This window comes from Nelumbo lutea, chromosome 4, assembly GCF_056320005.1.
Source record: "Nelumbo lutea isolate HS-2025 chromosome 4, American lotus-T2T, whole genome shotgun sequence".
Classification (NCBI taxonomy): domain Eukaryota; kingdom Viridiplantae; phylum Streptophyta; class Magnoliopsida; order Proteales; family Nelumbonaceae; genus Nelumbo; species Nelumbo lutea.
The window spans coordinates 10,640,112-10,701,059 of record NC_142687.1 but is presented as its reverse complement, the minus strand read 5'-3'; the positions used below and the strand labels follow the sequence as shown (position 1 = coordinate 10,701,059).

The following is a 60,948-nucleotide window of genomic DNA, read 5'->3' as shown; positions in this document are numbered from 1 at the left end:
TCAGGATGCATGGCACTTAATGAACAAATTTGATAGTAACTATAGGACTCAAGGATAAATATTAAACGAACAAATTGATAATTATTGGATGGGAATAGGATTATGATGGATGATTTGTAAGGTTGGAACCATGGTTAAAAGTTCTGATATTGTTCCCGAGGGTCACCGAATTGCCTATTTTTAAGAGTTTGAAAGCTTTTAATTTTTTTGATCGTTAAGGATGGATACCACAAAACTATGTAGAGATAGGAATCAATGCCGATACACATGCATGTTCGGACATATTGGGTGTATTGATATTTTGAACCATGATTGCGATAGCATCTCCCACCTAATGTAGCCTGTCCCCTTTTTCACTCCCAAAAGAAGAAGAAGAAAATAAAACCTTCATCACCAAATGCACACATAAAAGAACTCACTGTTGGGAGAATGGAAGCTTTGTCTATTAAGCAAACTCTCTTAGCCTTGCTAATCCTCAGTAGTGGGACTCACTGGCTGGCCACAATTTTACCATTAGTTTTTTCTGATAGATATTACTTAAGGTAATATCTGTGTGCATATTTATGTTACTCCAGAAAATCATGGGATGACATAAACCTAATCATCTTATAAGAGTATGGGTCTGCCTCTGCACTAGCCAGCTCTACAGTCTAAAAACATATGCATCATTTCAAAGACTAAAGCATCATAGTTAAGAAAATGAAGGTACATCGGAGACATAATTCCATCATGGACTCACCAGTACAACAGCATTCACTAGCCCCGTTTTCTCTACTTCAGAAGCACTATAAAAATCATGCCAGAAACCACATCTGACATGTATTTTTAGGTCCAATCTGGTTAACCAGAAACAAGGTTTCAAAAGTTCAGAACAACTGGAAAAGTTAACTGAAAAAAAAAAGACCAAAGAAACCTTTCACATCTATTCTTGATAAAATAATTAGCAAAAATCTAAAGTCGTCCAAATTAATAAAGCTAGGATTAGCCCATATTATATTACATCCCAAGGTGAGTTAACATAAAATAAAATATTTGCAAATGCACATGTATAAAGATGCCATGGCCCAAGAAAGAAGCCATGCCCATGTTCCACACCAGATTTGCTTCATGAGATGATAACAATTCTACACAAATTGCCAAAAAGCATCTTGCTTCATTAGCTTTCCAAGCAAGACATTATGGAACATCCATAGCCTGCATCAAAGCTTCCAACCTAAAGCTATCACATCCCAATACATTCAAGTGCCTAACACATTTATCAGTGCCATAGTTTTCAAAGGACCAAGGCGAGGCTAGGCGACAGGGGGGTGCCTTGTTGCCTAGTCGCCTAGGTGATGGATTTTTTTATGTAGAAAATATAGATCCTAGGGTAGTTCCCTAGGTATCATAACCATATTTACTTAATAATTATTCATAATTTTCATAAGAAAAGTATAGAGTTCATGTTAAAGTATAGAAAATCAACATATTCATGAGAAGAAAAAGAAGGAAAAGAAATTTCAAAAAATATAGGGGCTGAACCCTTATTTTTGCTATAGGAAAAGAAGAAAAGAAAATGTGTTGATTAGTAGTAGTAGTAGAAAATGTGTTGATTAGACAAAATTTTAAGTTCATCCTTACTTATTGGTTCAGGTTTTAAAGTCTTTGAGGGTTCAATACATCATTTAGCAATGTTTGTATTGATTACACCCTAACATATAAGAAAATAATAAAAAGAAACTAGTATATAAACACACAAAATGAATATTTTAGTTTAATAGTTCATATTTTATAATTATAATGTCAAAAAATAAAGAATAAAAAGTATTTTATAATACATAGTACAAAACTGTTTGGCGATTAAGCGAGGCGAGCCTCAAAGGGCACCTTGTTGCCTAGGTGTCACCTTGACAACTATGATCAGTGCTATTGCTTCAAGGTGATATCTTTTATGGCATGCATTATTTTTGTAGATGTTCCAGCAAGCATGAAAAACAGCATAAATGATAAGGAGTAAAAAGGTCAGCAGAGAGAGCATGAGGACTTCCAGAATCTTCAGATAAGGAGATACAATTCCAATAGTCCAATTGATTGGCAAGACTACAACAATTTTTGAAATATAACTGTTTTTGAGGTTTCAAACAATAGGATGGCTCTACAGTAATATACTAAATATCAAGGGGAAAAGAAAAAAGAAATGTCCAAGTGATAATCTGACCGTAGTTGCCCATACAGGGATAATAAAGCAAAATAATGCAAAACTGATATGCTTTAGTTGGCTATAAATGCAAAAAGTTCTTAAGGTTTCCATTTCCATTTATTAAAGCAACTCAGACACAGCCTTGGATCTTCTCAATCACAAATATGCAACCACCATGTCAAACATGAAGAAATATAATTGTCAAATGTTTCTTTTTGGCCATTGGGTAGCCAATAATAAGAATTGATCACCAAACTTTAAATGGAGTTTCATGCCAGCATTATGCTGCATTTTAAGACATAAGCTTTCTCAAAAAGCAATCTGGTTAGAAGCCAGCAAAATGTCAAATTAAGTACACACTCATTTTCATATCTATGACAAAGGTGTCTCATTAAAAAAATGCAGATTTCAGTGCTTCCTGTGCATCTTAATGATCATCAACAACATTTCAACTGTACATAGGTTGTGGAGTTAAGGACACACCCATCTCCATAACTATGACAATGGTTACACATTAACACAGAAGGAACTGCATCTTATGATCACCAATAACCTCTGAATTGTACAACTGTAAGGCTATATGTATCAAAGGTAACATTGGTTAAACCATAGTTTTCCTTTCTCAAAATGAGATCTGAACCCAAACAAGCAACCATCTGTTACATGCAATGTTTGATTGTTTTCATATCATTTACCAGTTGACTATGAGTTTTGTAACTGAACATGATTAGCCATAAAGGATGAGAACCTTTGGACCTATCTGATAAAAAATAGCATTATCATCTGCAATTGTTAGATCGGAAACCATATGCAATATATGTTTACCTCCAACAGCATAAATTGCAACTAAATATAGCAAAAAGAAAAATTATCCACAGGTCAAACAAAAGGATCATACAGGGGAAAAAATATATGAAGAGTATATCATTGCTATTACTGGTTTGGGAAGACATCAAATTTGTAACTTCATAAAGGGAAAAGAAAATTATAGAGAGAAAAAAAAGAATAACAACATACCAGCATAAGAACCAATGCTATGTACCTGTTATTTTCAAGAAAGCCAATATTGTTTTGAAGTTGATGCATAGGATTTACAAGTGGGACTTCCAATCCAAAGAAAAAATTTTCAATCATGAAAAATAATTACCTGTAGATCCAAAGCATTAAAATGACCAAAACTTTCAAAGTCAGCATATCCATCCTGCCTTTCAATGCTTGATCTCCACCACTTAAAAATGCCTTGGTGCCCTGTGTTTTTCAACATTATTTTCAGTGAAAGAGGGTCCTTAAAAGATGCATCAAGCCTACTCTGAAATAGGAAAATCTAATGTCAATAGCTTAATGAACACGTCAACTCAACTAATGAAAGCTACAACTTCAAGCAAGAAATGCATGGTATTTTACAAAACACAAAAAATCAAAGGTCAAAAATAGAAGAGGATGAGAAGAAAACAAAGATTAAAAACTACTTCATTCACATTGGAAGGTCTAATAAATAAACCATGCAGAAAATAATAATAATTTGCAAAAGAAGGTATCTTGCCTGTAAGGATGATGACTCCCACAGAGCTATCATCTCAGGCATCATTAAATGCATAAATAAGCTCTTTAATAGTATGTGGCCTGAAAGCATTCCTCCTCTCTGACTGGTTGATTGTAATCTACGAGCAAAGTAAAGGTAGAGTGGATTTAAGTCTCTGGATGCAATTGGAGACAACAATGACATGTTGTAGTAGCATAATAGAAAACAGAAGTGCCACTGCCCTCTTGAAGCAGATACTCAATGGGTCTCAGTTGTCAGCAGCAAATATGGAAAGCATGCCAATGGGTGGGATAGCAAGGTCCACTTGAATCGAGTGAAAGCCAACAATCCTTGGTGTAGAGAACATTGATGTGGGCCCCACAGTTGTGGTACCACTCTGTCCGTAGGGTAGAATGTATCTACTCACAACTGTGGTTATTTTGTTGTTTTGTTATTTCTAGTTTCAGTTTTATATTGGTTGTTATCTAGTCACAGTTATGATGTAAACACCAAGGGCAGATATGTCCTTTCATGTAACTAGCATAACCTATATATATTAACTTAAAGTGGCGGCGGCAGAATGATTGACATTATGTTCTTCTCCTCAAAATTTGTGTTCTATTGCTCTTCCATCACTCTTTCTTCTACATCTTCTTCACTTTCTCTTCTCATTGAACCTAAAATCTCTTAGTGATCAAGACTGAATAGCAGTCTTGAAAACCTACATGGTATCAGAGCCAGGTTAGGGTTTTTCATGTGAGTCTAATACCAGCCGACCACATGAGAATCTCCTAGGACTGAAAGCTGAAAAGGAGGAGTTCGCAGACTGATTCTTGGAGATCGCCAGAGGTACTAACAGCTGTTGGAAACTTGCTAGGGTTGCAGAGTGTTGGTGGTCAGGAAGGATCAGAGAAGACTAGGGTTCAAGTAACCCTAGAAGGCAGCGAACTATTTTTTCCTTGTAAGTTGTTACTTTTTAATAGAAGTTCTTTCAGAGAAGATAGGTTGGACCTATCTAGAGGGGAAGGCCGAACCATTCTAGCTCTTTCTCTCTTCGATTTCCTAGGGTTTTACATCAAACCCTGGACCGAACTGTGTTCCTCTCTACTCTAGGGTTTGAAAGTGATCTGCGACAAGCTCTAGTGGTTGACTGAACTCTGTGATCTACCTAGAGCTACTCTTAAGTTGATTGGTAGATCCGATCAGATTCTAGGGTTTCTTATTAACCCTACTGCAAGCTCATCTATACAGTTTGGACTGTGTGACTGAATTGCTTCCTCTCAGGACTGATTAAAACCCTACTGAAAGCTCATCTATATAGTTTGGACTGTGCGACTAAATTGCTTCCTTTCAGGACTGATTAAAACCCTAACTTTCCCTAGCATATCAGTTTTGTTTTAAAGCTGTTCTCAGAGTTCTAAGGGGGTTAGAGATCTACGGACAACTACTGTTGTGTTGGCTAGTTGGTTTCAGATCAGAATTACTTCGATTTTGTGCACATACACTGAGAATACAGATCAGGCCTATACTGTTTTGATTGTGATTGGTGATTCAAGTACTATTTTGAGACTTGACAGAAATGGAGTCTAAAATTCAGGCAGAAGGCAGTCTTGGGAACATCAGTTATGGTGGTATTTCTGAGATGGGTGGTCAGATTACGACCGTAAAGTTTGATGGATCAAACTATTTGGAATGGGCCCAATCAGCCATGATGGCTATTGGTGGAAGAGGTAAATTAGGGTACCTCCTGGGAGATATGAAAAACCTTCCAAGGGAGACCCGACGTATACCAAGTGGATGCAAGAAAACTACTTGGTTATGACATGGCTGTGTAATTCTATGCAGCCTCATATTAGCCGGAATTATTTGTGGGCAAAAACAGCTAAGGAGATATGGGATGTTATGAAAGAAACTTACTCCCAACCCCTTAATGTTGCCAGAGCATATGAATTGAAATGCGAAGTGAACACCCTTAAACAAGGAGAGAAACTGGTATCGGTCTACTTCTCTACCTTGAAGTCCCTGTGGCATGAGATTGATCACTTAGAGACTCTTGAGTGGGAGAGTCCCAAAGATGCTCAGACCCATAGAAAGTACATCGAGACAAACAGAGTGTTTGAGTTCCTGGCGGGACTGAACTCAGAATATGATATTGTGAGGCAGCAGATTTTGACTAGAGACAATGTGACTCTCTCTCAGGTTTACTCATTTGTACATAGTGAAGAAACCAGAACGAAGGTTATGATGCAACCCATATCAGCCTTTGTAGCGGCTACACCCAAATCAGGGGGTGATTCAGAGAAGGACAGGAGGAAGGAAGACAAGAAGGATGTAGTATGTGAACATTATAAGAAACACAAACATACAAAAGAGACATGTTGGAAACTGCATCCCCACTTGGTTCCTGCGAAGTTAAGAAACAAGAAGGGCACTGCTCATGTAGCCATGAACATTGATTCAGCATCCTCATCTGGCACAAAAGGAACATCTTTGGAGACCTTAGCTGCAGTTCGGGTTGCCCTAATACAGCTAGAAAAGGAGGTTGGAAATTCAGCTCAGCCACTGCAGCCTCCATCAGCCCCTGTCACATCTGCCTTCGCCCATTCAGGTACTCGAGCTTCAGCCTATCATGCCTCAGCTCCAGGTACTACTGAACCTTGTTGGGTAATAGACTCAGGTGCATCTGATCACATGACTAGCTTGCCTTCACTGTTTACTACTTACCATTTGTCTTCTGGTAGGGATAAGGTATCTATTGCTGATGGCTCCTTGGTTCCTATTTATAGGAAGGGTGACATCAAGCTTTCAGATACTATCTCCCTATCATCTGTTTTGCATGTTCCTAAGCTTGATACTAACCTTCTTTCAGTCAGTAGTATTACCAAGCATATGAACTGCTCAGTAACCTTCTTCCCTGACCGATGTGTTTTTTAGGACTTGGAGACGCAGAGGTGATTGGGACTGGTCGTGAGACGAATGGGATCTATCTTCTCGGGGAGCGGTTTTGTCAGGGAGAATCAGTAGAGAAGTTGTCTTTTGTTTCTAAGAGTGTGAGTCCGGTTATGCTTTGGCATAACCGATTAGGTCATTTGTCTTTTCGATCTTTATAGAGTTTGTTTCCTACTTTATTTGAGTCTATTGAGTTGTCTCAGCTACAGTGTGAAAGTTGTGAGTTTGCTAAGCATTGTAGAAAGCCTTATTTATTGAGTAATAAAAGGAGTGATAATTCTTTTGATATTGTGCATACTGACGTTTGGGGGCCTTTTCATATCCCTTCCATGGGTGGGTACAGATATTTTTTGTTATTTGTTGATGACCATACCCGCTTTTCTTGGGTTTATCTCATGCATTCACGAAATGAGGTACCTTCCCTGACCCAAAATTTTCACCAAATGATCCTAACCCAGTTTGATGCCAAGATCAAAGTTCTCCGATTTGATAACGCAAAGGAATACTTTGCTAAATCATTGACATCTTATCTTCTTCATCATGGGGTTATCCACCAGAGCTCTTGCCCTCATACACCTCAGCAGAATGGAGTTGCCGAGAGGAAGAATAGGCACATTTTGGAAGTGGCTAGAAGCCTCATGTTTACTTCTAATGTCCCTATTCGCTTCTGGGGGGACGCTATCCTCACGGCGGTATACCTTATTAATCGGGTCCCTTCCAGGGTCCTTGATATGCGATCTCCTTTTTCGCTTCTACACCCACGTGAGGACTTGTTTTCTATTCCCCTTAAGACATTCGGTTGCACTTGCTTTGTTCAGCTTCTCGGACCCCATCCCTCCAAGTTCGAACCCAAAGTCTCCAAATGCATCTTCCTTGGTTATGCACAAACTCAAAAGGGTTATTGCTGTTATGATCCTGTCTCCGAGAGGAAGTTTGTCTCCATGGATGTCACTTTCTTTGAGGGGACACCCTATTATCCTCGGGTTTCCCCTCAGGGGGAGAGTAGTGAGAGTGGGGGTTTGAGTTCTTGTCTTCAGGGGGAGAGCAGTGAGAGTGGGGCAGTTCCTTTACCTATTCCATTGGGTGATGAGAACTGCAATGGTGAGGGTGGTCAAAGGGATCAGGAGTTGAGGGTTTATCACAAGCGGTGCAGGCAGGTTGATCCTGATCATCAGCAGTCCAGACCAGCTCCAATCTCATCTGCAACCCCAGGTCCAGATACTTCAGTCCCAGAGCCCACAGAGACTTCCCCTACAGATGATCTTGACCTTCCAATTGCAGTCCGTAAAGGGAAACGACATTGTACAACATCCACAGCCCACTGTATTTCCCATTTTTTATCCTATGATCGCCTATCTCCTACCTACAGGTCCTACCTTAGCTCCATTTCCAATGTCCCTATTCCAAGAACAGTGCAAGAAGCCCTATCCGTCCCTGAATGGAAAGATGCAATGCAAGTTGAGATGGATGCTCTGTTGAAGAACAACACCTAGGAGGTAGTTGATTTGCCAAAAGGAAAGAAACCAGTTGGGTACAGATGGGTATTTACGGTGAAGCATAATGCAGATGGATCTATTGAGAGGTATAAAGCTCGGTTAGTTGCAAGAGGGTTTACACAGACTTATGGCATAGATTACTTGGTGACATTTGCACCGGTAGCCAAGATGACTACTATTCGAGTTCTCTTGTCCCTTGCAGCAAGTCACACTTGGCCTTTATACCAAATGGACGTGAAAAATGCCTTTCTGAATGGAGATCTGTAGGAAGAAGTTTACATGCGTTTGCCTCCTGGCTTCTATGATGCAGAAGTAGGTAAGAAGGTTTGCCGGCTCAACAAGGCTTTGTATGGTTTGAAACAGTCACCTAGGGCTTGGTTCGATAGATTCAGACTAGCACTTGTGAAGTTTGGATATGTACAGGCCCAGTCAGATCATACCCTATTCATCAAGAGGGTGGAGTCCTCTTTGACACTATTGGCAGTATATGTTGATGATATTATGGTCACAGGGAATGATAGCCATGAGATTGAGTCTCTTAAACAGCTTCTTCACCAAGAATTTGAGGTGAAGGACCTTGGTGTACTCCAATATTTTTTGGGTATTGAGGTTGCTAGATCCAAACAGGGGATCTTTATATCTCAGAGGAAATATGTCCTAGACCTGTTGGCAGAAACTGGAAAGTTAGGTGTCAAGCCTGCAGATACACCAATTGAACAGAATCACAGGATTAGTGCCGAGAGTGGGGACCTTCTTGAAGACAAAGTTATGTTCCAGCAACTGGTAGGAAAGCTCCTATATGTCTGCCTCACTCGGCCAGATATTACTTATGCTGTTAGTGTTGTCAGCCAGTACATGCATTCTCTTAGAACCACACATCTTCTTGCGGCAGAAAGAATCTTAGCCTACTTGAAGAGATGCCCGGGTAGGGGTATACTTTTCAAGAACAACAATCACATGAAGGTGGAGGTTTATACTGATGCATATTGGGCTGGGAGTATTGATGACAGAAGGTCTACCTCGGGATATTGTGCCCTTGTGGGAGGAAACCTTGTCTCCTGGAGAAGTAAGAAACAAAGTGTGGTCTCCCGGTCAAGTGCTGAAGCAGAATACAGGTCCATGGCCAATGGAGTGGCTGAAATCCTATGACTAAGATCTCTACTTGAGGAGTTGGGTATTGAGTATGAGAAACCCCTGATGCTGTACTGTGATAATCAAACCGCCATTAATATAGCACATAATCCAGTACAGCATGACAGAACCAAACACATTGAAGTTGACCGCCATTTTGTGCGAGAGAGGGTCTCATCTCAAGAAGTATGCCTCCCTTACATCACATCCAGTATGCAACTAGCCGACATTCTTACTAAAGCCGTATCAAGAAAGAAGTTAGAGGCGGATCTATCCAAGTTGGGAATGATGAACATATACTCCCAACTTGAGGGGGAGTGTAGAGAACATTGATGTGGACCCCATAGCTGTGGTACCACTCTGTCCGTAGGGTAGAATGTATCTAATCACAGCTGTGGTTATTTTGTTGTTTTGTTATTTCTAGTTTCAATTTTATATTGGTTGTTATCTAGTCACAGTTATGATGTAAACACCAAGGGCAGATATGTCCTTTCATGTAACTAGCATAACCTATATATATTAACTTAAAGTGGCGGCGGCAGAATGATTGACATTCTGTTCTTCTCCTCAAAATCTGTGTTCTATTGCTCTTCCATCACTCTCTCTTCTACATCTTCTTCACTTTTTCTTCTCATTGAACCTAAAATCTCTTAGTGATCAAGACTGAATAGCAGTCTTGAAAACCTACACTTGGAAAGGTATCAGTTCTACCTAATCTTCTTTTATCCCTTTTATTAGATATAGAGTAGGGAATAGATCTAAAACTAAATTCTGGACTGATCTGTGGTGGGGAGAAAATACATTAGTTTTTTCTTACCCTCTTTTATTTAGCCTTTCCCAAAACCAAGCGGGCACCATAGCTTCTTGCCTTTCAGACTTGTTTTCTTCTCTAATCTGGAACCTAAGTTTAAGAAGACCCTTAAGGGATGTAGAGATTGCTGAGTTAGTAGATCTGTTACATGCCTTAAGGGAGGTCTACATTTCCCCCTAAAAACAAGACACAAGAATCTGGAAACTCCTTCATTCTGGGAAGTTCTCAACCAATTCCTTTATCAGGGCCTTGGTGTCGGAAGAATCAAATTCTGGGATCCCGTTTAGGAAAGTTAGGATTGGTTACATCCCTCTTAAAGTATCCTTCTTTGTTTGGGAAGCCTGTTTGGAAAGGATAAATACTTGTGATCTTTTACAGAAAAAGCACTCCGGTAGATTGTGCATTTCCCGCCATGTATGTGTTCTTTGTCTCAACAATGAAGAGTCAGCCGAGCACCTCCTTCTTTCACTGCTCATAAACTAGGTAAATATGGAACCATGTCTTAAATCCGATTGGCTACAGCTGGGTATTTCCTAAAAGCATCAAAGATTTTCTGTGGCAATGGCAAGGGAGAGGGCTAAGTCAAAGGGGCAAATTCTACTTGAACACGGCAGCCCAAGTAGTTATGTGGAGTGTTTGGGAAGAATGAAACAACTTCATTTTTAACAACAAAGCTAGAACATTGGAAGCCCTAAGTTCTCATATCTCTCACTTATGCAATTTTGTGGGTGTTGAACTCAGAGATGTACAAAGACTTCTCTCTAAACATGCTTCAGCAGAACCTAGTGGAGCTGCTGTACTTTTCACCTAGTGCTGTAAGTGTTAGACAATGTATGCCCTTAGCTCCAATCAGATTGATGTACTGATACATTTATTATAAATGAGTAAAAGTACATAATTGTTTCATGTTATAATTGGTGTCTTTTTGTGTAATTACCCCTTAAACTGGACACTTATGAGACTCGTGCTAGTTTAGAATGTTCTCAGCCGTTGGATAGGCTTGGGGAGTCTATTCTGCCAATGCTGACACTAATGTGCTGCCAAGAAGGTTGGGGCAGCTAGTCTCAGCTGCCAAGGTTGGACCCGAAGCACATGTAGTGTGTGTTTGTTTGAAACACTGAGCCTGGACCAATTTCCAATTATGTCTTGGACCTTGGAGACTGGTGGGCAAAACTAGAAAGTTACACATAACCCCTAGACACGATTATGGTATTGCACTAGGTGTCGGATTGGACTGTCTTTGATATGCCAATCAGTGAGATCCTTTGGGGGTCAAAACCTGGGTATGTTGGGGAAGTCTGAGAATTTACTCGAGTGGTGATCATAGTGACAGGATCATCCCCTTTGTTGGACAAAGTGATCGGGACTGTACTCTCTCTGATGGAAACCAAACTGCCGATAGTCGATTTCAACCATGTTTGAGATTTGTTTTGCAAAATATATTTATATGATAATATATATATATATATATATATATATATTATGTTTTAAGAAAAATGTTTGCAAAATTTTTAATTCTCGGACTCATTCGAGTAGAGAGTGCAATACTACACCTTGCAGCCAGGGGAGAGGTCCTTCCTTGTTAGGTAGTGTTTGATCATTAAGGGTTGAGAGGTTAAGTGTAAGAGACCATTAAGGGTTATTTACCTGATGGGCTATATCTTACTTAAGTCCATTGTCATTGGGTCTTCATAGGAAGGCTGGACTCAATGATCATTTAATGTAAATGTTGGGTCCATTAAGAGCCCATACTGATGGACTCAGGGGTTCACTGTACTTGACAGTGAATTCGGCCAGGCCTTTTCACAGAGGCTGGGCCGAACCCATATGGGCATATGTAAGGTCATTGTTGGAGTCTCATGCCATACAAAGTGAACCTAAACGGGCCAACAATTACCTAGGGACGCGAGCCACTTGCTTATTGGGCCTAAAGCCCATGATTAATTGGATTAATCAGGGTGTCACATAACATCTTAAGCAGTCATGTGATTTGGGCGAATATGGGTTTGGATCAACCATTAGGATAAGAGGATAAGTCTTATCCACTTAGAGAGCCCAAATCCAAATAAATATTTGGTTTAGGAACCTCCTAATTCGATTAGGAGTGGTGATCCTTAAGGCTAAGAAAAGAGGAGATCAAATCTGCAACAGATCTCTCTGCTCTTAGATCTCTCTCTCTGCTCTTGCCGCCCCATAAACCTTAATTCCACCTCCAGTTCTTGGACTAATTTTGATCAACTCATTTTTGCAAGAAAATATCATAACCAAATCGTGCTCACCTCCCTTGTTCGATCCAAAGTGTTGGATCACAATTTTGCTGAAAACTGTGTTGCCGAATCAGCTTCAATTCAAGCAACGCCATCTTCAGTGGAAGCTGGTTTTGGAATTCTCTTTGAGCGTGAACTACCACTTTTTGAACTACATTTGTGGAATCCATATCAGGTATACTTCTCCCTTCCTTTTGGTTTCAGATCTGGTCCGGTTTCGGTGCAAGGATGATCATAGAAAAATGCAGTTTTTCTAAAATTGAGAATACGATTCCCGAAAGGGTGAAAGAAAATGTTTGAAATTTCTCCCAACCATCTAGCATGGTTCGGCCATCCATATGATGGATTTCCCCTTCCTTCGATAAGAGCTACTAACATTCCCTAGTCAAGGAAAGAGGAGGAGGTGACCTTGTACTTTGATGGAAGTGCTCAAGGCTACCCAAGTCTAGCCAGTTGTGGTGGTGTGTTTATGAGGAGGGATGGTAGTCCTTTGTGGTTCTTTAGTGGACCATTATGGACTATAGACTCTACAACGACTGAAATCGTAGCAATGTTAAATGGCCTCCGTATCACAATAAGACTAGGCCTGACCAACCTGGTGGTCAAAGGTGATTCTAGCAACACAATAAAGTGGCTTGGGGAGATGGAAGGAGGACCTTGGAGACTGGCTCACTTCCTAGAGGAGGCTAGAGATCTGTTATACTCATTGAATGCATCGTTAATCTGGATTCCCAGAATTTAAACTCTGTAGCAGATAAATTAGCCAAGTCTGGTGATCACAGGGAAAACTTTATATAGTAATAGTATAATGCCTTTGTAACCTGTGTGTGACTAGCCTTTGTACTCTCTTTTCTCTCTTTACAAAGTTACTCTTTTTCTCAAAAAGTCCAGGTGTCCAGATGAGGATAAGGGTATACAAAAGCTTCACCACTGTTCCTGATACTAAGCAAAAAATGGAAGCATCTAATATCTATAAACAGGCAAGAGTCCCGTGGCACTAGCCAAAGTTTTGCCATTTAGGAGCATGAACATTGAAACCAGTTATTAAGCAAATTACTACATTTGCCCACATTTCCTATAATCTTGTCCAAATTATGCGCGACTGTTTCACTCAGAATTTCAATTGAAATTATTAGGGGGCATCCTTTTTTTTTTTCAACTAACCATAATTAGGTTATAACAAACTAAAAAGTAAGAATGCTCATTAAAGGAAAAAAAACTGAAAAGTAAGAAAATTGTCGACAATCAGAGTTTCACTTTCCGAAAAATAAAAAAGTGAGTAATTAGAAACTCTATCCATGATTTCTTGCTTTCACATAAAATCCAATTAGAATGAATTCTTTTGACATTTTTCTTCAATATGCTTGGGCGAAGCATTACCTTCGCGAATGCTTCCCCGCCGGCTTTCTTGTGAATAATATCCATAAACTCCTTCCCTGATTCGTTGCAACAAACTATCGTGAATCGGGAGTTCACTGTGTATTCAATGGTAACTGTCAATCTGTCATTCAGAGAAGCATTAGATAGATGAATACGGGGTGTTCTGAAATCGAGTGAACTGGGACTATCTGTCTGATACATATCAGCTCTTTAAATTCCGCTTCGTGAGTGGGGACTTCACTGATGCCACTCTTCTTGCCACGGCATTGATGTCCTTCTCTTCAAATTCCGCCATTAGAAGTTTTTGAGGTTTCTACCAGTGATTCGGGGCTTTGAATTCAGGACTCGGAAGATATCTGTCTGATACATCTCAGGTCTCAGCTGAAAACGGAAGGATCACTTTTAAAACGCGGTAAGGGCAAACCATCGAAGAAGGTTCTTGACGAGGGCAGATTTGGCCCTCTAGTGAAATTGTGACACGTGGCATCTCGTGACAACTAGAAAAACACCCAGCCAACAAACTTACGAAGTTGGTGACCCACCCGGGCACCAGTCTTGCCGGCCTGGCGCGACCTGCGCGGTGCGTGCGGCCTGTGCGAATTGCGCACGGCCTGCGCGAGCTGCGTGCGGGGTGCGGCCTGCGTGACCTGGCCGACCTGGACCAGCCTAGCGCATGATCCGGCCAAGTCGCCCATAAGGCGTCCACCGACAAACCTGGCCTAGACATTGACCCGCCAACTGACATAGGCGCCAGCTTGACGACCTGGTCTAGACACTGACCCGTCGACTGACACAGGCGCCGACCTGATGACCTGGTCTAGACACTGACCCGCCGACTGACGCAGGCGCCCCCTTGACAACCCGGCCCAGGCGCCAACCTGACCGCATGACACAAGCGCTAGTCTGACAACCTCGAGGAGTTCACCACCGTACCCCGGTTCTGACAGGATGCGACGAGTCTTACCGTTTGGAGGCTTTTCACCCACCTAAACCGCAAGGACTCCGGTATATAAAGACCTCACCCCCAAAAGGGGAGGGGGATGAAAAAAGGGAAGTAACCCTACTCTCTAGCTCTCTCATATTATCTTCAAAGCTCTTTACAATAAGAGTGCTAACTTAAGCGTCAGAGAGCCCCCACCGGGAAAATACCCCCGAGACCTCTGATTCAGTTCTCGCAGGTCTTTCAGCTCCCGCCGCCTACGAAGAGGAGGAAAAGATGGAGTTCTCGGAGGTCCCTCAACTCCCGCCACCTACCAAGAGGAGGAAAAGTTGAAGTTCTCGCAGGTCCCTCAGCTCCCGCCACCTACAAAGAGGAGGAAAAGATGAAGTTCTCGCAGGTCCCTCAGCTCCCGCTGCCTACAAAGGAAAGAAGACCACCTCATGCTGAGGGCAGTCGGATTGCGCCGCACCAGGGAGCTCCAGCATTCTCTAAGTCATCGGCCGCCTAGTAGGTAGTTCGCTACTAGGCAGTTCGCCACCAAGCAATTCGCCACCAAGCAGTTCGCCACCAGGCAATTCGCCACCAGGCAGTTTGCCACTGAGCAGCTCGCCACCAGGCAGTTCGCCACCAAGCAACTCGCCACTGGGCAGTTCGCCACCAGGCAGTTCGCCACCAGGCAGTTCACCACCAAGCAGTTCGTCACCAGGCAGTTCGCCATCGAGCAGCTTGCCACCAGGCAGTTCACCACCAAGCAGTTCGTCACCAGGCAGTTCGCCACCAGGCAATTCACCACCGAGCAGCTCACCACCGGGCAGTTCACCACCAAGCAGTTCACCACCAAGCAGTTCGCCACCAAGCAGTTCGCCACCAGGCAATTCGCCACCAGGGAGCTTGCCACCAGGCAGTTCGCCACCAGCCAGTTCACCACCGGGCAATTTGCCGCCAGGCATTTCGCCCTTAGGCAGTTCTCCACTGAGCAGTTCGCCAGTAGGCAGTTCACCACCAAGTAGCTCATCACTAAGGCACGCCACCACCGGGTCAAATAACGAGGTACTTAGCCAAAAAATTTTACATCACAAAATATTGGTACGTGGCCGAAAACGGTTACATCAGTTCTCTTTAACCAGCCAACGGTTTTATTTCCAACCGGTTTAACCCGGTTTCTGATCGCTTCTATTTCTAATGCTATATCTGCAACATTGACCGCAATTAAACCGCCTTTTTGGAGCATTTCCTGTGATTCCTCCCTCCACAACGAATTCTGCGGGGCGAGTCGACTCGACTCCCTCTGCTATTCCTTTGTGGTGATGGCCTGTGCTACTTGGCTCCAGTCCTCGTCCTTATCTTATGCATTAGCTCCTGTTCTTTGCCGACATGCGAGGTTGTCTGCTAGTCTGCGCTGCTTTTATCATCTTTCTTCCACCGGCCGACTTGGCTACTCCAACGTCCTGCACAGGCCTCCATTAATGGATGTTTCCGTGCAGGCCAGACGAGGCTTTTCAGTTAGAGAGGACGAGGTAGCTTCTCGTAAGTAAAAGTAACATTCTACAAGCGCTTGTCTGCAGCTTCCAATCGATATCATGTGCTTATACTCTCTCGGTTATGTTATATGCGATTTTATTTATATTCTTGCTCTCTCGTCTTGGTCTTCAGATGTTCGTTGTAAACGTTTTTTTTTGCTTTCAAATTTTCTTGTTAATTAAACCCCGGAGCAGTGTAAACTCTTTAATTTTTCGTTCGTTTAGTTTTATTTGTTTTTAATATGCTTACCTCGACACTCTAGAATGAAATTTGTAAGTTCTGAATCCTTGATAATCTTGTATGGTCGTAGCCGCTGATCTCTCATTCGAGACACCTCTTAAAATAGTGGAGTATCCTGATCCGATACTGCGAGCGAGAAACAAGCGTATCAATACATTTGATGAGAATTTGAAGAAGCTAGTTGATGAGATGTTTGATGTAATGTACAAGTAAGTTCCTCCCCCTCCCTTTCCTACTACCTATTACACCAAGGCATTGTTTACTCTTTGTTTAACATGAATACATGGGCCTTGAACAAGCATAAAAGACACGGCACAATTATTTGGAACAAGGGTTGGAGATGGTCCAGCAATGAAACGATAAAAAAAAAGGTCTTCCAGTGATTTTGAGCAAATTGCTAGGGGTGGTTGTGGTGGGTATCTGAACTCTTGCGCCCTCCCCTGGTTATTTCCTGTTCTTTTTATTTATTTATTTTGGGGATGGGGGTGGGCGTTTTTCCATTCGGTTTGCTTAACTCCATCAAACAGGACAAGGACCTAATGAAATTCTCAAACCATAGGATATGCAATGTATTTCAGAATATGCTTATAAAAATGTGTGATATCTACAGTGTGAACACCCATTGTTAATTGTTGTACAGAACTGATGGCATTGGGCTCTCAGCACCACAAGTAGGACTCAGTATTCGACTCATGGTTTTTAATCCTGTTGGTGAACGTGGTGAAGGGGAGGAAATTGTTCTTATAAACCCAAAAGTTTACAAATATTCCAAAAAAACAGTGCTTTTCAATGAAGGTTGCTTATCCTTTCCAGGCATTTATGCAGACGTAGAGGTATTACTTAACTGCTGAATTCATTTTTATTTTTTTTCTTTTCATTTCTCCTTTAGCAGTTCTTTTCCTAGTTTGAAATCCACTTTTAGTAGCCTGGAAGACATCCCTCTTCAGAGAGGGACAAGCACAAACACAGACTTGGATCCTCAGTTGTGGACTATGCAGGGCATTTGGAAATACAATGGGTACAAAGATCAGCCAATAGTTTGGCTGATGGGTTATCAAAATAAGGGGTTACTAGAAAACAAATGTTTTGGGCTCAGTTGTAACAGAGTATGGTGAGATAGCAGAGGCTATGCTCAAGTTTTCTAACTGATTTGTTAACTCTCAACCTCTTGTTGTACCTGCATCTATCTTAACTAATCAATGGTACAGTATCATTTTTTAGTTATCCCAACCGTTTCTTTTGTCTGGCTATTGATCTTCTGGGCAATACTTACAGCTAGATCACCTGTATATTGGATGTCAAAATTTCATCACATATTGGGGCATACGGCCGATATGTATCATATTGGGGCCCCTCTGATACGCCCCTACACAAGGTGTTTCGGGGTCCCACGTATTTCATGGGGTAGATGGGCCTTAAACTGACCCCCTGAACAAGTTTCGAAGAAAAAACTAAAAAAAAGGGGCGTATCGGGCTGTATCGATATTTTAAACCTTGATGTATACATATCCTTACTGATTGCGTGTAAATTTTTTTTTTTGAGGGATTCACACCCTCTTTATAGCAATATAAATTCTTTTACCATCTATGATAGAAAAACCCAATTCTATGAGAATGATTCACATTGTTCACTATTCTCTTTTTTGCAGAGACCAGAATCCGTGAAGGTTGATGCTCAGGATATTACTGGTGCAAGGTTTACAGTTAACTTATCAGGCCTTCCTTCACGGGTTTTCCAACATGAATTTGATCATTTGCAGGTCATTTTCTTCATCTCTTTATTCTTTTTATCGTTGTTTTTTAAATGATGAAAGATAATAAAAAGATAAAGAAATTCATAAAAAAAAATAAAAAAATAAAGAAAATACATTATGCATACATACAAAAACAAAAAGAGGAACTAGTGTGGGGCAGTAAACAACAAACTTAACACGATCAATGCCATTACCAAAAAAAAAAAGACATAAGGCAGACCGGATCACTTTCAAAGATGTATGCTACTCCTTCACATACAGAGAGGTTGTTTCCAAGATTTGGACCCTGGTCACCAAGGTCACAATGGAGCAACCCAACCGTTGTGCCAAGGCCCACCCTCAAAAAAAAAAAAAACAAATTATGTGTTATAATTCAGGTCTGCCTTAGAGTTTTGCATGTCTGAGATCAGTTATGTAGAAGAAGAAAGGTGAAAGAGAGAGAGAAAGAGAGAAGAGAGAATTCTTGTTCGAACTGAAAGAGTCAACCTGACTTCTCCCAGTCGGCCAGGAAGTATTTATATTATTATTAAAACATAACTGAAAAGACCTATGTGCCCTTACTTAAGTTACGAGCACTTGTTCTAACACAACATTACAAATTAGCAACATTAATCTAGGTATAAAAACAGAATTACCCCTACGCTAACACTCCCCCTCAAGCTGGTGAGTATATATCATATACTCCCAGCTTGTTACATATGTAGTCCACTCTTCCTCGACTAAAGCCTTTTGTAAATAAGTCACCCCACTGATTTCTTGTATTAACTTGTGTAGTGTCTAGCTCTCCATTCAGCACCTTCTCCCTCACAAAGTGACAGTCAACCTCAATGTGCTTGGTTCTTTCATGAAACACTGGATTAGAGGAGATATAAACTGCAACCTAATTATCACAATAGAGCTTCATTGGAGTGTTAATGTTGTACCCTACTTCCTGTAGAATGTTCCTTAGCCACACTAATTCACAAGCGGTGTGCGCCATAGCCTTATATTCTGCTTCTGCACTGTTTCTTGCCACAACCGTCTGCTTCTTACTTTTCCATATCACCAGGTTACCTCCCAGAAACGTGCAATAGCCTATAGTAGACCGCCTATCAGACATAGAACCGGCCCAGTCAGCATCAGAATACCCTTCTATTTCAACTTTTCCCCCACTCTTGTATATCAGACCGCGACCCGGAACCCCTTTTAGATACTTCACAATTCTCAGAACTGCATTCCAATGAGAAATCAGAGGTTTTTGCATGAACTGGCTTACCACACTAACCGCAAATGATATGTCTGGTCTGGTAATGGTTAGGTAGTTCAGTTTGCCCACAAGTCGTCGGTATCTGCCAGGGTTTTCAAACACTTCACCCATATTACTGCTTAGCTTGGTATTTGTGTCCATGGGTGTTTCAACTAGTTTGGCACCCAACAAGCCTGTTTCTTCTAGCAAATCAAACACATACTTCCTCTAGCACAGGTTAATAACATACTTGGATCTCGCTACCTCTATCGCCAAGAAGTATTTCAGCTTACCCAGATCCTTTGTTTGAAAGTGATCCTGCAGATAAGTCTTCAGCCTGTCAATACCAATGTTATCATTCCTAGTAATAACAATATCATCTACATACACCACCAACAGTATTTTTCCTCCCGGAGAGTCATGACTAAATACAGAATGGTCAATTTTGCACTGTTTCATACTAAACTTCTTTACCACCTCATCGAACCTACCAAACCATGCTCGAGGAGACTGTTTAAACTCATATATAGCCTTCCTTAGTCTGCACACCTTACCATCCTCCCCTTGAGCAACAAACCCTGGAGGTTGCTCCATGTAGACTTCATCGAGTAAGTCACCATGCAAAAATGCATTCTTGATATCAAGCTGATATAGTGGCCACTCATACATGGCTGCAAGAGAGATCACAACACCATAGGTTTGGGAGTACCCTTTTGCAACTAATCGCGCTTTCAGGCGTTCAACACTACCATCAGGTAGATACTTAACCATATAAACCTATTTACAACCAACGGCTTGCTTCCCAGGAGGAAGAGCAGTGAGGTCCCAAGTATGATTATGATGAAGGGCAGAGGGTTCTTCTTCCATGGCACGTCACCACCCTGGAGAGGCAAGGGCTTCCTGGACATCTTTAGGAACAATAACTGATGATAACAGGGTAACAAACTGGCGATGGGAAGCGGAAAGGTGAGTAAGAGAAACATAATTAGAAATGGGATGAAGGGTGCAAATACATTTACCTTTCCGCAAAGCAATGGGTAGATCAAGCTCAGATGCTAAGTGCGGGTCTGGTGCCGGATCCGTCGACGGAGATGTAGCCGGAGTAGTAGCTGGTGCGCGTGGGCGATGTGTATACACATGACGGATAGGTGGGCGTTCAACAGGTGGTGGCACCGGAGGCAAGGATTTGGTCACGACTGGAACAAAGGAAGGAGGATCGACAATGGAAAGTGGAAGAGGAGGTGATGAGGAGGAAGAAGCATCACCGGACCCCAAAAAGAACGGAGTAGACTCAAAGAAACTGACATCAGCACACACAAAGGACCGTTGAGAACCAGGATGGTAACACCTATACCCTTTTTGGGTCTGAGAATAGCCAAGGAAGATGCACTTGAGAGAACGAGCATCGAACTTGTCATTCCCGGGACCCAGATTATGGACGAAGCAGACACACCAAAAAACTCTCGGGGTAAGAGGGAACGGAGACAAAGTGGGAAACAAGACCTGAAACGGAGAATGACCATCAAGGATGAACATGGGCATCCGATTAATCAGAAAGCAAGAGGTAAGCACTGCATCACTCCAAAAAGGTTTGGGAACATGCATGTGATGCATGAGGGATCTTGCTGTTTCAAGGAGATGGCGATTCTTTTTCTCAGCCACCCCGTTTTGTTGTGGGGTGTAGGTACACGAGGTCTGATGTATAATGCCATGTTGGTCCAGGTATTCCTGAAATGATGAGGATAAATATTCGCGGCCATTATCAGAACGAAAAACTTTAATGTGGGTACCAAATTGGTTACGAATCTCAGCATAGAATTTATGAAAAATGGTAAACAATTCACTTCTTTCTTTCATTAAATAGAGCCACGTCATCCTTGAAAAATCATCCACAAAAATGACAAAATATCTGTATCCATTATATAACATCACTTTATAAGGACCCCAAACATCTGAATGAACTAAAGAAAAAGGACTCGACACACGGTTATCAACCCTAGAACTAAAGAGAACACAATGGTGTTTCCCAAACTGACACGACTCACAATCTAAAACAGAAAGCTGACTCAAGGACGGAACCAAGGACTTCAAGACTTTTAGTGACGGATGACCAAATCGACAGTGCCATTGGAGAGGAAAAAGAGATGACTGGAGAGCTGTTGAAGTTCTACCATCACCACCGTCAAGATAATACAGTCTACCTGCTTCATGCCCTCCACCAATTTTCATCATCGTCTTGAGATCCTGAAAAAGACACATAGAAGGATAAAAGGTAATGGAGCAGTTAAGTGATTTGGTCAACTTACTAACAGACATAAGGTTAAAAGGCAATTTAGGAACATACAGAACTGATGAGAGGGATATAGGATCTAGGTCAACATTACCAACACCACAAATTGAGGATGTAGAACCATTAGCAAGGGTGACAGATTGTGATGTTGAGCAATGAGATAAGGAGGAAAACACACCTGGAGTTCCAGTCATGTGATCGGAGGCTCCAGAGTCAACGATCCAGGGATTGGGTGTAGATGCCAGACAAGCCATACCTGAGTGAGCAAAAGTCGCCGTGTTCTGCTGTGATTGGATAGACCTCTCATATTCATCACGGAGAACACTCACCATCTCCTTCATGGGACCATCTGTGGATGTAGGAGGCATTTGATAAGATGAATGATTCTCCTGTCTAAAATTGGAACTTGAGTCATCGGTCGCGGCATGATTGGCCCAGGTTGAGGGAGGACCATGTAGATCATAACAATAGTTGATGGTATGTCCATCCATACCACAATGAGTGCATTTCCTCGGGTTGAGCTATGTCCTCTACCACGGGCTCCCCCTGAATCTCTGCCCCCAGTACGACCACCACCACGATTATGAGTAGACCCACCATTGCCACTTCGGCCATACGCAGAACCACTACCACCACCACGGCCAGACTGAGCTCCCCTAGCTCCACCTCTAACACCACGGCCTCTCGATGCAGCAAAGGCAGATCTATTTGAGATATTAGAGTTCTCAGTAAATCCGATAGAAATCCTCCGGAGTCGAGCAAATACCTCTTCTAGGGATGGAAGAGCTGATCCTCCTAATATCTGAGCCCGTACTGGTTCATATTCAGACTTTAGTCCCACAAAAAATCTAGTCACATCAAGCTGCTCTCTCTGTTGTTGCTGAATCTTGACATCAGAAGTGTGAGGATGATAGACATTCAACTCATTACGTATGTTCCTCATGTTGGCATAGTACTCCTCAAGACTCTGATTGCCCTGTTGCAGGTTAAAGTACTCTTGATAAAGCTGATAAACTCTGGTTGTATTGTCCTGCCCCGAATACAATTTCTTCACATGGTCCCACACATCTTTGGCAGTATCAAGAAACATGAAGTTCACACTAATCCTGGGTTCCATATTGTTCCACAACCATGTGATGATCTGAGCATCCTCTTGCTCCCAGTCTTCATACTCGTGAGAGTCAGAGGAGGGTTTCTCCTCTTTGATGTGTTTTACCTTCTTCTTTGCCTTCAGAAAGACTTCAACGGATTTAGCCCAAGGCACATAATTTTCTCCATTTAATTTAATGGAGGTCATCTGAACATTTAGGTAGTCTGTAGGCACCATCACACTAGGTTTATAATCATTATTATCTCCCATTATGTTATCACCGGTTCTGCACACTTGCTGAATTCTATTATCACTGAGATCTGCACACTACACACCACTAGGTCACACCTGTCACACTGATTGCAACACTTATTGTTGCTGGAATGTGTGCTTTTTACAACACAAACCCTAGATCACACCTGTCACACTGATTTCAGCACTTGTTGTTGCTGAAAAGTGTGCTCACACCACAAACCCTACTCCTACAACTACCTGAAATCTCACCACTATATGATCATATCTCTTCCTTCAAAATGCACAAAGAAACCAGCATAAACCCTAGCACATTACTGTCTGAAACCCTAGCATATGGTTTAAAACACACTTCCTATTTAATCCATAACAGATATCATGCACTGAAATCACTTACCTTATCACTGAAGTAACACCAATACGAGCAAGAAATCAGTCCACACACGACAACCACACACGAAAGCCATTGCACACACAGTTCAACCCTCTATTCTTCCTCTACTAGGAGAGGGCGATCTCAGAAATCACAGCAATCGACCACATACAATTTGATTGGAGGCATAGAAACCTCCAAGGGAAGAGGGCGATCACTCCTTTTCAGCCCTTTCCCTTATCTCCAATCGAACACAGAAAAAAAGGAAAAACCCTAGATAGGGTGCGTAGAGAATAGAAACCTGGGCAAGCTGAAATCTAGGCAGATTCAAATTGCTTTGAAACCATGTTATAATTCAGGTCCGCCTTAGAGTTCTGCTTGTTTGAGATCAGTTATGTAGAAGAAGAAAGGTGAAAGAGAGAGAGAAAGAGAGAAGAGAGAATTCTGGTTCGAATTGAAAGAGTCAACCTGACTTCTCCCAGTCGGCCAGGAAGTATTTATATTATTATTAAAACATAACTGAAAAGACCTATGTGCCCTTACTTAAGTTAAGGGCACTTGTTCCAACACAACATTACAGATCAACAACATTAATCTAGGTATAAAGACAAAAATACCCCTACGCTAACATTGTGCAAAAACTCTGGTGATCACCAAACCCCATGCACAGAACCTGGCACTAGCCATCCCTGGAACAAAGAACAAGCAACACCCACAAATGAAATATACAAACCAATCGGCAGCTTTTCCCTCCTAACCCCCTTGCCCCCCAAAAAAGTTCAGACCAAACCCACCAACCAGGTTCCAATGTCAACCACGTACTCATGAAGGTGTTCTGTATGTGGATGATATTTTGTATGCATATGTGGATATAATTAACATCACCCGAAAGAAGAAGTGATTTGTTACAAGTTGAAGGGGCTAGGAGGGCAAGAGGGTAGACCAAAAAGGATATGAGTAGTAGTAAGAAATGATTTAAGCACCAATAAATTAAGAAAGGATATGGCATTAAACTGAATGAACTGGTGAAACAGGATTCATGTAGCCAACCCCATATAGTTGGGAACTTGAGATAAGGCTTGGATGATGGTGATGATAATGTGAATTTACTTCATTCTGTAAAACTAAAACTATGTTAATTGTTTTTAAACAATATCTATCAGTATTTATGGGTTTGATTTTAAACAAGTGAAACTATTGTCTTCTTCTACGCTTGCAAAGAATTCACAAAAGTTAAAAAGAGGTGATCTTTTTGGTATTATCAGGGATTTCTGTTCAATGGGCGATTCAATCAAGAATTTTTCTCATTTTGGTCAAAATTCATCAAGTTTAACTTTTGATTGATAATGGAAACTTCTTTAGCTGAAAGAAAGAGATACAAGCAACAAGCTTTCCCAAAAACTACAGAGCAATGTTGCATGGACATAGTCATGAGAATCAGAACCCAATACATGTTCAGGAATCTGACTTGGCAAGATGAAAAACCAAAGATTCTGTTATGGGCCCACGAATAGGATCTCGCCACGGGTCGGTCCACGGGGAAAACCTCTTGTTTTCCCTTGTTCCTCCCTGCTCTTGATGAACCTATCTTGGCGCCCTAATGGTGATTTGTCCAAGAGATCACCTAACTCTCCTTGCTCTCTTTCTTGACTGAAATTTTCGATATGTTTATTGAATAATATCAGCTCCTTAAATAGGAAATTACAAAAGGTAGAATCCTACTTTTAGGAAGACTCCTTGCTAATCTACTACTCTATCCTATTAAACTGATAAGATAAGATAAGACTTCCATAATCTATCCTACTGAACTGATAAGTTAAGATAAGAACTGTAATTAGATAAAATAAGACTCCCTTAATCTATCCTACTGAACTGATAAGATAAGATAACTGAATAGATAAGACTCCTACTAATCCCTGCTGTTGAAAGCAGATAAGGTAAGAATACTGAATAGATAAGATAGGATGCGAACACTAAATTGTTGCTGCTGAGAACACTAAATTACTGCTGCTGCTGCACTAAATTATTGTTGCTGTTGTCGGCGCCCACATCATTACTCCCCTCCTAGACTACGAGCTTGTCCTCAAGCTCGAATTCGGGATGGGTGTCTTGAAACACAGTCAAAGGAATCCCGGATAGGTGGAATGATTTTGCCCTCCTGGATCGGGCTCCAATGAAGAGGGTTCATCCTCAGATAGCTGCAGTGAGATACCAAGATTTGACCATGCATAACTGCATTCTTTGCCGTGGGCAACTGCAGCCTTAAGGTACTTCTGAGATGTCTTGAACTGTAGAGTACAAAGATTGTGAAGGCCAAGCTGGTGCCACTGAACAACGTCATCTGGATCCTCTTCTATTGCATGCTTTAGTGCGTACAGAGTTCGCTGAGCCTTGTGAACCATGGCAAGTCCTGCCCATGCTATTCGAAGCTCAATTGTTGCAGAGTCCCCTTCTCTGAGTATTGAAGCCATTTCATTCGCAGCCCATGAAAGTTGTTCAGTGGGATCCTGAGACCTTTTTGCATCCTTGATACGATGAAGTGCAACAGCATATCGAGTTGACATGCAATTAGGCTCCAGTTTTGTTGCATTCTCCAGGCACTTTCCAACACTTCTATGATCACCAGCCAAATAGTATGCATTAGCAAGATTCACCTAGATATGTGCAGCCCTAGGATCTGATCTGATTGCAGCTAACAAACTCTCTTTTGCAACATTTGCAGCCACAACATGAGGCATACAAGCTCCTTCACTAGCGATGACGACCTTGGAGTAGTTGATCTTATTCTTTGAACTCTCGTCGATGGAATCCTCGATGACACCAGATTCCTACTTAATCGGAGCATTCTGGGTGTTGCTAACCTGCACTAGGGCAATGACCTGCTGCTCGCTGGACGATTCTGCCATGTCTGGTCGGCGGTCGATTGTGGTTGCAGCCCCTTCCGGGTTCCTTTCCTTGTTGGAAAAGTACAACTCCATCAAGTGCCTTAATTCTTGGACGTCGTCCTCGATCTCGCACACCTCCTTGCTCTGATACCAAATTGTTATGGGCCCACGAATAGGATCTCGTCATGAGTCGGTTCATGGGGAAAACCTCCTGTTTTCCCTTGTTCCTCCCTGCTCTTGATGAATATATCTTGGCGCCCTAATGGTGATTTGTCCAAGAGATCACCTAACTTTCCTTGCTCTCTTTCTTGACTGAAATTTTCGATATGTTTATTGAATAATATCATCTCCTTAAAATAGGAAATTACAAGAGGTAGAATCCTACTTGTAGGAAGACTCCTTGCTAATCTACTACTCTATCCTATTAAACTGATAAGATAAGACTGAACTGATAAGCTAAGCTAAGACTTCCATAATCTATCCTATTGAACTGATAAGATAAGATAAGAACTGTAATTAGATAAGATAAGACTCCCTTAATCTATCCTACTGAACTGATAAGATAAGATAACTGAATAGATAAGACTCCTACTAATCCCTGCTATTGAAAGCAGATAAGGTAAGAATACTGAATAGATAAGATAGGATGAGAACACTAAATTACTACTGCTGCTGTCGGCGCCCACATCAGATTCATGGACACATCTATGAATTATTAAATACTAATTATTTTATTGAACTTTAACATTATAAACCTATACAAAAAGTTTTTAATAGATTATATTTCTCACTTAAGTACATTTTGTAGGGAAAAGAGCATTCTCTGTGCACATTAACTGTTCATTCTTGAAGCGTCCTTCAAGAATAGCCTCAGAGGAAAGACCCCCCCAGTAAACTCAATCCCTGCCCTCCAACTCCTCCCTTACTATAGAATTGGTTAAATAACTTGAAGATGTGACGCCCATTGGAACAGGATGTTTAGTCTGGATGCTAATAATCTAGCATTGCTATTATGATGATGTTAAAAGTTGGTGTTCTTTAAGTATAGTACCGCAGGGGTACTATTGTACTTTTCTTTTATTTTTTATGTCGTCGCCTAGTATAAATACTAAAATCTGGCGCCGCCAATATCAGCTTTTGACTCTCAAATCTCTCCTCTCTTCTTTCCTCTCTCTTCTCTCTTCTCTCTTCCTCTCTTCTTCTCTCCTGTATAACATGGTATCAGAGCGGGACTATCAGATCTGAAAGGAGAGATCAAGTGAATTTCTTTCGCATCAGACTATCAGATCTGCCTTCACCAGCTACTGTTTGGGTTATTGAAGATCCAATTTTTTTCTACAAGCACTGAAGTAACTTCTCTCCCTTTCTCCTCCTTTTTTTTTTTTTTCTGGTCGTGCGCCAGGACAGAACCTGTACTAGGACTGCTGGTTGGATGTGAGGTGATCAACACCTCTTTCTTTCCTTATTTGTGGGATCGGCTGATCCCTGTGTAGGCTGTAGGTCGGTGATGACCTTTGTATGCTGCGGCAGCAGCCATTATGATGAATTTGTAGGTCAGGGAATGACCTGTACATGCTACGACAGCAACTATATTTGATGCATAGGTCAAGAGATGACCTATATGTACTGCAACAACAGCCATGTTTGATTCTGTAGGTCAAGAGATGACCTGTTAGTGCTGTACAACAGCTATTTTTTGTTTCTGTAGGTCAAGGGATGACCTGTTAGTGCTGTAACAACACTTTTTTTTTACTACAAAAGTTGAGTTTCAAAAGGAAAAAGGAGATGTTTTCTTCCTTGGTGTTAGACTGCTTTTTTTTAAGGTTTTGTGCCCACTTTAAGAGTGATCTGTAATCATGAGTGGTGAAAATTCTGCCACATCCGATGTTTCCTCAATGCAGAATGGAATGAGTGGGGGTGTGGATCTATCATTTCCTATGGCTGTTATTCCCCTGAATGGCTTAAATTATTTAGAATGGTCGAGAGGGATCAAGTTATACATTACTGCAAGGGGAAAGATAGGGTATATAAATGGGAGAATTAAATGACCTAATTCTGGGAGTGCTGAGTATGACAAATGGAACCAGGAAAACAGCATGATCATGTCTTGGCTTTTAGTGTGTATGCAACCTCAAGTGAGAAGGAACTTTATGTGGGATGAAACAACTTATGAGATTTGGGAACAGGCAAAATAAACCTATTCTGAGCTGCGTAACTATGCAAAAATCTGCCTATTATAGGTAGAATCATCCACTTGTAAATAGGGGAGAGGAGTCTTTCTGTGTACTATTCAGACTTAACCTCTATCTGGAAGGAGTTAGATCATTATCAGAGTGTGGACTGGAAGTGTGATGAAAATGCAAAATCGTACAAGAAACTTGTTTCCCAGCAAAGGATGTTTGCTTTTCTCCATGGCTTGAATCCTGCTTATGAATCTATCAGAGTCTATATCCTAGGCAGCAAGGATCTTCCATCTATCCAGGAAGTTTATGCATTAGTATAGTTAGAGGAAAGTAAAAGGAATATCTTTAAGAAGAGGGACTTTCAAAAAATGGTGGATGACAAAGACAAACTGTGGTGTACTCATTGCCAGAAACCCTGACACACCTGAGATACATGCTGGGATCTTCATGGGAAGCCAAAATGGGCTCAGGATTTGAGTAAGAAGCAAGGTTCAGATCTGAATAAGAAGTCGGGATAGCAAGGTACAAGAAAGCACACTATGCCAAACATGGTTACTCAAGAGAATCAGCCCCCTATTACTACTGTGACTCAGACACACACCTCTGGTTCTGACCCAAGGGAAGATATTATTAATTCCTTCTGTGACCATTTAGAGCTCTATGGTAGGGTAATTCGTTAGATGGATGCTCCTCCCTCAACTTCATTTGCATTTACATTAGGTAACTCTGTCATAGCTTTCCATGTATCGTCCCGTTCCCCCGACTCTCCTTGGATAATTGATTATAGAGCGTCTAAACATATGACTGGTAAGTCCTCTTATTTCCAGACCTATCACCTCCTCTCTGGAAGAGGCAAGGTGAGACTAGCTGATGGATCATACTCTACCATAGCTGGTCAATGATCAATTTCTCTTCCCTTTGGCCTCACCCTATCTAATGTTTTACATGTTCCGAAATTTCCTATTAATTTGTTCTTTGTTAGTAGTATCACTAATTCCTTAAAATACTCAATGACCTTTTTCCTTTCTTACTGTATGATCTAGGATCTAGCCTTAGGGAAGACGATCGGTAGAGGACGTATGGTGGATGGGCTCTACATATTAGAGAATAAGGCTGGTCTTACAGTCACAGAGTCTAAGAGTCAGTCTAGTAAGAGTCAGGTCTATTTATGGCACAACCGTCTTGGTCATTTATCTTTTGAGTATTTAAAAATGGTGTTTCTAGAGTTGTTTAAGTCAGTGTTAGTGTCAGAATTTACTTGTCAAACTTGTCAATTGAGTAAGCATTGTAGAACTCATTTTTCTTCAAAGAATAATAAAATTTGAATTTCCTTTCCATATTGTTCATTCTGATGTTTGGGGCTCTGTTGTTTTACCATTTGAGAGTGGCTACAAGTATTTCATTACCATTATTGATGATTACTCCAGATATACATGGGTGTATCCCATGCGAACCAGGGATGAAATACCAAAAATTATCAAAGATTTTCAGCGAATGATCTTCACCCAATTTCAAACCGAAATCCAAGTTTTTCAATCCGATTATGCCAAAGAATATTTTCATAATGATCTCACGGAGTTCTTTGCTTTGCGTGGATCACTTCACCGTAGCTCTTGTGCCCGAACACCACAACAAAATAGTATTGCTTAAAGAAAGAACCAACACCTTCTTGAAATGGCCCAGGGGTTACTAATTCATATGAATGTCCCCAAACGTTTTTGGCTTGAGGTTGTCCTTTGTGCTACCTATCTCATTAATCGTTTGTCCTCTTGCTGGTTATGGTGCAAAGCCCCACATCATCTTCTTTTCCCTAAGTCTCCTCTTCTTTCTATTTCTCCTTGTGTGTTTGGTTGTCGTTGTTTTGTTTAAAATCGGTCACCCACTTGTGGAAAATTGGATCCTCGTGCTATTCCTTGCATCTTCTTGGGATACTCTCTCATTCAGAAGGGATACTGGTGCTTTGATCCTGTCTCTCGGAGGTATTATGTTTCTATGGATGTCTCTTTCTTTGAGAGTGAGCCTTTCTTCCCTGTTTCTCCTCAGGGGGAGAGTAGGAATGAGGAGAAACTGGTTCAACTCCCTCCTCTTCCTGATCCTCCTCCTTTTCGTGTCTTCTTTCGTCGTCACAAAGGCCAACCATGTTCAAGAGCTGTGGAGCACCTAGAAGCTATACCACCAATGCCATCAAACTCTCTGGGGGCAGATCCTACCTTGGTTCCTCATGAAGGAAGATTTGGCCCGACCTCATTATTATGTGACACGTGGCAGAAACGACAGCTCGGCAAAAGGGGCCAAGCCTAGGCGGGAACAAGGGGACACACTTCGCCGAAATGACCCACCTTGTAACAGCTCGGGATAGACTTCGCCGAACTACCTTGTAAAAACTCGGGATAGACTTCGCCGAACTGACCCACCGTGTAACAGCTCGGGATACACTTCGCCAAACTGACCCATCTTGTAACAGCTCGGGATAGACTTCGCCGAACTGACCCACCGTGTAACAGCTCGGGATACACTTCGCCGAACTAACCCATCTTGTAACAGCTCGGGATAGACTTCGCCGAACTGACCCACCTTGTAACAGCTCGGGATACACTTCGCCGAACTGACCCACCTTATAACAGTTCGGGATACCTCCGAGCTCAAGACCGCCTCGCTCAGCACTTCGCATCATCTTCTGGGCACCAAAGCCAAACAAGTCGTACCATGCCTGACACTAGGGAAGGCCGTGCTCGAGGGCGCCACGCTTGACTGACTTGGGATATGATGTTTGGCAGTAGCACTCTAAACGGCCACCTGCCACCGCCACTGATGCCGCCATCTCCAGTTAGACGGTTAGGTAGTGACGGTTCTGTCTCAGCAGAAAGGACGACGGCCGAGTTGACAAGCGCAAGGGTAATCATACCCGATCTGACAAGGGCCTCGGGACGAGTACACGAAGTGACTATAAGAGCCCCCTGCCCCCCGACAACGGAGGTATGCAAACTTTGCGCTATCTGGTATTACCTTGCTTTTGAAGGATTCTAACTTGAGCTTCGAAGCCTCTACACCGGGTTCCCCCCGGAGCTTTCCCATCTCCTCCGTTTCAGGTTCCCTGCTACCCCGTTTGGAAGCAAGGCAGCGGACAACTAAGACCAGCCAGATCGCGCTCCATCAATTGGCGCCGTCTGTGGGAAACGCTTTGAAAAGCCTCCCTCCAAACTTCGATACCCCCTTTTTTCTTCAAAAAACCCAACACTCATGGCCTCCTCCAGCAACACCGGACGTGGCACGGAGACAAACGCCACCGGGGAGCAACTTTAGGTCCCCGTAGTGTGCGTTGGACAGTTCACCATCCCCCTTTCGGCGGATGGGATCCCCATCTTGAACACGCCACAAGCAGTGGCACCCGTAAACCCTCCTACCACAAACGTCCCCTTTCCTCTCCCCATTGAGACAACCTTCACTGAACCAACTGTCGTCCCCCTGGCAGCTAGCCAAAACCGATTGGAGGACCTGATGCAGTGCATGCGGGCAATGCAAGCCCAAATGCAACAGTTCCAGCAACACCAGCTTCACCAGCACCAAGTGCTGCACAACATCTCCCAGTATCACTATCAACAGCAGTTCCCCCAACTGCCACTGAACCAACCACTACTTCCACCCCGCCACCCCGCTCCGAGGCCGGTCAAGGCCTCCCTGCAGGATGGGCGCCCCCGCCAGGCGAAGGCCTCCCGGCCCCTGAACCACCTCAACAGCCAGGCCTCGTCCCCAGGCCGAAGAGAGAAAAATGTCATCCCCGCCTCGCAACCCGTAGGCGGTTCGGGAACTTCGCCCGCGAGGTCGGCACCCCGGCGCTCCCAGCCCGAGCTCCCGCTCACCGAAAACCGATTCAGAGCCCTGGCGGCAGACTATCAGCACTCTGGGCCCATCGAGCTCGGTAACACGGAGGCTAGCAGCGTCAGCACAAGGCCCGCTCAACGGCGAAGGCACCGGCGAAGTCGCCAAACCGCCACCCGCGCCTTGTCGGAATTCAGAGGCAAAGCCACGAGCTTGGACGAGGTAGGGGCTGCCCCGGCTCTCTCCGTTCCTTCCCCCCTCGCATCGGAACTCCTGGCGGTCCCCCTACCCAGAGACTTCAAGCTCCCACCTCTGGACAAGTACGACGGGTCCTTCGACCCCAACGACCACGTTGACGCCTTTCAGTCGCAAATGCACCTCGCCAGGGCTAGCGAGTCGTGCATGTGCGTTGCCTTTACCACCACCCTCAGGAGCTTGGACGAGGTAGGGGCTGCCCCGGCTCTCTCCGTTCCTTCCCCCCTCGCATCGGAACTCCTGGCGGTCCCCCTACCCAGAGACTTCAAGCTCCCACCTCTGGACAAGTACGACGGGTCCTTCGACCCCAACGACCACGTTGACGCCTTTCAGTCGCAAATGCACCTCGCCAGGGCTAGCGAGTCGTGCATGTGCGTGGCCTTTACCACCACCCTCAGGGGGGTAGCCCGCACTTGGTACAGGAACCTGGCCCTCGGGTCGATAAAGTGCTGGGCCCAGTTCGTGCAAGTCTTCACCACACACTTCGTCACCAGCCGACGGTGCCCCAGAACAGAGGAAAGCATCTTCGGAGTGGTCCAAAGAGAAGGAGAATCTATTCGGGGCTACATCAAGCGGTTCAACGAAGCATGCTTGCAAATACCGCGGTTGGATCCCGCAGTGCAGCTCGCGGCGGCCAAAAGAGGGGTGACGCACAAAGAGTTCAAATGGCACATGGTGGCCAACCAGCCCGCGACCGTGGCCGAATTCCTCAAACTCGCGGATAAGTTCATGAGGACAGAGGAAGAAATCAACCAACGAACCGAAGGCGGGAACGAGAAAAGAAAGAGAGAGGGCGAGCTCTCCAACCCGGCGAATAGAAAAACCCCGACCCGGGAGCCGAAGCCGAACCAGTCCTTCCGGGCCCCCCTAGCAGTTCGGACGGACTACACGCCGTTAAACACGAGGCGGACAGAGATCTTAATGACGATCAAAGACGCTCCGTACGTTAAGTGGCCACCTCGCCTAAAAGGAAATCCGAACGAGAGAAACAAGAATTTGTATTGTAGTTTCCATAGAGACCATGGTCATAGCACCGAACAGTGTAATAACCTCCGGGACGAGATAGAGGGACTCATCCGTCGCGGATACTTGAGGAACTTTGTACAGCGCAACAATAATAATAAAGCAGGTCGGCAAGGGGAGCACGAAAAGGATGCCCCCGAGTCTAGCAACAGACCTGCCGAACCGTTGCAGAAGAAGCCTCCGGAAGAGAGGCCAGTTCGGGGAACCATCCATGTAATAGTGGGAGGTTCGGTGGTAGCGGGGTGTACCTCGGCAGCAGCCCGGACTTCAGTTCGCGAAGCGGCACTCGAAGAACGGAACCCCCCAAAGAGACCAAAGACCGAAGAACCAATCTTTTTCACGGAGGACGACGCGCGAGGAGTCCACTACCCCCATGATGACGTGCTTGTCATTAAGCTAAGGATCAACGACTTCGAGGTCAGGCGCGTACTCGTAGATTTGGGCAGCTCAGCGGACATACTCTTCAAATCAGCATTTGACCAGCTGTAGTTAAAGAGGAGCGAGCTGAAGCCCGCGAACACTCCCCTGGTAGGTTTCAGCGGAGAGGAAGTTAGGCCCCTCGGAAAAGTAACTGTCCCTGTGGAAGTCGGCACATGGCCTTGTGCGGTCAGGCTCAACCATGATTTTCTGGTAGTCGCGACCCCCTCCCCATACAATGCCATAATAGGGCGGCCGATCACGCATATCCTACGGGCGGCGGTCTCCACCTACTATTTGGCCATGAAGTTTCCTACAGACTTCGGTATAGGGGTAGCGCGGGGCGACAAGCTCGAGTCCCGCAAGTGCTACGTTGCCGCCCTAAAGGGAAAAACCAAGGCGGCCGACGACCTCGAACTGGAGCGGCCGGCGGAGCAAGGTGAGGAGCGAGCTTCGCCCACGGAGGAAACAGTCGCAATCCCGATTTCAGCTACGGACCCAGCTCGCACACTAAGCATCGGAGCTTCCATCGAAGACCCCCTACGAGCCGAACTGGTGAGTTTTTTACTTCAAAATTTAGATATTTTTGCCTGGTCTGCGGCCGACATGCCCGGCATTAGCCCCGAACTGATAACTCACAAACTTAATACTGACCCTGTAGTCAGACCCGTTAGACAGAAGAAACGCAACTTAGCCCCAAAACGCTGGAGAGCGGTTGACGAGGAGGTTGAGAAGCTCCACGCAGCAAACTTCATAAGGGAAGTCCACTACCCGAGCTGGGTGGCCAACCCGGTGTTGGTAAAAAAGGCAAGCGGCAAGTGGCGCATGTGCGTCGACTATACCGACCTGAACCGAGCTTGCCCGAAAGATTGCTTCCCCCTCCCCAGAATTGACCGCCTAGTGGACGCGACCTCGAGAAACGAGTTGCTAAGCTTCCTGGACGCCTACTCGGGATACAACCAAGTTAGGATGGACCCATCCGATGAGGAGAAAACCAGCTTCATAACCGAGTTCGGCCTGTATTGCTACAAAGTCATGCCCTTCGGACTAAAAAATGCCGAGGCAACTTTCCAAAGACTTGTAAATAAGCTATTTCGGCCCCTGATTGGTACGAAGATAGAGTGCTATGTAGACGACATGGTCGTCAAGACTCAGTTTTCACAAGAGTTAATACAAGACTTAGATTCTGTTTTCCAAATCCTGCGTCAGTTTAGCATGAAGTTGAATCCCAACAAGTGTGTCTTCGGCGTCACCTCGGGCAAGTTCCTAGGCTACATTGTCAATCGGCGCGGTATTGAGGCCAACCCGGACAAAATAAAAGCCATTCTAGATATGAAACCACCTCGGAAAGTAAAAGAGGTTCAGAGGCTAAACGGCCGCATAGCCGCTCTAAGCCGCTTCTTGTCTAAGTCAGCAGACCGCTGCCTACCCTTCTTCAAGGCAGTCAAAGACAAAGGGTTCGAGTGGACCCAGGACTGCCAGTTCGCGTTCGACGAACTAAAAGGTTACCTCGCTAGTGTGCCAACCTTAGCCCGGCCCGAGGTGGGCGAGGTCTTACAACTGTACCTCTCGGCAAGCGACGAGGCGGTCAGTTCGGTACTAATAAAGGAAATAGACCGGGTCCAACGACCCATATATTATGCCCTAGTAATAGCAGCTCGTAAACTCCGCCCGTACTTCCAGGCTCACACCGTCATCGTCCTAACTGACAAACCTCTTAGACAAGTTTTACTCAAACCCGAAGTCTTCGGTCGACTGACGAAATGGGCCATCGAACTCGGCGAGTACGACCTCCAGTACAAACCGAGAACCGCTATCAAGGCCCAAGCTTTGGCAGATTTTATCGCCGAGTGCACTTTCAGCCACGAAGCCCCACAGGTCGAGCCCGAGGTCCCCAGTTGCGGCGAACCCGGAGCTCCCGAGCCCATAGAGTCCGAACCCCGTGAAGTAGCAGCTAGTGTGGCATCTCTCCTGGTCAAGCGAAGAGCGAATTGGGATGAGGAGCCCTGGATCCTTCACGTGGATGGTTCCTCGAACCAGCAAGGCAGCGGAGCTGGAATAGTCTTGTGCGGCCCGAGCGGCACAAAATTAGAATACGCACTACGCTTTGAGTTCGCGGCATCCAACAACGAGGCAGAGTACGAAGCACTGATCGCCGGGCTGGACCTAGCGCAAAAGGTTAAGGCAAAACACTTAGTCATTTGCAGCGATTCTCAGCTCGTGGTAAACCAAGTTACCGGCGAATACGAAGCATGCGATCTCTCCATGATCGCATATTTGGCCAAAGTAAAAGAAGCCCTGCTCAACTTCCGGTCACACATCATCAGGCAAATCCCGAGGTCAGAAAACACTGAGGCCGACGCCCTGTCCCGGTTAGCCAGCACGAGTCACAACAATATGAGAACTGTGTACATAGAGGACTTACCTCGGCCTAGTATTCTCGGGGGGACAGAGGTCGCTTTCGTCTTAGAAGCAGAGCCGAGCTGGATCGACCCACTCGCGAGCTTCCTGATAGACGGAACCTTCCCTGCAGAACGCAATGCGGCCAAGAGGGTGCAGCGCCAGGCGGCCAAATACGTCATAATAGACGAACGGTTATACCGACGGTCGTACACGCTCCCCTATTTGCGGTGCCTACGACCTACCGAAGCCGAGTTCGTACTCCGCGACACTCATGAAGGCCTGTGCGACGGACACTTGGGGGGCAGAGCACTCGCCCAAAAGGCACTTCGACAAGGATACTACTGGCCAACGATGAAGGCAGAAGCTGTCGAGCTCGTCAGAAAATGCGACAAGTGTCAGAAGCACGCTAACATCCACCATCAACCTGCCTCCGACCTCAAATACCTCGCCAGCCCGTGGCCCTTTGCACAATGGGGCATCGACCTCCTAGGGCCATTCCCACCAGCAACAGGCGGAAGAAAATTCTTAGTTGTTGCAGTAGATTACTTTACGAAGTGGATAGAAGCCGAACCTCTGGCAACTGTTACGGCTTGAAACATACAGAACTTCTTTTGGAAGAACATAGTATGTCGGTTCGGATTACCTCGGGTTCTAATCTCCGACAACGGCAAACAGTTCGAGGATATCAAGTTCCAAGAGTGGTGCCAGAACATGGGGATTCGGCAAAATTTCACGTCAGTCGCGCACCCACAGGCAAACGGTCAGACGGAAGTGATGAACAGAGCCATCCTGCGCGGACTGAAAGCACGTCTGGATCGAGCTAAGGGATTGTGGGCCGAAGAGCTACCAAGTGTCTTATGGGCTCACCGAACGACCGAAAAAGCAGCCACGGGAGAAACCCCCTACAACCTCACCTACGGCACTGAAGCGGTGATCCCGACGGAAATCGAAATACCAACGTTGCGATTAGAAACATACGACGATCGAACGAATGGAGACGAGTTACGCACCAACCTCGACCTACTGGAGGTGGTAAGGGACCTCGCGCACATCTGAACAGCGGCATACCAGCAGCAGGTAGCTCGCTACTACAATATCAAAGTAAAGCAACGAAGCTTCCGAGACGGTGACCTGGTCCTCCGTAAGATTATGGTGCCCGAACCCGGCGTTGGCAAGCTTGGACCTAATTGGGAAGGGCCCTATAAAGTAAAAACAGCGCTCGGGGGCACATACGAACTCGAAACCTTGGAAGGCAAACGAGTACCCCGAATGTGGAACATCGTGAACTTGAGGCGATACTACCTATAAACCACCTAGCGAAGTGGACGAAATCAGGCTCTATGTGCCACAAGGCAAGCCGAGGAACTTCAGCGTAGACAGCACATTATCAACTCGGCAAGAAATCAGTTCGCGGCATAAAAGACCACGGAAATTTAAAAACCCGGCAAAGAAACAGCTCGGGGAAGATGAGCAAGGGGAAAAAGACACTCCATTGCAAGAAACAGTACACTGGCAAAAAAAAAAATTTTACATGCCCGGAGCCATTTCTTCGCCATCGGAAGGCACTTCAACAACACCCGAAGGCCCTGCCTCTCCTTCAGAGTCCGGCTCGCCATCGGCAGCATTGGCCATCTCTTGAGTTATACGCGAAGTGGTTATGGCACTTACATCGAGGTCGGGGTATGTATTCCGGATCATCCACCGGCTCAACTTGAACCCCCTCCTGTAAGAGTCCACCATCAGATCGTCAAAACACGGGCAGGCAATGTAGTCTTCAACTGCCTTCTTCTTGGCGTCTTCAATGCCTTTGGAAAAAATCTGTGTTCTCTCCCTAATGTCCTCCTGAAGATACTTGACTTGATGCTACAAATCCAACTTCAAGTCCGCTATATGCTTGACAACTACCCCCATGGCCTCGGCGTCACGCTGAGACCTCGCCTGTCTGGCCATCGCGACGCGAGCAGCCTTTTCAGCAGCATAAGCAGCCACCTCAGCAGCCCGGGTATTTGCCTCTGCAGCACGGAAGGCTTCTTCAGCAGCATGAGCGGCAGCCTCAGCAGCTCGCGCCTGTCGCGAGCTCCTCTCACTTGGGCCGCCAAGGCATGAATCGAAGAATTCACCTACCAAAAGAAACAAGTGAGCAAAATGACAGCAGAAGCAACGGAATAAAAAAGGAAGACAGAATCTAACTTACCACCATGGCATGTGTTACGGCGCGGCAAGCGATCTGATTCATGGGAAGATCGGTCCACGCTGTGACCTCCTCGGGGAAAGTAGCGTCCCTACTCTTCTGAAGAGCGTAGTTCGGCGTCAACACGCTCCTAAACTCCCCTTGAGCTCCTGAGCCTGAGGGCCCAGCCCGCGTATGAGCAGACCCAGAGTGAGCAGGAGCACTTGAGTACGCAGGAGCGCCCGTATGAGTGGTTTCAGCGTAAGGCGCCCCGGCAGTCTCGTGCACCGGTGGAGTCACTTCGGGCTCCCTGGGCAGATCCTCTGGCGTATGGTCTGGGGCTTGGGGCTCCTCATCCAGGGGCAGCTCGTTACGAGTTCGCTTGGCAACCCGCTTCCTCCTCTTCATACCTTGGAACAAACGCCCCCCGCGAGTTCTCTCCGCATCCATCACACCTACAGAAACGAGTTCGACATCAAAAAAAAAAAAAGGCCTCATAGCCAGAAACCTACCCGAACTCAGGCCGGTTGCAAAAAGCTTGGCCTCCGTTAAGTAGTGGTGGCACTTTAAGCATTGCCGTGCCCATTTCCGGAGACCCTTCACCGTCTCTTTATCAAGAGTTACGCCCAAATCGGGAGCGGCTCACCCCACCCGGTCTGAAAGGGCCATCCTTGTGCACTTCGCACGCCGAAGTAGTCCCGCTTCCAAGCCGGGACCTTATTAGGAAGATCGTGCAGAAGCTTGAAACCCTGGCGAGGAGTAAGGTAATACGCCCGTCTCCCCCCTGGAAGAGAACTCGCCTGTCTCTTGAGCATCAAGATAGAGGAGAATATCTCTAAGTCTAAGGGAAAGTTTTGCTCTCAGAAAAGGGAAATTGTCCCCACCAGGTTCCGAATAGAGTTCGGATGAAGCTGGCCAATGGTGACACCAAAGTGGTTAATAACTTCGACAAGAAGGGGATGGAAAGGAAGTCGCAACCCTGCAGCAAGCTGCTCTCGAAAAATCACGATCTCGTCGGGACCGTGTTCCCAAGGAAAGCTACCCGAAGGAATAAAATATGTGTACCCCCCAGGAAGATTGTAAGACAGAAGTATGGATTGAAGCCCCCCAGGCGTCATGGTCGAAGGGCCAAACCGGTCTAGCATCCGACCTTGGCGGGAGGTAGACGCCAAACTGCCCGAAGCGACTCGACCTGCTGGTTCGTAGTCTTCAAACTCCACCTCAGGATCACTGAGGCAGTCTGGGGACACGGCTCGGTTGGTGGAACCTACATCGACCCTACTCGAAGAGTCGTCTGAGCTATCAAAGCTAGACATTGGGGAAAAGACGAATTCAAGAAAGTACTCACTGGAAGGTTTGAAGAAATACCAAAGAACCGTGAACTGTATAACCAGCCTTGACGCGAGCTGAAGGGTTGGACGCGAACTCAATAGACAAACCGCAGAAGTGACAACAGCCGGGGTCCCCCACTATTTATATCTACAGTAACCAAGAATCGACCGTGCAGACCGAAGACGATCCGACGGCCCACGTTCTTACCGACCGCACGACCCTTAAGGTCGAGACGTGACAGGCGCACGTCTTTCCGGAAAAAAGCGAAACGTCTGCGCGTCTTTTTGAAACCGACGTCGCTTCGACATGCGTCTTTTCGAAACTGACGCGCCGCACGTCTCCCTGACAGTCGACCGTGCACGTACAGCAGTGGCGTGCCTTTTTGAAATGACCCGCTGTCACGTCCCAGCGGCGCGAATTGGTTTGAAAACGCACGGTCACAACCACCAGCGTTCTTGAGTAAGCACGTTTCTAGCCTTCTCGGAAGCCGAAAGAACCCTAGCAAAAGCGTCTCGTACAGTGAAGGTTTGAAGGACGGGACAAATCCACTAACTACCTCGCGAAAACTCCCCGCACCATGGCAAGACCCTCGGCGCAAGGAGTGGGGGGCAATTGATGAAGGAAGATTTGGCCCGACCTCATTATTATGTGACACGTGGCAGAAATGACAGCTCGGCAAAAGGGGCCAAGCCTAGGCGGGAACAAGGGGACACACTTCGCCGAACTGACCCACCTTGTAACAACTCGGGATAGACTTCGCCGAACTACCTTGTAACAGCTCAGGATAGACTTCGCCGAACTGACCCACCGTGTAACAGCTCGGGATACACTTTGCCGAACTGACCCATCTTGTAACAGCTCGGGATAGACTTCGCCGAACTGACCCACCGTGTAATAGCTCGGGATACACTTCGTCGAACTGACCCATCTTGTAACAGCTCGGGATAGACTTCGCCGAACTGCACCTTGTAACAGCTCGGGATACACTTCGCCGAACTGACCCACCTTGTAACAGCTCGGGATACACTTCGCCGAACTAACCCACCTTGTAACAATTCGGGATACCTCCGAGCTCAAGACCGCCTCGCTCAGCACTTCGCATCATCTTCTGGGCACCAAAGCCAAACAAGTCGTACCATGCCTGACACTAGGGAAGTCCGTGCCCGAGGGCGCCACGCCTGACTGACTTGGGATCTGACGTTTGGCAGCAGCACTCTAAACGGCCACCTGCCACCGCCACTGACGCCGCCATCTCCAGTTAGACAGTTAGGTAGTGATGGTTCTGTCTCAGCAGAAAGGACGACGGCCGATTTGACAAGCGCAAGGGTAATCATACCCGATCTGACAAGGGCCTCGGGACGAGTACACGAAGTGACTATAAGAGCCCCCTGCCCCCCGACAACGGAGGTATGCAAACTTTGCGCTATCTGGTATTACCTTGCTTTTGAAGGATTCTAACTTGAGCTTCGGAGCCTCTACACCGGGTTCCCCCCGGAGCTTTCCCATCTCCTCCGTTTCAGGTTCCCTGCTACCCCGTTTGGAAGCAAGGCAGCGGACAGCTAAGACCAGCCGGATCGCGCTCCATCAGTTCCCATTAATGCTCCTGGCCCTATTGCTATTGATACTTCTATTGCTAATGACATTGACCTTCCTATTGCTCACCGGAAAGGTATTAGGTCTTGCACCACTAAACACCCCATTTCCCACTTTGTTTCCTATGAGATCATTTCACCTTCTTTCAGGCCTTCTTCTCTTCCATCGGCAGTGTTCCTATTCCTAAGAATGTGGCAGAAGCTCTTTTGGTGCATGAATGAACAGATGCTATGAAGGAAGAGATTAATGCTTTACATAAAAATGATACATGGGAACTAGTAGATCTTCCTGTGGGGAAGGAACCAGTTGGACGTAAATAGATTTTCATAGTAAAACATAGGGCTGATGGCACGATGGAGCGGTATAAAGCTCGTTTAGTAGCAAAAGGGTTTACACCTTTGCCATCAAACTCTTCGGGGGCAGATCCTACCCAACCAGGTACATGGAAACTTTTACAAGCGTTGCTAAGATGAACTCCATTAGAGTCATTTTCTCCTTAGCTGCTATTCTTGATTGGGACCTTCATCAACTTGACATCAAGAATGCCTTTCTAAATGGTGACTTTGAAGAGGAAGTATACATGGTACAACCCCTGGTTTCCGAGATCAAGGTAATGAATAGAAAGTGTACAGGTTAAAAAATCATTATATGGCCTGAAACAGTCATTGAGAGCCTGGTTTAGTAGGTTTCATGTAGCAGTTCAACCAAGAGGATACAAGCAGTGCCAATTTGATCACACATTGTTTGTGAAAAGAGGGGAAGGAAAAATTGCAGCACCTAATAGTATATGTTGATGATATAGTTGTCATTGGTGATTGGAAGGATGTAATTCAAAAGTTGAAGAGTTTTCTTGCTACCCAGTTTGAAGTGAAAGATCTAGGTCCTCTAAGGTACTTCCTTAGGATTGAATTGGCCCGCTCACAAAAGGGTATCCTCATTTCCCAAAGAAAGTATGCCCTACTCCAGGACACAGGAAAATTGGGAGTGAAGCCGGTTGATTTCCCTATTGATCCTAATCACAAATTAGGTGATTGTCAAGGTGAACCCATTGAGGATGTGAAACAGTTTCAGAGACTTGTAGGAAGATTGTTATATCATTCTATGACTCGACCAAACATTGCTTATGCAGTGGGTGTTCTTAGCCGGTTCATGCATGCCCCTAAGACTACTCACCTTGAAGTAGCATAAAGAGTTCTCAAATATCTTAAGAAGTTCCCAGGTGCATGCTTGTTGTTTCAAAAGCACGGGCATTTGAAAGTTGAAGTGTATACAATACAGATTAGGCAGGATCCTTGAATGACAAGAAGTCGACCACCGGCTACTATTACCTTTGTAGGAGGGAACTTAGTTACTTGGAGAAGCAAAAAGCAGAATGTGGTAGGCTGGTAGCTAGGTCTAGTGCTGAAGCTGAATATAGGGCAATGTCTCGTGGAGTGGCTGAAATTATGTGGCTAAAAAATTTGAGTGAGTAGGGTTTTTCAGTTGATGGACCTATGGCTCTATTCTGTGATAACAAAGCAGCCATGAACATTGTTGCTAATCCAGTGCTGCATGATAGAACTAAACACATCGAAGTCGACAAACATTTTATCAAAGAAAATGTCGTCACTGGGGAAGTTTGTACCCCTTATGTTAGCTCTGAAGACCAACTTGCAGACATCTCCACAAAAGGGTTACATCACTTACGGCATCATGATTTATGTGATAAGTTGGGCATGATTGACATCTATGTCCCAACTTGAGGGGGAGTGTTAAAAGTTGGTTATTCTTCAAGTATAGTACCGCAGGGGTACTATTGTACTTTTCTTCTTTTATTTTTTTACGTCTTGTCGCCCTAGTATAAATACTAAAAGCTGGTGCTGCCAACATCAGCTTTTGACTCTCAAATCTCTCCTCTCTTCTTTCCTCTCTCTTCTCTCTTCCTCTCTTCTTCTCTTCTGTATAACAGATGACATAGTGAAACAAGGCACCTTTGGCCACTGTCTTCCATCTATCCAATAAACTACCTGAGTCACCCTTCACCTCCACACAAGACGAATTCACATCGGTGCCCCACAGCACATCCCAACTGTGTATTGGGAACATCTCCTAATGACAAGTACAGGAGATGTTACGCTGAGATGTGCATGTGAGCTGCCTGTGGGGCGCTGATGTGATCTCACACAAGACAAACCAAAAGAAGACATCAGATGAATTCCCTAATGTACTGCAAGCATTTAACTGCCCTTGCCAGTGGGACCCAAACCAAAATGATCTTCACCACTGGCTTGCTGATGGATCAGCTATCAAAATTTAACTTGACCACACCATGAGCATTAAGGATCCATTTCTGCATAGTGCTCTGCCTCTACTAGTCTGAATGCCATAGCAGATGGTCTCCCTACTTAAGAAATCAGTAGTTTTTTTTTATTTTATTTTTTTATGGAGCAATATCTCCATTCCCATGCTTAGTTTGGTAGGAGAAACTGCTTCTCCATATTTTGTATATATATATATATATATATATATATATATATATATATATTTGCTTTCTGAATGTAATATAACTCTTACCTTTTCTTAGAAAAGGCAACCCCCAATGATAGAATAATTGAGATATGTCAACTCTTACCTTTTCTTATCTTTTAAGTTTTACCAGATATTTTTGGACCCCTAAAGCAGTAAGTCCCATGGTATTTTTTCAGCAAAGCTTGGGACAACTGCATACCATGGGTGGCTATCATCATCATTGTCATCATCTAAGCTTTGTCCCAACTATATGAGGTTGGGCCAGTCAACTACATGAATGCTGTTCTGCCACACCATTCTATTCAGTGCCATATCCATTATAAAAATATGGGCTGCCAAATCATTTCTCACTACCTCAATGCATATATGTCCTTTTTGGTTTGCCCCTAGCTCTTCTAGCCTCTTCGATTTGTAGCAGATCACTTCTTATCGGCTGGTGCTATACTTTAAGTACATGTCATGCACTATAAATATGTGTAAGTTGTATCAATTTATTACAGTTTGTTCTTCAGAATCAGCTTTAGGCTACATTTAAATGCCTGAATTACAATCTATGACACCCAGATCCCTTACATGGGTGGTGCTTTGTCCAGATACTTCACCTTTCGGTGTAAATTTTGCACTTAACACCTTGTTCATCCGTGCCCTAGTTTTATCTGGGTGACAGTATACAAGTAATAATGTTGTCTTTTTCTAGTCAAACATTATATGTATTTTAGTTAATTCATCAGTATAGCATCAACATATTTACATTAACTATTTCCTCTCTTAATTATCACATATGCATGAAACTGTGCATTGAAGTACTTGTTATTTTCTTAAGTTCCAGTTTTGCTGGCTCACCTGTCAAGGTAGTTTATCAACTAGCTTGTGATTTTGCAGGGAACTCTTTTCTTTGATAGAATGACTGAAGAAGTACTTGAAAGTATCCGTGAACAGCTGCAGGTGACTGGAAGCATGGACTTAACCTTATCCTATTGTCATCATATCATGTATTTTGTACTAAAGAACTTTATATGTAAATAGAAAAAGCATTCCCATGTATTGGCAGACTCACAAAGAACATTTACGCATAGGAATCCACATCAACAAACTCCAACCACCAGTCCCTTGACTCCCTTCTAAAAGACAATAAAGCACATCCTTAAAGTCTTAAACCTGTAGAGGTCTAGAAACCAGATCCAGGGAGGCAGTAACCAAAAAATAGAGAGCTACAAAGTGATGGGGTGATGCTTAAAGAGGAGTACAAAGTGGCACCATCCCTTATGTAAGAACGAGAGTTTTTTCCCTGGGAGTGGGGGGCATGTAGAGAGCTCAATCAAAGTAAATTATAATGAATGGCCTCTAGGTAACCCAAGCCCATCTGGAGGAACCAGTTGATAGGTACAAGAGTCAGATCTGGGAACTCTGCGAAAGCAGAGCTTTTGTCATTCATTCAGGGGTTTGATCTATCAGTTTTTATTAGCTACCAGGGAATATACATTTTTGGAGATTCATAGGATGGATGGCGGATGGGAGCATCTCTAGCAGCCCTTGGAGAATAATTCATGAGATTGCAGAATCGACATCCTTGATCTCATAAAAAAATATATCCTTGATCTCAAGAGTCAATCCACATCTCTCTAGATCACCCAACTCTCTAGTAGACAGTCCAGCAAGCATGGACTCACAAGGTGTGAGTTTTACTGCTTCTCATTACCAAGTTGATGGCGCAATCTTTTTGGGTATTTTTTTCCTCACAGGGTTCCCATTTATGGATGTTAGGCATCTATTTTTTAACCCCTCATGATATATTTTACCTACTTTCTCACATTCATACCTTGATACACTACCTTTTTTATCACTGATGGAAAAAAAAGATACTTAATTCCTTGATTTTTCTGCTCTGCTATTATTGAAAAAAATATTAGATACCATATCTTATTTTGTTCGTCATCTTGGTTGTACTATTGGCAGGCACTAGAAAAGAAGTATGAAAGCAAGACTGGATTACCAAGTCCTGAGAAGATAGATATGCGGAAAAGAAGGCAGGCAGTGGCCGGTTTTGGAAGATCATAAATCTTGCTCCATGCTCGCACAGCTATCAGGTCTTATAAAGAAAAAAACTCATGTACTTGTTGCTTATTTGGTTATGTAAACTTTGGTTAATTATTCATGTTATTTTTTCTCTCGTTGTGAAGTTAATTTGTATGGTATATATGAATGGAAAGCCTAATGCACATGGAATCACATTAAAGAACTAGATAAACAGGGGAAGCACAGATTGGTTTACAGGCCAATGGAATATTTGGACCATTAGGATGCACGATATGCATGGTATCCTCTTGTAAAATTAGAAATACACTCAATTTCATGCTATCTAGAAGGAAATATAGAGGTTATTAATGTTGAAGCAAAAAGTACTTGAAAGCCTTATAATATATTATGATGACTTTTTTCTGGATATTGTTGATGCATAAAAAAGAATGCTAACTGAATCATCCTATTGTGCATTATCAGAAGCTCTATTCTGTTGCCCTTATCTGACCTATAATATGTCCCCTAAGATAGTCCTTGGTATCAAGGTGGTGTTTTATTACAGGGTCCTTTCAAATTTAATTTTTTTGGCTTCTAAAGAAAGGAAAAATGATTATACAATTAAAGTTTGCTAAATCTCTCTCTCTCTCTCTTTGCACCAAGTGGCTTCTCTAAAGACTCAAACCCATTTTCTCACTGTTTTAAGCCTGAGATTTTACCGTTTGGCCAAGATGGCCCCTTGTGGAATGCTAAGATAGTCAATATGTTCTTATCAATGATACAGGGAATAATAAAAAAAGTTGGCATATTCTTCATTGTAATTTGTGTTTTAACAATTTCTTTTTTAATTTTTTTCATGTTTTCTTTCTTTTCCTGCTTTTTTATTTAAAATTACTATGCATAAATCTTCTTCTTATACGTTTTGTTTTCTGTCTTTTTTGACATTATTCAGATAACTAATTGTGAAAACATTTGTTTTAAAAGAATTGCAATAAAATTGACTCGTCTACCCAAGTTAACTGTTGGGGCTTAGCTGTTCTGAGACTGCAGCCTAAGTCATGAGTCAATAAGCTAATGTTGGCACTGATGGTTATGACTTCAACCCAAATTTTTTGGCATCTACTTCTGTCAGCATGCATTTACCTGTGGAGTGTCTCCTTTCTTTCTTTCTTTTTCTGTTTTTTTTTTTGTAATGTTGAATCTTATTCGGCAGCCCTAATAAGGGAAACTCAATCTAGTCTGCCCTGTGTTCTGGTATTGTTTTGCCCGGGAATATGAAGCCATGGATGTTCAATTGAAATAAGAGGGGCCTATGATGGGTTTTAGTAGGTGCTGTCGTTCTGGGCCAAATGTAGCAATTGAGCATTGTTAACCATGGGAGCTGTACAATCTTGCGTTTATTCCATTTTATTTGAAGCCTCATTTATTCCATTTCGTTCTGTCTCCTACCAGCTAACATGATTTTTTTTTCCATGGGAAATTAGTGTGTGAAATAAAATTGTTGGAGGCATCATGGTGCAAAAGTACTTGTGGACAAGGCAGTTCTCTTTAGTAGCAAAACAACAAAATAATGCTCCAGTTAGATTACAAATCATAGGGTACAGCTGGTGTTTTAAAACCACCCCTTGTGAATGGAAGAAGATTACATATTGAGAGTACAGAATCAGAATTCTCATATGGACTGGAAATTTTTTAACTTAATGAAATAGGAGGCCTGCTATGAATTCTGGCACTTGGAGCTGGAGCCAAACCTTCTTTCCCTGTGTGACAACTCCCAGATAGCTTTTGAAGGCTCTGGTTGAAACTTAATAGAGAGTTAGATTTGTGAATAGTGTGCTCTGCGCACCTGAACACCTCCAGTAGGACATGCGATTCTCACAAGAGAGATGATAAATGGAGGAGCACTGAAGATCACAACATCATAACTTGAGGGGAAGGTCTATGGTGGGAACCTAGATGTTTTATATATCTGTAAGTAAACTTTTGAATGCTTAATAGTCTTGTTGAGGCTTTCCTTTTTTCCTCTCCCTTTCTGTTCTTTATAGTCAATGTGAGGAGTAAGAGTGGAAATGTTAGTAGAAAATTGTTGAGGCAACATAAAGGCAATTCAACAGTTAACCAGTTTGTTTCCATATCTTTTCTTTCTACCTTTTTGGTTTTAACTGCTAACCTTGTTAGAAGACACAATCATTGTATTGGAATTATAGCAGCTACAGTCATCTTGGCACTAAACCTCTGCACTCTCCCTTCTCAGCTAGAATCTTTTGAAATGATCTCATAAAAGGGGAGTATCTTGAAAATAAAAATTTATAAAGGAACACTCCACTTGGGAAAACCAACAGTCAATTGAGTTTATTCCTCTACTAATACTTGTTATCTCCCTTTTATGCAATCATTTTGGTCTCCCATTTTTACTACCGGTTATCTCGTAAGAGATTAACATTGGGTTTACCCAATAGTGTCCATGCTTATCATGGGCTTACAGATTTGTGACATCATGTTTTTCTTTCATATATGCATTAAGCATATGGTTATGGGTAGAGAACATAAATTCAAACATGCCACTGATCAATGATCCAGATTTTTCAGGAAGAAAAGTAGAGTGAAAAAGTATCCAAAAAGTGTTTTCAGTGGCAATTTTTTCCAGCACCTAGCAATTAAAACTTGAAGGTTTACAAGAACTAAGCCTAGTCAATATTGCATTTATATGTCCGATATGGTAAATTCTGCGACTCTTACTGTTGGGCTGTTTTAAATCATTTTGCTTTGTCGTATTCTTTAAGGAGGTATTGCTGTATACATAACAATTGGGTTGAGAAGAGGTAGCTAGATATAGAGTGGTTCGAATCATCTGTAATAGACTGGTCCCAGACTGTTTTGGTGGCTGCTTAGTATATACTGATCCGCCCTATGGAGGAGTTATTTGCCAATTGTCAGTTGTGGGCAACTTGTTCAGGGGCATTGAAGGTAGCATACATAGATACTGATCCACCCTTCATCAATTCTCCAGGGAGAAGTATACGTAAATGCAGATAAAACAACTTTCGATAATAATCCGGTTATTCTGGTCCTGTTCTTGTTTTGTGGGCAACTTCTCAAGGGGCTTATTAAACACTGATCCACACCCTTCATCAACTCTGTTATGCAACTTGAACATCTCCGAGGATTGTATAATTGTATTTATAATACATTGAAACTTGAAAATCACTTGGAATGGAATCAATTCGTTTCAAGTTTTTGTTTCCTGAAACTTACCCTATAAGTGACTGAGTTATCTTTTCAATTGCTAATGAAAACTACAGAAATGTGTAGGCGCTATAACGTTTTTTGTGTTAGGAGAAGTGTTAAAATGAAACTTCCCCAACGATTAGCTTGCATGCAAATCAAGACAAGATTTATCAAATAAATGGAAGAAACCCTACCAAACACCGCCTTGAATCCACATGACTTGAGATGAGAAACACACGCTTTAGATTTTGTATAGAAAACGTCTCTTGCACCAGGGAAAAAGCTCCACTTGCTATTTATAGTTCTATAACTTTCGTCATCAGTAGATGAAATTTGATTGAGAAAAGCAGCACCACCCTTTTGTGTAAAATAGACATGTCACAAGTATCATGCAATGATGGTGAAAACCAATTATGTATTGCAAATTTGCAATGGAGATGATCTATCATAACATAGCACCCGTATACTAATTCTCATAATGGGGAAATCCACCCTAGCAAGCAAGGCTGCTTTATACCCTATACTGTAGAAGTCTAGCTAATAACAATGCCCTCCCTGTACAATCCCTCGAAGCGGGAAACAATAATAATAATAAACGTAATGCTAGTGAGTAAGAATTCCCATTAGACTATTATCCCCTAAATATATAAATATAAATATATATGTACTGTGGTGGGTAACAGCCACTGGTGTGAAGGGGTCGGAGATCACAACCACACATTGAATACACCATATATAGGATCCTTAGGCTGGGGCTGAGCAATCAGCAAGTATCACCATCGGACTGGATCCGGTTGCTTGATGGCTTGCCGATCTGCAGGCAGCCAATTGGGGGGACTGTGGGAGTGCTCAACTCCCCAAAGGTCTGCCAACAGAAGGGATCATACAAGTGGTAGCGTTCTTGAATTGGTTTTAGCTGTATGGCAGTTAGAGTCACGTCTATGCATGGCAAACTGTCGCTGCATGCCAAGTGTACAGGTTTTACTGTGTAGGTCCCTCTTATTCTCTCGTATGTAATTCCTGACAGAGCCACTGCCGACGTTTGGTTCTTGCATGTGCTCTTGTCGCAGTAGAATTGATCGATTACAATCGGAAGTTGAACTTCAGATACTTGAATGTTTGAGAATAGTACTCCTTGCACAGAACCCGACCCACCCTGCATGCCAGAGAGAGAGAGAGAGAGAGAGAGAGAGGAAAATAAGAAAACAATTGAACTGTTTTAATACATACAGTTTGATCTAGTAGAGATAAGTTGTAGTTGGAGTTTCTAATAGAAACAACTCAAAACCTCATACTCAGAAGTCAGAAATCAGAACGGTTCAAAGTATCAAAAACAACTAGAAAACTTAGGCACTAGGATGGATTTACATTTACCTGCCATGTCTTGATTCTGACACCAGTCATGGTGTTGTGCATCATGATATCTCGCACAGTGATGTTTGATACACAGGCTTTGGTGTTGTCTCTTCCAAGACCTCCGATGCTGATGCCATGCCCAGGTCCACAGTTAACATTGTGTATGTATACGTTTGAGCATCCTGTCTGTATGGATACGCAGTCATCACCTGCACAACGCGTAGGAGCCTGATGTCAAGGAGGCAGAGAGATGTGGAACTGGTTGGTTATTGTTTTTTAGTTCTGCTTCTACACAGATATGGATGGAGTGGAGTTTGGAGAATTGTATTCTTAAAAACTATGTGCTGGAAGGTATTGGCTTGGTGGTATTTCAAGGTTAGGGATGCGTGGCAGAGTTTGTACAGGTGCAGCATCGTTTACTGTTCCTGTATCCGTATTACCCAACTTGTCTAAATTACCATGCATTCCTCGCTTGGGTAATCTTTCATTTTATATTTCTGGTAAATTTTGGGGGCTACTCCTGCTCTGCCATGTTCTTTCAGAAGAAGACAAAAGGTCAAAAGGAGAGAGAGAGAGACCAGAAGGTATCCAAGTTCCTATTCTGGAACAAGACAATAGAAAAACTAAAAGGAGAAAGAGAAAGGAGTAAGTGGAAGGAGAGTACTTTGGTTGGGTGCTGGTCCCAAAACCCAATTCCAAATGGTTGCACGTTGTAGGTTTGATTGGTTTATGTGTGAGGAATATTGTGGCCACAAAATGCTTAGCCTACAGAGTGTTTTTTGTCGCACATGAACATTTGCCATGTGTCACAATTATAGCGGTTAGACCGTGATGATGCGTCTGTCCTACAGACACATTTGCCATGTGTCACAATTTTTTGCCTCTAAGTCCTGATGCTTACCACTGGCTACTCATAAATTTTCTTATAAATCTTTCTGGAGTCACATGAAGAGCTTTGGAGTTGGGCCTTTGGGTCATGGGTGAGGGGAAGTATGAAAAGACCTAAGCTAGCCTTTTTTTTTTTTTTTTTTTTTACGGAGAAGTACAGATACACACGATGCAGAATTGAAATTACCACAAGCGAGGTTTGTGCTATGGATGAGCACGTCTTTGGAGTTCTGCAGGTGGATTCCGTCAGTGTTGAGGCTGTCGCCGGGTGAGTTGGTAGTCATGTTGTAGACTTGGACGCCGATGCAGTTGTCGAATTTCAGATGACACTGAGGGCTGTTTTGAATTGTTATGCCCGTGACTGTCACATTATAACTGCCATAGAACCTCAGAGCCTGCTTGCCAGAAGAACACAGCGAGAGGGAGAGTACTAAATACATCTAATTTTTACTGATGTGGTGAAAAAAATAAGAAAACGAAAACCCCAAAATTCACTGGGAAGCTCTTCAGTACTTACAGTTGGTTTTATGCTTGGCATTTTCCGGCCGAGTGTGCTGTTTATCTGCAGTGATTACCCATAAAAAAAAAAAACCCTGTTATTGTTATCTCTAGGAAATTTGATGAACCAATTTGCGGAGAGATCAGGTGGCGTAAGTTACCGGAATGCGAGGGTTGGCCGTCGTGGGAGGTTCGTCGGTAATCGGAACGATTAACCGTGCTTCACTGTCTGTGCTATCATCAAACGGGGAATCTTGCCACCACACCGAACCCTGCCCATCAATTATGCCTCCACCCTTGATTGTAATCCCCCTCAGTTTCGTGAACTCCAGCCATTGCAACAGTCCAGAACCCCAAGCATCGGAGCTTGTGGGAGCGATTATTGTACCCTCCAGCTGCAAGCCACCCGATACCGATACGTGAGCCTCAAGTATTAACAGGATTTTATTAATTAAATTTAAATAAACCCTGGTCCCTGATGCCTCAATATAATTTTCTAGTTTCCTACTGTTGGCTGCGTGATTATACTGTTTGTTTCTACTGTTGGACGCGTGACCAGTGGTAAACCCACCACCCCCAAAAGCAGAGAATGGATGGGTTTTCTTGTTTCTTCAACCTTCACAAAAATCACAGGTGGGCCTCAAAGTTTCAACCCCCCCACCCCCCTGATCATCATCTGTCTCTGGATTTGAGACATCACAACATTCTCCACTACAAGAGGTTGGATGGGTAGCTTCTGTCTATTTGCATGATAAATAATGGTGTAACTAGTAATTTCGACCACCCAGACCCAGAAATTCACCTGAAATATGATGTTTGATTCACAGTAAGGCCCGGAGAAGGAAATGGGTCCGACAAGAAACACCAATTTTGCTGGCACCACCATTGTTGATGCCTCCACCTTACAAGCAGCTGCCCATGCAGCTTGGAATGCCTGCATTTCACCGAATCAAAATACATAAAATTTGAGAGATTTGACAAACAACCATTTTTGATTTACACCAATACGGTGTGACTGTGTGAGTGTGGTGTGGGGGGTGGTACTCCGTATGAAAACCGTATAAAATAATTGTTGGAATCTGCACCAAACTGCCTTAATCAGAATAAAAATTGGGGAGTGGGCCCCCACGTGATGGCCGCTTCCCCCCCTTTTCTCCAGAAGATCATTTGTCCATTTCTTGATGTTCTTTTTATCATTCTGGTTCTGGCGCAATTTTATACGCCTCAGAAATTCAACCCTCCCCGCTAATATTGTTATCATTATTTAAATTAAATTGTAAGCAGCGACGAGACGACATTACGACAACCGTCGCGGTGATTATTTTCTGCTCTTGTTTTTAATCTTCGTGACCAGTGGGAGGATTTATTTGGCCAATACGCCCTGAGTTCTATGACTGCTCAGATGAATTTAGACCACATCAAGCTACTCTACAGTCTCCATACGATGGAGATGGAGCCATGGAGGTTACTCTGCACTTAATTTATCTTTTCAAACTCAAGCAGCTATGAAAAAAACTAAATGTGTAAATATTTGATAGATGTTTTTTCTAGTAAAATGAATATGAACCCACTTGAGTCTGGGATTCAAACTTGTTAAGTATACTAAAAGCACCAAATGGGTACATGAGAACAAGAAAGAAATTGAAGCTATCACCTTCGTGTCGTCAGTCTTGCCGTCGCCTTTGGCACCGAAATGCAACACATCGAACACTGCACCATGACTACCACTGAATCCTTTTCCCGGTGGCGGTACCGGAGTTGGCTCTTTTGGCCCTTTGTACCCTTTTCCCGGTTTTGGAGCAGGCGGTGGGGATTTCGTCGGCTTGGACCCACGGCCACCGCCGCTGATGCCTTGGTGGTGGCTACCACCGTGAGTCTTCCCTTTCTTCTTGGATAAAGAGGCGGAGGTGATACCTCTGCTCTGCCTCCAGTGCTTGCCTCTTCTGGCATTGCAAACTTCAAATGTAGAGCTCCAAACAAGAAGAGCAATGAGAAGGAACAATGCGAGGCCTTTTAGACTGAACCTACCCATCTCTTTTGTTTCTCCCAGTGTTGCTATGCTGAGTGTGTTTTGACGTTCGTCTGCGTCTGTCTACGGAAAGTAGACAGAAACAGAGCGATAGAGGAAGAGGGTGGAGGAAGGAAAAAGGGTAGAGAAGGGAGAGGAAGTGAGTTTAGACTTCAGAGTTTAGATAGATAGGCAACAGAGGAGAGATGGTTGGGTTTAAATAGAGAAACACTCAGAAATTATGTCCCAATACACACTTAAGCAAGACAGATTGACAAGAATGGGGATTTAATCTGTTTCATTCTCTTGCTTTTCTTTCCTTCTTGCATTTGAGTATTGGTTTGATTATTATATTCTGCTGCTTCTTTCCTTTTTATGACAGTTGGTTGGGATTAATTTATTTAACCCACCATTAATGCCATTTGTCATTTGTACATTGCACGTGACACGCCCAGTCGCTCATGCAAGGACGTTGTAATCTTTGGCTGATCCGAGTGGGGGCATCAGCTTTCCACTTTTTGAAGCTACAGATGGAGCAAAACCCAATTCAATCAAGATGAGGAATAAGTTTAGATGAAAACCCATAAAATATTTCTTGCATTAATGGGGGTTTGTTTATAAGAAAAAAAAATTACAAATTAAATACTTTTCATTGAAAAAAAAACAATACATTGCAAGAACTCAGAGAATAACGCGAAATACTATTTGAGTGTATGTAGGGCACCAATAATTGACTGGTACTGTTCATTTGTTTGTATCACCATTCACAACCCATGATGCCTGGTGTCCATCACATCACCCAATTTTTTTCTCCTATTCCTTTTCCCAGTTTTTTTCTCCTTTTCTTCTTCTTTGTTTGCTGAATCAATGTATATATATATATATATATATATATATATATATATATTTGTATTTTAAAGTTGTAAAGCAACATTAGTTCATATATGCTGAGAATGCTTAGCCGGCTCAGACCATTATGGTTTGGGTTTTGGTTGGCAGAAATGATTTAGGGTCTGTTTTGCAGTTGAATAAGTTGAAATGAGAATTGAAATCAGACCATTATAGTTTATTTAGTTGAGGTAGGAATCAGAATGAGAATCAAAATAAGTTGAAATGAGATTTTATTTTCAAGAGAGGGGGAGGAAATAGTCATTCTCTCAAATGGGAAAATATCATTCCATTAAGAATGGGAATGAGTTTCTAATTTCGTCCAACCAATCCGATTCTAAACCCCTATTTCCATGAAGCAAATGGGACCTTATATTTTGGAATTTTGTTTAATTTATATTTAAGGAAGAAGTGAAGAAGAGGAAGAGCCACACAAACACAATAATGGGTAGATGTAGCTCGGCCTCTCTCTCCCATTCACCTACTGTGATTGGGGCCGGGGGTGTTTCAGGAGTGGGAGAGGTGTAAAAGCCAAAGGGGTCACACGTGAATTGGTCTATAGTATGTCAAGGCCACTGACTATAACAGCTCTTCATGGTCACATGCAAACTTCACGGGTGTGAGTCTTGTGCTTTGTCTTCTTAACCAGCTCCAAGTGCCAGAAACCCTAACATTTCCAGCCTTTCACCATTTCTTCCCCACCTTTTGTTTAATCAATAAAATCCAATGTCACAGTGCCACCCTTCTAGGCCACTGCCTATCACGCCTGATTTCTTCTGAGCATGGTTTTCAGGGGATCTGAATTTCGTAACCTGTACAGATTAAATAAGTTATTAGCTTCTAATCAAACCCTTCTTTGACTTGCTAATTACTCCATGCTCTAAAATTCATTTGAGGCAGAAAAAAAATTGGATGGATCTGACGTTTTGTGGAAAAGGAGAGGACTGCCCAGAAGGGACGAGGAATCTGTGAAAGCTTCATTGCTTTCCCCTCCTTAAACCTTTTCCTAAATCATCTCTAATCCCTATCAGATTTCAATTCTTCCATCTGTTTTTTATATTGAATCATGGCATTTTGGAGGGATTAAGCTTTTACATCAGGCTATCAAGTACCAATTCTCCTGTAGCTTTCTCTCTGAATTAATCAGAATGTGATCGTAGGAAACATAAAAATGTGTTTGGGCCCTCGTACTAGTCCGGTCCCATTTTGTCCCAGTTACGAGGTCTGGTACAAACCCACCCAAAACACGTTCTAATATTACTAGTTCAAACTCTCATCTCAAGACAACCACCCTAAATAAAATAAATCCTCACAGTTTGAATGTCTTCAGAAAATTACTGCAAATAGTGCCCTGTAAATTAGCATTAGTTAGAGTTGACAGAAATTTCAGAAAAATCCTCTTGTAACAAATTAAAGGCAAATTCTAGTTCTACAGTCATCACTGCTTTTTAAATGTGTCTATGTAATTAGCATTTCTACTTAAACTTAAAATTCTATATGATTCAAGAGATTAAAACCTAATAATGTTCTCTCACTCATCATTTCTTTCTATTTTTAACAAGAAATAAAACCTCTTAATCTTAGTTCTGTTCCTCCAAGACACTTACATGGTATTGGTACCAATTATTTACTGATAGATTATCAATACTAGGATCTTGTTTGGGAGTGTTAATTTTTTCAAGCACTTATTGAAAAAGCATTTATTTTAGGCCAAAACTATACTGATAAGCACTTATATGTATTTGAGAAATAAGACAAAATAATTTAAATAAGCGCAGATCTTTGGTTGTTTTCAAGCGCTTGTTACATTTTTTTGCCTGTTCCTCTTGGCCTGCCATGTATTTCCAAAATACTTGTACTAAGCTTACCCTGTTTGAAAGGATTGCTTTGTCACTAAAAACACTCATAAGCACTTATTAGGATAAGTACTTATTTATCCAATACACACTCCTGGACAGGGGCTAGTACTGCCTACCAATTTGGGGGCAATTAAGCATGTAGCTAGGTATTTTGGCAAATGAAAAGGACATCACTCTCACTCTAAACTTTCAGTTGTGAATATTCATCTATCAAATGTATTGTATCATATCATACCAATATATCATTTTTAAGACATTTCCTAAAAGATATCAGTTTAAACGTTAAATGACATTTGAGCCAACTCCAAAACATGTTTTTGACAAAAAAAAAAACTAAAAAGTTGAAGAATTAAATGTAGAAAAAAATAATATTTTCTAATTATAAAACAAGAGGTAATTCAGTGTTTTCGACCTGTCATTGACAAACTACAATTTCAGCTTGGGTCAACCTCGATAAATATTACAATATTGACCTGTTGACCTGAACAGTTGAACCCATGAGACCACGGTCCACCTGACCAGTCTAAATTGTCTCAACGTCACTGGTTGATCCATTTATTTGGATGGTTGAACCAATGACATGATACCCATTGACCCGGAGGGAAAAGCATTCATTTCATCCTCCCAGCTTAGTTTTAAAACACTAATTGTACGCATGAAAGGGCTTTTGGGTATTTGAATCTTAAAACTACCCATTAGCATTAGAATAAGCAAAATGTAAATACCCTAAGATTGTATCAGATAAACCTGATACAAGTGTTGGCAATTAGGCTGTACCCTAACCGAATTATTAATTAGAACACAAACTATATAACCAAAACCAATATAACTGGCTCGGTTGGTTAGGTTGTATCAGAAAGACCCGATCCCAATATTTTAATTGTCTCGGAATCAGAACTGTTTTGGTCATTGATTTTCAGTCCGTGGTTCAATTGTCTGATCTCTCAATGGATCAGCTTGTGGCATTTAAAAAAATATCTTAAAATAAAAAAAATAATTAGCATAAAAAGTTGATCCAAAAACTGTTGTTTGGGTTGAACTGACTGATGGTTCAACCACAAAAATAGTGGTTCGGACTTCGGAGGCGAAATGAAACGATATGTTGGCCGATTTTCAGGCCAAACGCTTTGACCGTTCAGTCAAGAAGGGCTTGAAAACCTTGCCTAATCCATTGATACCTCTACATTAATGTTTAATGTGAACTGAAAAAAAGAAAAAAAAATGCAATTAAGGTTGACCCAATCCTAACCGAATAGGGTCAGCTCAATTAGGCTTTACCAACCGAGTCATATTAGGATTTGCCACTTAACCCAACTGGAACAGTTAGGGTTTACAACTTAACCCGACCCACTGAAGTGATAACCCTAGATGCATGTCATTTGCGTTATAAGACAATAGCATCCTTTGCTTCCATTCAAAGTAGCATCATTTATTTTCTCCAAAACACACACATATAGGGGTGTCTGGATTTGGTCCAATTCAATTTGGTCAAATGTGAGTTCATTATAAATAGACCAGGTCTAATTCAATCTAATGAGTATTTTGAAATATTTTGTACTGGTCCAATTCAAAGTATGAACTGTTTGATCTGTTTAAATTTGTTTTGATTTAGATTGATTTCAACCCAAACCTGATCCATTGACACATATATTATTATCTTATATTAATGATCCAATCCAATTTAGGGATGGATCAGGTCCAATCCAATCTAATAAATATTTTGGACCGAATTGATCCAATCCAATGTCTTGTTGATCCATCCAATCCGTCCAAATTGATTTTGGACCGAACGAGTCTAATCCAAAACCGGTCCATTGACAGCCTTACACACATACACTCTCCCTAATATGTAGTTTTATTTATAGTGTTGGAACTCAATACATGTCCCTGTGCAGACGTGGCAAAGGTTGCATACTTGTCAAGGAACTGAATGAAGCTAGCTTAGTTGGAAAGGCATAAAAAGGCATCAGAAAACGTTCATGAAGTAAAGACAAGTATTAATTACTTAAAATCTTATATTACTGCAGACATGGACAATAGAGTATGAATCAATCCAAACATTTTTCTCTTTGAATCTTGGTTCTCTTGAAGACTGCTGAATGCATGCGTGACATTTTCAGTCTTCGTTGCAAATACTTACACGTGATCCATCCTTGTGATCATGAGATGCAACCTTTCCAGAAAACCGTTACGACACCGATCGTCCACATCCAGGCTTCCTGCCATTGTTTTCGGCGCTGACCCGACTAACGCCCAAATACAAGAAAAATGAGACAAACAAGATTTAAAAAAAAAAAAAAAAAACAGAGAAAACCAAAATCACTCAATTCTCTTACTTAAATAAATCCATCGAGGGAATTTCTTAGTTGTAGTTCACCAAGATTCCTTTTTTTTAATGTAGTCCAGCCCAACCATCAACCACTCTAATCATCTATCCAAATCTTGTTTTGATCTTTTTTTTTTCCCCTGTTTTACCTTCCACACATTATGATGTTTTTTTTTTTTTTTTCTCTGAATTTTATTGAAGGGTTCTGTTTTTCCGACCACCCACAATGAGAATGAGTTATAGGGTAGTCCTTTTTGGAAAGTTTGCTTTGAGTACGACCTTCTTAATCGTCTTTTTGTGCTTACATTCTCGTGACTTTTGGGCCCCCTCCTTAATCCAACAACATGATTGGGGTTGGGATTTGTTCCTTTTTCCCAGAATTTGGTTTCTCTCTCTCTCATCTCTCTCTCATTAGAACAAATCAAGAGATCTGTGTACAATTCATTTACCAAATTAATGTTGCAGAGTATTGATTACTCTGATTATAGTAATCTAATCAAATCCATGTAACATGATCCAGGTCTCCAGGGAAAATATAGTAGAAAAAAGAAAGAGGTTTTAGTTTACAGAGGCTGAGAATGGTGATTAACCTGAGCAGAGAGAGAGAGAGAGTCACGGATCATTCTAGAATTTGTAGCTAGGAATAATCTATAAATAACAAGGTGAGCTTATTGCTGCTGGACATGTGATATTTCAGTTGGAACTTGGAAGCTTTTCAAGTCCAGTCCATGATTTATGTTATATAGATTCTTAAATTGCAGACGACAAGGGCTGTCTCTCCACCATTTTGTCTGTATTTGGAGACACCAATTAATGAGAGATGGCCTAAGACGAGACCCCTCCTAGCTAGCGCTTAGCAGAGCCAGAGCAACACTCGCGGTCACGGATTTCTTAAAGTTGCCATTCTTTCAGTTTTCAGCACCCTGCAACATTTTTCTAGACTTCCGTCCGTTACGTTAACGTCCTCCTCTTTACTGTTTTTTCCGGAGTTGCAGTTGATCCGCTTGGTTCTGCAAATCTGCTGTGCTGAGAGAGCCTGATCAGACAAGCGACACTAGAGATCAAAGCAGCCCCAGTTTGCAACTAGTGGCCCCTTAGACTTAGATAGAGCGAACCCCAGAATACAAAACCCCGCCTGGATTGCACCAGTTTGAGCCAGAGTACTGGTACAGAAGAGAGAGTAATGGGCTAATGGCATTGGCAGCCCTTGGCTTTCAATTTTCAAATGCAGAGTCTAGAGTAGAGAGTAGAGAGTCTAGATTTCTTACCATGTGCAAAGAAAGGAGAACAGTGCACGTGGTGAAATGATGCCACACGTACGAGCTTGCAGTTGCTGCTTGCAGGGGACAAACAAGCCCGTGCATCTGCAAATGGTAGATGGTACTTGCAAGAATCTCCGGTCGTGCGAATACGTACAGATGTACATATGTTTGTAAAAAAGCCCAGCTGAGTTTTCTATTTATCTAATGCCGTCAGTTGGCAAGTTATGACAATCCGGCCGGGCACCGGGGTATTATTAATTAATTCCGGTATTGGGTACGATAATACTATTGAATTACAGAATTACAGAGAAAACAATTCATGCCAGTTTTCAAGTCTTCGGTCCCGTCTGGAAGCATGTCTTTTCTTTCCTTCTACGCCAATCCCATCTCCCATCACAACAACATGGCCCTGTCTTCAGCGACAATCCGCTCCACTCCATCTTTCCACCAGATCCCACCTGAGGGCCCATCCTAATTCTTTTTTTTTTAATCTCTCTCTAGAGATTAAACCTTTTAATCAATGCGCCAGCCGGAGCCCAGAGGCCTTATTATTTAAATTAATCCAACTTGAAATTCGATTACCGTCAACCCAGCTGCTTTTCCCAAGGATT

At 43.0% G+C, this 60,948-nt stretch overlaps 3 protein-coding genes across 9 annotated transcripts; 1 reads left to right on the top strand and 2 right to left on the bottom strand.

Annotated features, from left to right (window-relative positions):
- Nucleotides 1–449: 449 nt before the first annotated feature.
- LOC148853878 (uncharacterized) lies at nt 450–14,142 on the bottom strand. 7 transcript variants are annotated; one of them, XR_016112305.1, is made up of 4 exons: nt 13,736–14,114; nt 3,723–3,840; nt 3,327–3,427; nt 654–836 (listed from the first exon to the last, which is right to left on the bottom strand). XR_016112305.1 is itself a non-coding variant. In XM_088982367.1 (3 exons), the coding sequence occupies exons 1-3, from the start codon at nt 13,934–13,936 to the stop codon at nt 728–730; spliced, it is 411 nt and encodes a 136-aa protein (XP_088838493.1). In that variant the 5' UTR covers nt 13,937–14,133; the 3' UTR covers nt 450–727. The 7 variants fall into 7 exon arrangements, 3 of the variants coding, with proteins under 3 accessions (XP_088838493.1, XP_088838494.1, XP_088838492.1); XR_016112303.1 differs by lacking the exon at nt 654–836 and adding an exon at nt 2,543–3,221 and having other exon boundaries at nt 13,736–14,142; XM_088982367.1 differs by lacking the exon at nt 3,723–3,840 and having other exon boundaries at nt 450–836; nt 13,736–14,133.
- Nucleotides 14,143–15,882: 1,740 nt separating this feature from the next.
- PDF1B (peptide deformylase 1B) lies at nt 15,883–46,451 on the top strand. Its single transcript, XM_088982473.1, has 6 exons — nt 15,883–16,202; nt 16,507–16,645; nt 17,077–17,269; nt 18,086–18,196; nt 44,891–44,953; nt 45,965–46,451. Exons 1-6 carry the CDS (start codon nt 15,983–15,985, stop codon nt 46,064–46,066), a joined length of 828 nt encoding a protein of 275 aa, XP_088838599.1. The 5' UTR covers nt 15,883–15,982; the 3' UTR covers nt 46,067–46,451.
- A 3,196-nt stretch (nt 46,452–49,647) lies between these two features.
- On the bottom strand, nt 49,648–54,370 carry LOC148853876 (polygalacturonase At1g48100-like). The gene is made up of 7 exons (XM_088982471.1): nt 53,649–54,370; nt 52,797–52,928; nt 52,156–52,389; nt 52,014–52,058; nt 51,684–51,891; nt 50,627–50,817; nt 49,648–50,408 (listed from the first exon to the last, which is right to left on the bottom strand). Exons 1-7 carry the CDS (start codon nt 54,024–54,026, stop codon nt 50,016–50,018), a joined length of 1,581 nt encoding a protein of 526 aa, XP_088838597.1. The 5' UTR covers nt 54,027–54,370; the 3' UTR covers nt 49,648–50,015.
- Between the last annotated feature and the right edge of the window lie 6,578 nt (nt 54,371–60,948).

Bases quoted from the DNA above. Each gene is read 5' to 3' on its own strand.
- LOC148853878 (XM_088982366.1), bottom strand. From the start codon at position 13,936: ATGTATCAGACAGATAGTCCCAGTTCACTCGATTTCAGAACACCCCGT. The intron at 3,489-13,735 runs GTAATGCTTCGC...TTCCTATTTCAG, and splicing joins GCGGGGAAGCATTCGCGAAG to AGTAGGCTTGATGCATCTTT. The intron at 3,222-3,326 runs GTAATTATTTTT...TGAAAATAACAG, and splicing joins TTAATGCTTTGGATCTACAG to GTACATAGCATTGGTTCTTA.
- PDF1B (XM_088982473.1), top strand. From the start codon at position 15,983: ATGGCCTGTGCTACTTGGCTCCAGTCCTCGTCCTTATCTTATGCATTA. The intron at 16,646-17,076 runs GTAAGTTCCTCC...ATTGTTGTACAG, and splicing joins ATGTTTGATGTAATGTACAA to AACTGATGGCATTGGGCTCT. The intron at 17,270-18,085 runs GTATTACTTAAC...TCTTTTTTGCAG, and splicing joins GCATTTATGCAGACGTAGAG to AGACCAGAATCCGTGAAGGT.
- LOC148853876 (XM_088982471.1), bottom strand. From the start codon at position 54,026: ATGGGTAGGTTCAGTCTAAAAGGCCTCGCATTGTTCCTTCTCATTGCT. The intron at 52,059-52,155 runs GTAACTTACGCC...TAATCACTGCAG, and splicing joins CGGCCAACCCTCGCATTCCG to ATAAACAGCACACTCGGCCG. The intron at 51,892-52,013 runs GTAAGTACTGAA...TCTGGCAAGCAG, and splicing joins TGCCAAGCATAAAACCAACT to GCTCTGAGGTTCTATGGCAG.